General features: G+C 43.5%; 4 protein-coding genes across 4 annotated transcripts; all 4 read right to left on the reverse strand.

Annotated features, from left to right (window-relative positions):
- Positions 1–896: 896 nt before the first annotated feature.
- Positions 897–30629, reverse strand: LOC120920338 (low affinity immunoglobulin gamma Fc region receptor II-b-like). The gene is made up of 8 exons (XM_040332368.1): positions 30535–30629; positions 17188–17208; positions 15461–15727; positions 15107–15376; positions 9299–9442; positions 6421–6510; positions 4160–4176; positions 897–1205 (listed from the first exon to the last, which is right to left on the reverse strand). Exons 1-8 carry the CDS (start codon positions 30563–30565, stop codon positions 1158–1160), a joined length of 888 nt encoding a protein of 295 aa, XP_040188302.1. The 5' UTR covers positions 30566–30629; the 3' UTR covers positions 897–1157.
- A 10256-nt stretch (positions 30630–40885) lies between these two features.
- On the reverse strand, positions 40886–47834 carry LOC120920529 (Fc receptor-like A). Its single transcript, XM_040332662.1, has 5 exons — positions 47514–47834; positions 45888–46031; positions 44261–44326; positions 43391–43407; positions 40886–41383 (listed from the first exon to the last, which is right to left on the reverse strand). Exons 1-5 carry the CDS (start codon positions 47818–47820, stop codon positions 41336–41338), a joined length of 582 nt encoding a protein of 193 aa, XP_040188596.1. The 5' UTR covers positions 47821–47834; the 3' UTR covers positions 40886–41335.
- A 6388-nt stretch (positions 47835–54222) lies between these two features.
- On the reverse strand, positions 54223–55466 carry LOC120920530 (Fc receptor-like A). Its single transcript, XM_040332663.1, has 2 exons — positions 54762–55466; positions 54223–54617 (listed from the first exon to the last, which is right to left on the reverse strand). The coding sequence occupies exons 1-2, from the start codon at positions 54982–54984 to the stop codon at positions 54313–54315; spliced, it is 528 nt and encodes a 175-aa protein (XP_040188597.1). The 5' UTR covers positions 54985–55466; the 3' UTR covers positions 54223–54312.
- A 1464-nt stretch (positions 55467–56930) lies between these two features.
- LOC120920532 (low affinity immunoglobulin gamma Fc region receptor IV-like) lies at positions 56931–65017 on the reverse strand. The gene is made up of 3 exons (XM_040332664.1): positions 64906–65017; positions 62835–62855; positions 56931–57545 (listed from the first exon to the last, which is right to left on the reverse strand). Exons 1-3 carry the CDS (start codon positions 64934–64936, stop codon positions 57271–57273), a joined length of 327 nt encoding a protein of 108 aa, XP_040188598.1. The 5' UTR covers positions 64937–65017; the 3' UTR covers positions 56931–57270.
- Positions 65018–72089: the final 7072 nt, after the last annotated feature.

Raw genomic sequence — 72089 nt, forward strand, 5'->3', positions numbered from 1 at the left:
GTGGATTTGGCCCCCTATGCTATAAAGACTTTGGGCTAGATTCAGATAGATTAGCGGATCTTTAGATCCGCGTAACCTATCTGATTTAAGATCCGCCGCCGCAAGTTTTTGAGGCATGTGGGTAATTCACAAAGCACTTACCTCAAAACTTGCGGCGGCGTATAGTAAATCCCCCGACGGAATTCAAATTCTGCGGCTAGGGGGTGTGTAACATTTAAATCAGACGCGTCCCCGCGCCGAACGAACTGCGCAAATGCGCCGTCCGCTAAATTTCCCGGCGTGCATTGCTCCAAATGACGTCGCTAGGACATAATTGGTTTCGACGTGAAAGTAAATTACGTCCATCCGTATTCGCGAACGACTTACGCAAACGACGTAAAAAATTATATAGCACGGGTAACTGTACACCGGAAAAAGCCGAACGCAAACGACGTAAAAAAAATGCGCCGGGCGGTCGTTCGTTTCTGAATCGGCGGAAATCCTCATTTGCATATTCGTTGCGTAAAAAAAATGAACCGCCACCTAGCGGCCGGCCTGGAATTGCAGCCTAAGATCCGACGGTTTAAGTCACTTATACCTGTCGGATCTTAGGGAGATCTATGCGGAACCTGATTCTATGAATCAGGCGCATAGATATGACGGACGGAACTCAGAGATACGACGGCGTATCAGGAGATACGCCATCGTATCTCTATCTGAATCCGGCCCTTTGTTTTTTCTTAATAAAAGTGGGCTACCAGGCCCTTAATTAGAGTTCCTGTTTGCCATGAGCTCACTGTACAAACGCATCTACCACAGGAACTAACATCCTCCATATCACTGTATAATTTGTTATTTTTTTGTGGGAATTGGTTTCAAACGGTAGAGCTTTACGGATGCAACCACTCACCAACTCTTCCTTTAAAGGCTTTGCTTGCCCATTTTTATTCACCTTATTGCTCACAGTGTTTATTTATTTACAGCCAAACCATCATTTACAAAAGTTCAAAAAGCTCTGAATTTAAAGCTGAGTTATTGCCTAATATAATCTTTGATAGAGGTATTTTTTTTTTCCTTCTTGTTGGTCTTTAGGGTTTAGGACCTCACAGGAACCACCAATTTCATCTGTGGAAATGTGCAGCGTTTGGTATCATCCATCCCGGGTCCGGTATCCTTTCTTAGGTATTCACATTATTCACAGTAGCGTATGTAACAGTCAGATCCTCCTGGAAAATATTAAAACATGTATTATTAGTATTACAGTAGTATCTATCTATCTATCTATCTATCTCTACAAAATGATCTCTACAACGACTGTGGCGATCTACAAAACTTCTGGTCCCTCCTCCCCCACTGCCTTCTGTCAGACACAACGGTCCCAGAAGACAGTGGGACCATTCAGAAAGCGCAGCATGATGTGCCCAGGTGCAGTAGGAAACAGCAAGGCTTCACTTCCTGTTTCCCTTAGTGAAGATGCCCGCGCCTGCACCCAGAGCCAATGGACGGGTCGCTTTGGGGTGCTGACATTGCGGGATCCCTGGATAGGGTAAGTGTCTTTATATTAAGACCCCTTTCACACTGAGGGTGTATTTCAGGCGCTATAGCGTTAAAAATAGCGCCTGCAATCCGCCCATAAACTGCTGCTCTATTGTCTCCAATGTGAAAGCCCGAGGGCTTTCACAGTGGAGCGGTGCACTGGCAGGGCGTCAGGAAAATACATGCCAGCAGCTTCTTTGGAGCGGTGAACTCACCGCAGCTAATGCACTCCTGCCCATTGAAATGAATGGGACAGCGCTGCCATGCCGCCGGCAATACGCCGGCCTTAACCCTTTATCAGCCTATAGCGGGGGGTTAAAATCACCCCGCTAGTGGCAAAAATGCGCCGCAAATCCGACAGTAAGATAGCAGCGTTTTACCGCTATTTTACCGCCGACGCTATGAGCGGCCTCATTGGATAGAAGAAGATCGTGGACTGCCGCAGTCCTTAAAACAATGTCTTTATTATACAAATGAAATCCAAAAAACAACCAAAGCTATACAGTCAAAATTAAGTGAACAACAGGAAAAAGGTGGCTGACATGTTTCACATCATGTGATGCTTACTCGTAGCGGCAGCACTGTGAAAGGGGTCTAATGCCGGGTACATACCATCAGTTTATGTGATGAAAAAAAATGACGTTTTTAAAAACGTCACTTTAATTGACTGTGTGTGGGGGAAAACGTAGTTTTATGTCTTGTAAAAAACGACCAAAAAAAATTGAAGCATGCTTCAATTTTATGTGTCGTTTTTCAAAAGTGCACTTTTTACTTCACAGAAATTGACCGTGTGTAGCAAAAAACGTTGTTTTCTAAGACGTTTTTTCATCCACGCATGCCCAGAAGCTACATATGCAGCAAGCTTCAATGGTAAAACGTGGTGGAACGTAACCTCACTTTGCAAGATCATTGTGAGAAAACGATGGTGTGTAGGCAACTTCGTCTTTGAAAATTGAAGTTTCAAAAACGTAATTTTTTACTTCACAGAAAGTGTCGTTTTTTTTCATCACATAAAGTGATGGTGTGTACGGGGCATAAAAGTCAACAGCTGCAGTATTTGTAGCTACTGACTTTTATTTAAAAATGTTTTACAGGCTGGAACTCTTCTTTAAAGAGGATCTGCAGTCTGCTCACGTAATTTGTAATAAAAACTTCTTTGCCATTCTGAAGCTTCCTTCCAATCACTTTGCATATTATTTTATATATACTGTGATTCTGTACTTGCCAAATATGCTGCAGAAATCTCCCTCCACTGTGTCTGGCTGCAGCCATTTTAACTGCTGAAGCTTCTGCCTGTTCACTTTCTGGATTTACACAGACACACAGAGGCATGCCTTCAGCTCTGCCGCTTTAATTGGCCCTCTTATGACTCATCTTCCCTCCCTTCCTGGAAAACTCTCAAGAGAAAGAGAGAAAGAGCTGTGCATGATGTCATAAGCCTAGGCTAATGACCAGCCAAGAAACAGGAAGTGGGCTGTGTAACCGTCACCACCGTTTACTATATCCCATTCCATCAACCCACGACAGCTTATCCGACAAGCCAGCAGACATCAGACACGATTCATCTCATTTCCCAGAATAACGAGACAAGCTCTGTTACTGGTTTCAAAATATATGAATGAATCTTTAATGGTACACTCTCAGCTTTTTATGCAGTTACAGGCATGTTACAGTTAATCACAGGCACAAAGACACACTCCACCCACACATCACACAATGGGGGGCTAACGAGTCTCCAATACACATCCCTCAGACTTTTCGGGAAACCGGTCTGACATAATTACATGACCTAATTACTACACCAGACGTTATGACCCTCACCTGCTATTCACAAAACACATTCCTTTACTAAACATAATTGACATGCTAATTCCCTACCCGTGAAAGGAGACATCTGACCTTTCAGACTTAATCAGTACAAAAGACACAACACAGTATTAGCATCACGCAATGGACAATGGAATGTCTTTCAGGAGCCTATTGACATGTTGTGGGTCAGCATGAAATCACCTGTAATATGTCCAGATCTCCTGCAATACATGAATTATCAGTTATCAGTCACCCTATGCCCAAAAGGGGCACAGGGTGACCCTAGACCCAAGAGTCATTAGTGATGCTGGCACAGGAGTACCCCCCATCCTTCAAAAGTCTCTGGGTGTCCCGGGTCATTCCATTACAGGCTGTATAAGGAATTTACTGGCAGAAAAAAAAATGTTTTACTATCCAAATTTAAAACAACAACAGGGGCAGAAGATTTATTAGATGGAAAGATGAAAAATGACTGAAGGTCCGCTTTAAGTTCAATGCACAGGGCATTAGAAGGGCACTAGACTGGATCTCAGGAAGGAACAACAGGTATTTTTCCTGTACTTGAAAAAGGTAAAAAGGCAGCCATCATATCTAAGGACTGGTACATTTAAATACTGTATGTGGTATTTTGTCATGTCATGTCAACTTCAAACATTCAATCCTATAAATCAAAATTTGTTTTAATTCATCTAATTCGAAGTTCTATGTTTTCAATAAAAATAATGTTCAGTTTATCGAAAAATCTGTTTTATAATTTAACTGCTTTAGGTGTTTAAAATAACTCAGTTATAGGTTATCCCATCATTCTACAAAAATAAAAATGTTGGATACTTACTTGTTTAATTCTATTACCTATAAAGGGAATAAGAGAACAATGAGCAGTAATTATTAAATGAAAGGAAAACATAACACTTTCATATATTCTTGTTGTCAAAGATGGTGTGATTAGAGCAGGGGTTCTCAACCCTTTTGGGACCAGATCCTGGAAAATTCTTTCAAAACCTTCTATGCTCCAGCAGTAAAAAAAATAAAATAAAGGTTATGTTTACAATAAATACATGGGAATAAAAGAAAATGAAATTGAAATGAGAGAAGGCTCTGAATCGGGCTGGGTGTCCATATGGAGGGAGTGGATGCACAGCCAATTCAGTTGGGCCGAGTGACGTCACACACCAACATTGGGTGGAACGTCGTCCTCAGTCGGGATGTGAATATTGTATATAGCAGAGACTTTTAGGGGGACTTAGGTACTGGCAGAGGCTGTGGTCAACCCTTGCAGGAGATGGCGGGTGGTATGTGGTATTACGTGTGGTAAAACGACGACTAACTTTGCGACGGGAAACTAGACTAGTGGCGACGTAGCGAACGCGAAAATCCGTCGTGGATCGCCGTAACTCCTAATTTGCATACCCGACGCTGCTTTACGACGCAAACTCCCCCCAGCGGCGGCCGCGGTACTGCATCCTAAGATCCGACAGTGTAAAACAATTACACCTGTCGGATCTTAGGGATATCTATGCGTAACTGATTCTATGAATCAGTCGCATAGATACTCTGAGAGATACGACGGAGTATCTGAGATGTGAATCTGGCCCCTAGTTCCTAGCTTTTTTGGAAGTAATTTATAACTTTAGTTGGTATGTTTTATCCTTATATCAATGTTTCCAACAATATACCTACATGTCCCCACATTCGCCTCAGTGCCCGATATTGGTGTCATCACATACCACTCCTGGTATCTAAGTCTTTTCCCTATGTGGAATTTTTGTAAGTTTGTCATTCCTTGTGGGTTGTGATACTTATAATTACAAGACGATTTATGTATCTGTGTACTCTTATTGTAGACGTTTCTTGCTCATCTAGAAAGTATTTTCAAGCTCCTAAAGAAGCGACCACCTGCAAAACATGTAGAGCAGAACACTACCAGGCTGTTTCGTCCCATGCCACTGACTTGGGTCCCTCTATAGTTCAAGCATTTTCATTGTCCTGAATGTGGTCCTCTTTAGAAGCCTGTATGACCCACAGTTAACACCAACAACTACCTGATTGTTTGAAATCAATACATTTTTATTGTATGATTTCTAAATGTTTTAAGATGTAACTTAATAACATTTGTTAATTTTTATATATTGGTGCCTACAAAGTCCACGTTTTCCTTTTGGTTATTGTTGGTTCTCAAATATATTTAGGTATGCGGCACAGTATGTGCATCCCCAGTGTCACCTGGGGAAATAATATACAATTTATCATCTACAGTATTTATGAAGGAAGCTGTGGGAAAATGTTGAAGGTTTGGGGGAATATGGAGAGCTGGAGTCTCTGCACCAAGCTGGGGGGAGGGGACATTTTGGGAGGCTGGGATAGACTGTGAAAGCTTAGGGCTCCCAGGGGGACTGGTGGCACTGTGAGCCACTATGGGAGGGTAGGGGGCACTATGGGAGTGTAGGGGCCACTATTGGAGGGTAGGGGCCTTTATGGGAAAGTAGGGGGCACTATAGGAAGGTAGGGGATACTATAGGAGGATAGGGACCACTATGGGAAAGTAGGGGGCACTATGGGAGGGTAGGGGCTACAATAGGAGGGTAGGGGGCACTATGGGAGGGTAGGTGCCACTATTGGAGAATAGGGGCCACTATGAGAAAGTAGGGGGCACTATGGAAGTGTAGGGGCTACTATAGGAGGGTAGGGGGCACTATGGGAAAGTAGGGGGCACTATGGGAGCTGGGAAGCACTATCTGCGTTTAAGGCAACTGACCCAGAAGAAGGAAAACCACGTCCAAAAAATGGACCAGGGCCCGGTGGTTAAAAGCTACTGAATTAGAAGACTGAAAATTAATTTGATAATCATAGTTCTTTCATTTTTGTCCTGATTAAACATTTGAGCTACTACAAGTGAAGTCTGTTTAATTATATTCATCAGCATAAAATAAGCTTATGATGATGATGAGGTATAAGTTATAAATTCCCATAATTCAGTTACAAATGGAGGATTTAATTCATTTTGAATGCCCCCTCTTTTCTGTAGAAATATAATTTCGATATTTACATTGATAGGTTTGGACAAATACAACACTGTGACAAACTTTGACAACTAACCTTTGGGAAGTTGACTTATATCTAGGTAGGTGTAGCAGACATCTTGTGGATCGGGGTCTGTGTTATTTTCTGGAGGTTTATTTGTGATTTCTTAATAAGAAAATAGAAGAAATGAAAATGGCATAAATGTAATTCCTACTTCATCACATACCCATACAAATATGAAATACAAACTTTTGTCTCAGGAGTCAGGACTGTCAAGATGTTTTTGAGAGCACCAAACTGTCTAATTTCCATGGTTGTAAACAATTTTTTACACTTATCTTGGATTTGCACTGATTTGGGTATTTAATATTTACATGTGTGGCAAATGGGTAAAAAAAAAAATAACACCTAGATTGAAGTTTTTCTTACTATCGCTTATTGAAAATATCTTTTTTTTTTAGTAGATAAAAACTGTTTTTGGATTAATGTTTTTAATAATAATAAAAAAAAATATATATATATATATAAATACACTACCAGGAGAAAGTAGTAAAAAGCACATCTCAACCCCCAAGGAGCCCTCAAATTAGCAACCACATTTAAAGACAGGCATTTCATCAATCAATATGGTTTCATATGGTTTCATAAAGGGAAAGCTTAATATACTTAAAGTGGTTGTAAAACCTTTTACAACCACTTTTACCTACAGGTAAGCCTAGATTAAGGCTTACCTGTACCTGTAGGTGCTCGAAATATCTCCTAAACCTTCACGGTTTAGGAGATATTTACAATAATGACGGCGCCAATGTCTAGAATGTGTAGAAAACGGCGCATTCCCACTTTAGAGACATCGATTGTGCCGTTTCTAAAGGAGATTGTGCCGTGACTGGTGGCTCCTACGCACATGCGTCATGGCGGCTCCGGTGGGATATGCTGATCCATCAAACCCCTAGTGTTTTGGCTCGCTTGGTGATCTGTCACATGAAGTGAGACCCTCTGTTTGGATCCTAAATCTCAATCTTTTTTTGCAAGTTAATATGTTCAATATATGTAATATAAAATCAAAATGTTATGAAAATAATGAATATGTTCTATGAATATCTCTTATGTGGGCATATCTTTTTTCTTGTGTGGTAACCCATTGCTACCGCACCCCCCAAGCCCTTGAAGAAGCAGACAAAGGCAAAACACGTCGGGATGAGCCACTCCCTACTTGTGTAATATGATATTGCTATATGATAATACTTACAAAGTCTCATAACTTACATAAGGAAGGGTCTCTACCTTCAGAGTACCTTGAGTTTTTGGGCTTTGATATGTAATTTACTGTGTTTTTATCTCTGACAAGGGGTACATTTATACCCTTGTTGTCATAAATTGTAATTGTTGTATACAGTAAAGATTTCTTTTTAACCTAATGAACGTGGTCTGATAATTAAACTGAGGGGTTCCAACACCTTAAAAGTCCCAGCAGTTGCCTTTGTCAACAAAAAGGTCTTGGTATTTAGTATACTACACTTAACAATTACAACTAAAGAACCTTTTTTTTTTGTAATAAGGCCACTTGTATGAATACAATGGAGTTTGAACCTGCAGTCCATTCATTAAAAACTTCAAATAGGCCAAACAACATTGCTCTCAGTTCATTGGCCTTTGTATGTTCAGTAGGGATGGGCGAACGGTTCGAGCCAAGCATAAGTTCTGAATGGAACATTGCCCGTTTGGGTGTTTGTCGAACACTCAAATTTTCTGTGTGCTCGCACCAAGCGCACAGTCAATAGGTTGTTAGGAAGCGGGGGCAGAGAAGCCGGCCATCTCATCCTTAACAATGGAAAAGTCATCGCCTGTCAGCGGGCTTCTTCACTTTCAGCTGACTGAAATAAAAAACATTATCGATTTTTGCCTGCAATAGAAAAAAACAAAAAAACATCCCTTTGGGTCTGGAATCGATTTTGAGGTAACCCCCACGCCAAAATTTTAAAACAAAATGGTGAGGAGTCCTGCCTTAAATTCACACCAGACCCTTATCCGAGTATGCAGCCTGGCAGACCAGGAAAGGGGGAGAGCAAGCGCCCCCTCCCCTCCTGAACCATACCAGGCCCCATGCCCTCAGCATAGGGGGGTGCTTTGGGGCAGGGGGCTCTGCCCTCCTGCCCCAAAGCACCTTGTCCCCATGTTGATGGGGATAAGGGCCCCTTCCCCACAACCCTGGGTTGTGGTTGTGGGAGTTTGTGGGCAGAGGGCTTATTAGAATCTGAGGCCCCCAGTTCCCGGCCCCCTCCTATCTGAATGAGTAGGGGGTACATTGTATCCCCTACTCATTCACCAAGAAAAAGTGTTCAAAATAAATAAAAATGGTAAACAACGTTTTTGACAATCCCTTTATGAAAAAAATTAAAAACTAGTGCCCCCTCAATGTAGATCCATCATTAATCACGCCGCCCGCCACACCCCTGGACCAGAAAAAAATATTTTGCCACAACGAAAGCTAACCGCCGAATGCCTGCTTCTCCATCCGTCAGTTCTTAAATAGGTAATGGGCGGGACCACATGTTGACGTCACCTTGTGGCCCTGCCCCCTTGTGACATCACTGACCAGTGCATGCTGGGTTGTGACATCTCAAGGGGGTGGGGTCAACAGGTGACATCACCCGGTGGCCCCTCCCCTTACCTATTTAAGAACTGTCGGATGGAGGAGCAGCAGTCGGCGGGTAGTCTTCATCAGGGTACATCGGGAGAAATTTAAAACAAAAATTGGGCCTGGCGGGGTGGTGGGCATCGTGATTGATGGTGGATCTACATCAGGGGACATCATTTTTTAATGTTTTAATTAAGGAATTGTCAAAGACATTTTCCCTGTTTAGGAGTTTTTGGTGCGAACCGTACCGGGGGGGGGGGGGTATTCGGCCCAACACTAATGTTCAGAATGGCACTAGGACTGAATTCTAATTACCTATTGTAGATATTGCTTGATGAGGCTCTAAAAAACGTTTTCTTTTTTTACATTTCCAGATAAGAACAGCAGAGAGGACAATGACCACCAGACTCCCGATTACAGCCGCAACGATTACTTCCAATTTTATAGGTAATTTTTTTTCTGTAACAAACATATTAAAGAATAATAAATGTGGTCAGAGAAAAAATATGAAAGAAGACAAAAAAATAAATAAAGAAACATAAAGTGATACTAAACACACAGGGCCAGATTCAGAAAGAATTTACGCCGGCGTATATATTGATACGCCGCGTAAATTCAAAGGTGCACCGGCGTATCTTCTTTCTGTATTCAGAAAGCAAGATACGCCGAAATTAGGCTAAGATCCGACTGGCGTAAGTCTCTTACGCCGTCGTATCTTAGTTGCATATTTACGCTAGACGCTAGGTGGCGCTTCTGTCGATTTACGCGAGGAATATGCTAATTAGGTAGATACGCCGATTCAGAAACGTACGTCCGCCCGGCGCATTTTTTTTTTACGTCGTTTACGTTAGGCTTTTTCCAGCATAAAGTTACCCCTGCTATATGAGGCGTACGCAATGTTAAGTATGGACGTCGTTCCCGCGTCAAATTTTTAAAATTTGACATCGTTTGCGTAAGTCTTTCGCGAATAGGGCTGTACGTAAGTCACGTTCACGTCTAAAGCATTGACGATTTGCGGCGTAATTTTGAGCATGCGCACCGGGATTCTTTCATGAACGGCGAATGCGCCGTTTGTAAAAAACGTCAAATACGTGGGGTCACACTAAATTTAGGTAAAACATGCCCACATCATCCACATTTGAATTAGGCGGGCTTACTCCGGACCTCATACGCTACGCCGCCGTAACTTAGGGCGCAAGTTCTTTATGAATACTTTACGCCAGCAGAAAAATACGCCAGGCTTTCTGAATCTAGCCCACACTCTTTATAGTACATTGTCCCTTCTATTTTTGCATGTGGATGATGGCGCTGTAATTAATTTAATAATAAAAAAAAAATATCCAGCTGTCACATGACCCAGCTCTCTCCCAGCCTGTCTGCAAGGAGACATAAGCAGGAGGAGCTTCTAGTCTAGGCCACATGTTCAAATAAAAAAAAAAAAACAGCCCTTGGAATAAAAAAGTAACAATAAATAATTCATATCAATAAACAGTTTTAAATCATCATACAAATATATATTTGAAATCAAATATTAATTTTTTGGCAATAACATGGAGCGGGCGGATTTCTGCCAGTCACTCCCCTCCAGCCTATGTCTTAGTTAAGAGGGAGGTGAAGCCTCCGTCAATCAAGATGTAATATCCCACCCCATTGTGTTTAGCTGGTTAGTGGGCATAGAGGAGGGAGGAAGGGAGTGGGCTGCCATTTTCCACTTTGTGTACACCCACGTGTGTGACTCTATAGTCACATGGGCTGCTCAGGTGTGATAGGGAGGAAATGCTCAGCATAGAAACTCACTCAAAGCACTGAGCATGTGCAGAGCTGCCAACACTGCTTTGTAATTTCCCAACTCCAGCGGGGACATGGACAGAAGGGGGAGATAGAGAGCAGCAGGATTAATTTTTGCAGAACACCAAAAACTAATCTCATAGTGACGGAGTGAGCATGAACCATTTATTGATAATTTTTTTTTTTATGATTTGAGTTTATTAACACTTTAACAGTATGGTTTGTCCCTCTGTGCATGTTTCTTCATCGTGGTGGTGTTGGACCTGGTCTTAAAAACCGGAAACTTCAAGACCTTCATGCCTTGTACACACGACCGACCCGGCGGCAAAAGGTCAGTCGGAAATCTCGAGGGGAAAACATAGAACCTGCTCTCTACTTTTTCCCCAGTACACACGTTCGGTTTTCCCATCGGGAAAACTCAGATGAGAGCTTTTCCTCGGGAATCCCGACTGTGTGTAGGCTCCATCGGTCTTCCCCACAGAAAAACGTCCGAAAACAGCCGTTTTCCACCGGAAAAAAGTCCACCGGGAATACCGATGGGAAAAAAGAGAGCTGGGTCTCTTTTTTTGGATTCCCGGCCAAAAGCTCTCTTCACAGTTTTCCAGTCTTGAGGCCTCGTACACACGACCAAGTTTCTCGGCAAAAACCAGCAAGAAACTTGCTGGGAGATATTTTTTTGCCGAGGAAACCGGTCGTGTGTACATTTTCGTCGAGGAAACTGTCGAGAAACTCGACGAGCCAAAAAGAGAGCAAGTTCTCTATTTCCTTGACGGGAATGGAGAAAATTGCCTCGCCGAGTTTCTCGACGGCTTCACAAGGAACTCGACGAGCAAAACGATGTGTTTCGCCCGTCGAGTTTCTAAGGCCCCGTACACACGACCGAGTCTCTTGGCAGAATTCAGCCAGAAACTCGATCGGAGCCGTATTCTGCCGAGAAACCCGGTCGTGTGTACACTTTTGGCCGAGGAAACCGACGAGGATCTCGTCGGGCCAAATAGAGAACATGTTCTCTATTTCCTCGTTAGTCAATGGGGAAACTTGGCTCGCCGAGATCCTCGGCGGCTTCACAAGGAACTCGACGAGGAAAACGATGTGTTTCGCCCGTCGAGTTTCTCGGACGTGTGTACGGGGCCTGAGAGTTTTTGCTTTACTGAAATTCTGATTAAAGATTTGACATTTTGGTGATACTAAGATGGTGAAATTAACCACTGGTTTACTGGGCACTTTTACCCACTTATTTATTCACCACTGGGTTTTTTATTTTTTGCTAAAGACACAGAAAAAGACCGAAACTTTTGAAAAAAATAAAATAAAAATTCATACATTTTTTTATAAAATTTTAAAAAAAAGTATTTTTTTCCTTCACTGATGGGCACTGATGAGGCTGCACTGATGGGCACTGATGAGGTAGCACTGATGAGGCTGCACTGATGGGCACTGATAGGTGGTACTGATAAGCAGCGCTGATAGGTGACACTGATGATGAGGCACTGACAGGTGGCACTGATGGGCACTGATAGATGGTCCTGATGGTACTATTGCAAGGAATGGGAGGTGGTATAGGTGAATATTAAAGCCCAACTCAAAGAGAAAACAATTTTTTTACTTTACCACTGTAACTTATCAAAAAAAAATCGGTCTTATTGTCTTTTTTTGGGGGGGGGGGGGGGGGGCTTCAGAATTCTCTGCCTATAGGCTCCTGAGATGTAAATCTGGCCCTGGTGGTTAGGACTTTCACGTAGCAGCACTGTGGTTGTTAGTTCAAATCCCAACCATGACACTACATGCTTGGAGTTTGCATGTTCTTCCTGTGCCTGTGTGGGTTTCCTCCGGGTGCTCTGCTTTCCTCCCACACTCCAAAGACATCCTGATAAGTTAATTGGCCCTAGTATGTGTATGTATGAATGTGAGTTAGGGGCCTTAGGTTGTAAGCTCCTTGAGGGCAGGGACTGATGTGAATATACTATACTATACACAGGGCTTTTTTTTCAGGTGAAACTCCAAGTGAGTTCCACTACCTCTGGCTCAGACCCTTTGGTGCCTGCTCACCACAATCACTTGTAAACACAGAAGTCCGGTTAGTGGGCTAGATTCAGGTAGAATTAGGCGGGCGTAGCGTATCTCAGTTTGAGCAGCAAGTCCTGTATTCACAAAGAACTTGCGCTGAAACTTACGGCGGCGCAATGTAACTGGGCCGGCGTAAGCCCGCCTAATTCAAAATAGGCTGGTTGGGGACGTGTTCTATGTAAAATACTGATGACCCCACGTATTTGACGTTTTTAATGAACGGCGCATGCGCCGTCCGTGGACGTATCCCAGTGCGCATGCTCCAAATGACGTCGGCAAATTGTCATGCTTTCGGCATGAACGTAAATTACGGCCAGCCCCATTCACGGACGAGTTACGCAAGCGACGTAACATTTTCAAATTTCGATGCGGGAACGACGGCCATACTTAACATTGGCTGCGCCATGTTTTTGGTGGTTTATCTTTACGCCTGAAAACCCCTTACGTAAACGGCGTATCTTTACTGCGACGGCCGGGCATACGTTCGTGTATCGGCGTATCTAGCTGATTTACATATTCTAGGCGTAAATCAGCGTACACGCCCCTAGCGGCCAGCGTAAATATGCAGTTAAGATACGACGGCGTAGGAGACTTACGCCGGTCGTATCTTAGCAACATTTAAGCGTATCTCAGTTTGAGCATACACTTAAAGTTGCGACGGCGGGGATTCGGACTTACGACGGCGTATTATTGATACGCCCGTCGTAAGTCTTTGTGAATCTAGCCCTCTGTGTTTAGAAGTGACAGCTCTGCACTCTGTGTGTAACCCCCCTGAATTCTGCACTCTGTGCATAACCTCCCTGAACTCTGCACTCTGTGTGTAACCTCCCTGAATTCTGCACTCTGTGCATAACCTCCCTGAACTCTGCCCTCTGTGTGTAACCTCCCTGAACTCTGCACTCTGTGTGTAACCTCCCTGAACTCTGCCCTCTGTGTGTAACTTACCTGAACTCTGCCCTCTGTGTGTAACCTCCCTGAACTCTGCACTCTGTGTGTAACCTCCCTGAACTCTGCACTCTGTGTGAAACCTCCCTGAACTCTGCACTCTGTGTGTAACCTCCCTGAACTCTGCAATCTGTGTGTAACCTTCCTGAACTCTGCACTCTGTGTGTAACCCCCCTGAACTCTGCACTCTGTGTGTAACCCCCCTGAATTATGCACTCTGTGCATAACCTCCCTGAACTCTGCACTCTGTGTGTAACCTCCCTGAATTCTGCACTCTGTGCATAACCTCCCTGAACTCTGCCCTCTGTGTGTAACCTCCCTGAACTCTGCACTCTGTGTGTAACCTCCCTGAACTCTGCCCTCTGTGTGTAACTTACCTGAACTCTGCCCTCTGTGTGTAACCTCCCTGAACTCTGCACTCTGTGTGTAACCTCCCTGAACTCTGCACTCTGTGTGAAACCTCCCTGAACTCTGCACTCTGTGTGTAACCTCCCTGAACTCTGCAATCTGTGTGTAACCTCCCTGAACTCTGCACTCTGTGTGTAACCCCCCTGAACTCTGCACTCTGTGTGTAACCCCCCTGAATTATGCACTCTGTGTGTAACCCCCCTGAACTCTGCACTCTGTTTGCAACCCCCCTGAACTCTGAACTCTGTGTGTAACCCAACTCTGCACTCTGTGTGTAACCTCCCTGAACACTGCACTCTGTGTGTAACCCCCTGAACTCTGCACTCTGTGTGTAACCTCCCTGAACTCTGCACTCTGTGTGTAACCCCCCTGAACTCTGCACTCTGTGTATAACCTCCCTGAACTCTGCACTCTGTGTGTAACCCCCCTGAACTCTGCACTCTGTGTGTAATGTGATCCTGGTATTTAATGCCCCTTTAAGACACTCTTACTGTTTGTGAAATCTGACCACACCCACTATTTGATGTGATTTGGATGGTGTGTGTTGGGGAGGGGATAATAGTCTTTTTACCCCTCGTTACTTGGTGAAAGCCAATATACTCACCTAGGTCCTTTGTCCAGGCCCCCAACAATGATGCGGAGAATGCTGATCCAGCACTGTGGTGGCGCCCAAAGACCACTGGTTCCCTGTCACCCCCTGTGATGATGCCATTTACTTCTCTCTCCTGTGAGGACCCAGCCGGTGGCCATATAATCAGAGGAGTCCCTGTCTCACAAACAGAGATGTGGACACCAGAAGAAGGACCCCTCCAGGAAGTAAATGGAAAAAGCGTTTTTTTTTTTTGTGGGAGGTCGTCTACCTCCTTATAGAACAAAGTTTCTAAGGATACAGTTTTCAAAAGGACTTTAATTTACCTCTCACAGAGATAAAGGAGCAATCTGAGTGCGTTTGTCCTTTAGAACTATCATAACGTTGTATTCGTTTAGTACATTTGTAGAGTCCAGACTGACTCCTCGTTATATTAGGAATATGGAATGTGGAGTCAGATTCTGATGATTTTATCTCCTGATCATCCTTGTAGAATTTTGTGTTTATTGCATGAAAATCTTTTATATGATGACATCTCAGAGTCAGGGGGTCTCCTTCATAGATGGCAGATGGGGGTCTCTGCAGGATGACAAAATCTGAAATGTAATAAAATTATACTTTATGTTGTTCTATTCACACCCAACAATCTGTAATGATGGAGATGAGATGAGATCACTCACTTATTGTAACATTTAGGAAGACGGGATCACTGATATCACCACCGATGGTCTGACACTGGTAATCTCCACTGTACGCCTCTCTTGAAGATTCAATGATATGAAGTCTCTGTTGCTCTCCTGGTATTGGTTGGTTATCTTTGTACCACTGATAGGTCCGGGGCTCCTCTGGTACAGTAGACGGCACATCACATGTTAGAGTCACTTTATCAGCTTGCAATATATTCCCCCAGTTGGGTGTGAAGGTCACCACAGGTTTGATGGCCCCTCCTATAGAAGAAAAGAGATCATACAGAACACATAGAGAGCACAGTGTGCAGCAAAACACAGAGAGGTCATCACATCTTGTATGAGAAAAATACACAGAAGTGGGAATGTTTGTAGTCCTGGACACAGAGATTTTATCTGTTTGCAACAATAAAAACTACTCCCCAAAGCCATTTTTGCAACATTTGCACAAAATCGTTTTATGGCTGCCAATTACTTAAAGCCCCCAAAATATGATATATTTTCTGAAAGCAGTAATGGTAGTTCTAATGTTTTATGTCGCATGATCTTAGCAAACACAATGGGCCAGATTCATATAGAGATACGACGGTGTATCTTCTGATACACCGTCGTATCTCAGAGTTTCGTCGATCGTATCTATGCGACTGATTCATAGAATCAGGTTACGCATAGATATGCCTAAGATCCGACAGTTTTGATGCCTTCAGTGTGAATCTACAATTTTCATAGTCATGAAAATAAAGAAAACTCTTTGAATGAGAAGGTGTGTCCAAACTTTTGGTCTGTACTGTATATATTGTAGCGAGACCCTTGCTCGCTCGCTTCCGCTCCCCCGACACTCCTCTGCTACTAGTGAGTCAGCTTGCAGATCGCAACGTCTGGCGCTTCAGTCATCTAAGGCTCCGGGATCCGAACTACAGCTATGTGCCGTTCGGAATCCATTAGAACAAACACCAGGCAGGCTGTGTGTAAGTTCAAACAGGAAGACCTTTATTAGAAGTACACAACACACTTTTAAATAGCATTTGGAACATCCCGCCCCCAACAATCGCTTTGATATTGGTCAATTGTAAAGTACATGTAGTCCTCCTTCAGGTCCTCCTTAGCCATGCAAATGAGGACTTGAAAATGAGTCAGCAGGGATTGGTCCGATAGCTTGATTAGAAGGACTGTTATGTGTAATGTGTATTCGCGAACGACTTAGTATAATGACGTAAACGATGAAAAAAGACAACGCTGTCCCGACGCCATACTTAACATGGCATACGACGGACCTTCGTAAACTTACCCCTCATATAGCAGGGGTAAGTTTATGCTTACGGAAACGACGTAAGCGACGACGAGGCGGCGCAAAAAAAGTTTGGGAATCGGCGTATCAGGCTCATTTGCATAGACAAATGAGAAATCGTCGTAAACGCCATCTAGCGGCCAGCGTGGAATTACATCTAAGATCCGACTGTGTAAGTGACTTACGCCAGTCGGATCTACGCCGTATCTATGCGTAAATGATTCTAAGAATCACTCGCATAGATACCCGGGCTCAGAAACAGAGATACGATGGTGTATCTGGAGATACAACATTGTATCGCTTTTGAGAATCTGGCCCTATATGTTTAGAACTACTTTACGTTCTACCCAAATTAAGATCTCCAACACATACATTCAATTACAGCATAATATTGGGTTTATGGCAAATTATCCAGTATCATCTCTGTACTCACCAGATTTTCCCACGCTCAAAGCTGAAAAGTAAAAATGCACGTTTTAGTAAATATGTACAGTACATGTCATCAAAACATATCTAATATATTTCAATCATTCTTCTTTCTTTCATATACAGTTAGAATTGATACATTTTCTTTTGAACAAGGATGTTCTTAAGGCCCGTACACACGGTCTGACTTTTTGCCAACAAACTTCATAATCAGCAAGTTTTCAAATTAGTACGCTCCATCGGACAAACTTTTTCGGGTTTCATCGGACAAAAAGTTCGGTCTGCAAACGGACAAACTTTTCGGCAAAAAAAGTCCGATGGTGCCTAGTCCGACTGTGTGTATAGCAAGCCATCGGACTTTTGTACAAAGTGCAAGTACGCATGCTCAGAACCAATGTTAAAATCAACCAACAATAGCAGAAGTTAACCAAAGGGTGGCGGTAAAGAGCAGAAAAGAGCAGAAAAAACATGTGATGTTGGGAAAGTTTTAGAAAAGTTTGCAGAAAAGTCAGAGCGTGTGTATGCTATGGGTGTAACCGGCCAACTCCCTTCGGACAAAAACCCAAGGGAAAGTTTGTTTGATGTCCGACCGTGTGTACGAGGCTTTAGAATCCCAATTTTCTCAGGTCAACAGAAGAAGGTTGGAACTGCCCCTCTCTCTTAGGTGACCATCAGACATTGAAAAACTAAAGCTCTGGTTTGGATAAGTCAAGCAAAGCAACTTAGACCTTATGCTGCCATGCTGCCACTTAACCATTGTGGGGCATAAGCATCAATTGTCCTTATATTCAACCTATAAGCCACCTTATTAAGTGGTTGGACAAGTTCATTTACCCCTCAGATTCTTCCATTCACCCATCATAACCCCCTTACCAACACACTTCTTTTAGACCTAACATAGACCCCAACCAACCAACCAACCCGAGCATTGCCCCAACTTTTAACTACAGTTTTCTCCTAAGGCCTTGTACTCACGACCGGATCTGTGCGCTGGAAACTGTCTGCCCGACAGTTTCCGGCGTACAAGGCTGATTTGTGTTTTGTTCCGCTGGCGTGTACACACCAGCGGACCAAATTCCCGTCGTACCGGAACGCGTGCACGTAAACTACGTACGACGTCACTATAAAGGGGAAGACCAAAGTTAATGGCGCCGCCCTCTGTTCCTCTTTTGCTAGTTACGTGTTTGCTCGTGTTAGTGAAGGTTTGGTTAGAGCTGATTCGCGCTTCTCGGTCTCCAGGCTTTGACAGCGTGTATTCACGGGTTCAGTGCGTGTGCTTGCGGTAACGTAGTTGTCATTCGGCTATAGGCAAGCAGGTTGTTTCTGCTTTAGCAGTTGCATCCTGTGCGCTCGTATCTGTTTGTCACGCGTTTGTCGCAGGTAGTGCTGGATTTGCGAGTGCTTTCTGTTTCAGTGTGTTCTTGACTGACCAGCCGGCCGGTTTGAAGCCATGATGGAGCAGCAGCGTCAATTTTCGCGAGTTGGTGCTGTTTATGGGATGGCTGCTGGATATGTTCATTTGTCCAGTACTTTGGCCAGAAACAGGGGGCGGAGGCGTTTCTGGACCAAGAATTGGTTGCGCCAGCGTGACCAGTTCTCACATATGCCTCTGCTTAGGGAACTCCAGGAGAATAATCCTAATGACTTTAGGAATTTTCTCCGCATGACGGACCCCGTATTCAACCGTCTGCTGGATCTTCTGTCCCCCTATATCACGAGGCAGGACACTGTGATGCGCCAAGCCATCACGGCCGAGCAGAGGCTTATTGCCACGTTGCGGTACCTGGCGACTGGGAGGAGCCTGCAGGACCTCAAGTTCTCGACAGGCATCTCTCCGCAGGCGCTTGGGGTCATCATACCGGACACGTGTGCTGCCATCATCAAAGTTATGCATGAGGAGTATATTAAGGTAAGTTTCCTGGCTCTAATAATGTGGCCAACTAACTTTCTTTTTATTTTCCCAGATATGCTGTGTGTTTAACTAACGTTACCTTTTCTCCCTATGCATGTTGATATCAGCTTTACATGTTTTATTCTTGGCCTACCTGCATATTTGTCCCTTACCCAATATTAACCTGTCCAGCATGCTATCCTAGGGACAAACCCACCTTGCCATTTTTTCAAACAGGACTTTTTGGTTTTTGTGCCCCCCCCCCCCCCTTCAAACTTTTATTGTCCCCATCAGAGGGCTGTGGAGTCTCTTAATGAAGTGGCCCTATATATTTCATTTTCCAAATTCTCCATGCACATTTTTCTAATGCAATTTTAATACTGTGAACTGTCACAAGGATGCTTGTAGGATGTATTTGTTACAAAGTACTAAATCTCTAATTTTGTTTGTCCCCACAGCTACCCTCCACACCACAGGAATGGCAGTCTGTGGCTTCCCAATTTGCCCAGCGGTGTGATTTTCCAAACTGCGGTGGAGCAATAGATGGGAAACACGTCCGCATTGTGCCCCCACCCCGCTCGGGGTCCTACTATTATAATTACAAGGGTTATCATAGTATTGTGTTGATGGCGGTGGTGTCGGCACAGTATGAGTTTCTATATGTGGACGTGGGGAAGAACGGCCGGATGTCTGATGGGGGAGTGTTCGCACGGACTGATTTCTATGATCGTCTCCAAGCTGGTGGTCTGGCATTGCCACCAGATGAAGATAATGTGGAAGGACTTCCGTTTGTGTTCCTAGCGGACGAGGCTTTTGGGCTTGGTCCTCACCTCATGCGGCCTTTTCCCCAGAGGACCCTCACCTCAGAGAGGAGTGTGTTTAATTTTCGGTTGGCCAGGGCTCGGAGGGTAGTCGAGAATGCCTTTGGGATACTCACCAACCGGTTCCGCCTGTTCAGGACATCGATACATCTGGCGGAATATAAATTGGACACCGTTGTATTTGCCTGCTGCATTTTGCACAACTTTTTACGCAGGCACTCCCAGACGTACCTACCCGACATCGGTTCTGAGGCAAGACTACCCTCAGATCCCCTTCCCGGGCTGGACACTGGTCGCGCTGGCTTGGCCCCCCAATCAGCTCGTGAGGTACGCGACAAATATGTTGAGTACTTCATGGGTCGGGGGGCCATTGCTATGCCAGATCATATTTCTTTCTAATTCGGCCCCCAAAGAAAGGAATATTCTAAAAAATAATAAATAATTAGACCATTGGACTTTATACAGTTGTTTGTCATTAATGCTTTTTCTCTTTTTCTGTCTTCCTGGTTCTCTAACTAACTTCTTCAATTGTAATGCATAATTGATTTCTCCACTTTTAGTAACTAACCACATTTTGCACATTATTCACTCATCTACAAACAGGGTATTGAGTCTAGAAATAAGAAGCAACTCCATTTGTAAATGTTGAGGTCAATTTTTTTTAATTTTTGCTTGTTCATGACCCCAAAAATAATTTTATATTTTTTTCATTACTCCCTGCTTTTGTACTTAGGAGTCTTCAAAATTTTTTTAAAATTTTCTTTTTTTTTTCAGGTAATTCAACCAAAAATATTATGCAGATTATACATTTATTAACAAGTTCACTTTTTTTTTCATCAAATATAGTTAGATTTATTGTTTACATATATATATATATATAGATTATATTTGGTGGGGTGTTTACCGCCTTAATTTTTTTTTTGGCCATATTTTTTAGGCACAAAAAACAATAATTTTTTAACCATTTTTTTTTTTTTTGGTGTGTTTTTATAAAAGAAAATTTTTAGGTGAGAATTTGGAGTCAAATCTCTACTTCACTAAATTCAGTGATTAGAGAGATTTATAATTCTATATATATATTTAAAAAATTTTTTGGCGTTGTTTATTCTTTATGGTCTAAACTTTATAGTATCCCAAAATGTTCAACATGGTCAAAAAGTAACAAAATCCAATTCAAAAAATATAAAAACTCACAACAGCAGTCAGTCATGGTGTGCTTTCACACTGGAACACGCCAAAATTGGAAGATACACACATTCAGTGCAAACTCGCCAAATGTCATTGGTTCAACAGACAAATGGCCACATGTGCTATCTGACATCATGGGTGATCAATGTCTGTGTTTTGTGGGAGCAAACCCTTCCTCTCAACTACTTGAGGATGGAGGAGGGGGTTGGACCCACAAAGCACAGACATTAGATATTCTGTGATGGCAGATAGCACATGTTGGCACACTGTGTGTGTATATTCAAATTTTGGCGTATTCATTATTCAAACTGTAAAAATGTTTGTGGGGGCGGGGGATGGGCGGGGGGTGTTTCAGTCTTTGACACGGCCCATCATGTCAATAATGTTCTTAAAATTAGATTCGATCACCATCATTCTTTGCCGCATATTGTCCATTTCCGTGCTGCATTCCAAAAGGACATTTGTTACATTCTGTTCCATGAGAAACATCCTTTCACGCATATTGTGCATTTCAGTGCTGCACTCCATTACCTGCTGAATAATTATAGCAGCACTTGCACGTGAAAATATTGGCACACCATCCTCCTCCCCTAAAACAACAAAAAAAAATGGCATTTACAATATTATTTTTCAATGAGGCCTATCTACATATGTTTTTTGGAATCAAGCTAGGGTGACACTGACCTGATGGGCTTCTCCTTTCCACCTCTTCGACATCTTCTATCACTCCTCCTTCTTCCACCACCTCCCCATCATCTTCTATCACTCCTCCTTCTTCCACCACTTCCCCATCATCTTGGACTCCTCCTTCATCCATCAATCCACCTTCTTTCAATTCGCCAAATTGTTCTTCCGCCACTTGCCCTTCATCTGCTATGACTTCTAAGTCCAAAATTACTTCTTCCTCCTCTCTTCCTTCCTCCTCTCCTTCCACATCCTCCTCTCCTTCCACATCCTCCTCTCCTTCCACATCCTCTTCTCCTTCCACATTCTCCTCTCCTTCCACATCCTCTTCTCCTTCCACATCCTCCTCCTCCTCCACATGTTGAGATGGCAGATTTTGGCCTTGTCTGGCCCTCTCTGCCTCCTCCAAATGCTGGCGACTTCTTTCCCCTGAAATAAACCAAAAAAAATGTAGACTCATCAGCACACAGATATTGGAGAGCATAAATCGCACACATTGCTTAGAAGAGGCTTTCATTTAGTTACTTTTATCTTTCACCAAACCTACATTTTGCAATTACTTCTATATGGCAAGCTCTGATCCTGCCCCTTTTTAGCAAAGTGACACACATGGATGTCCCCCCTAAACTGTATTTCTGGGAGACCCTACCAAAACCCATTTTTGATTTGGGGAGACACAGGTGCTCTGCATTGCAGATGTGAAAACATCTGCTTTATTACCACTGTTTTTAGAATGAATCCTGTTTGCCTTTCCCATTCTCATACTTTTTTTTTCTAGAACTAGCTTTTACACAATGTTTACAAACAAAGTTTTTGGCCAGTGAGCCATGTCCAGGTGTGTTGTTCCTGTAATAACCGAGCCTTTCTGATAAACTATGTGATGTTACGTTGTTTACTAAGAACACTGTTTGTAAATATGTAGTTATTTATGTTCTAAAAAATAAATAACAACATGTCTTTAAAATTACAAGCTGGCCAAGGAGGCAGATGGTGAAATATACATGGCAACACATTATTGCAGACAATCACCACCCCCCCCCCCCCCCAACCCCAATATATATTTACTTACTTTTACGCAGAATTTTAAGTATTTTCTTCATCTGATGTGGCTCCCTCAATTTTAAGTCTGACCATCGTTTCCTCAGCTGTTCCTTGGACCTGGTGATCCCAAACATCCTCTGCATTCTCCTCGCCACCTTGTCCATAATATGTGCCTTTCGGCGGTTAGGGGTCTTGTATGGCCCTAATTCCCCATCATAGTCCTTCTTTCGCATGATGTAAACTAACTCCACCATTTCCTGGAACCGCATATTAGTGGCTTTATATCTTCTTTTCCTTGATCGGGACGTCCCTGCCTCTGTCCCTTCACTTGTGGCATGAGAGCATCGTGCCCGCTCGTGTGACATCGCCATCTTTCCTTTCCCACAGAGATTATGGGCGTGGAAAAGATGAATTCTTACGCCATGGGCGGAGAAGAGGGCGGCGTTTAATACATACGCGGAGTGTAGAGAATGCAAACAACGTGTTTACGTCCGTTACGCGGAGAATCTTCGAGCGCATCCAGAACATACACAGTTAACGCCATATTTCCTAAACTCATTGATTAGGGGCCTCGCAAAGGTGACGAGGGCGGGGTTTCATAAATACGCGGAGTGTTTAAAAGGTTTACGCCGTGATTACGCATCTTACGCGGTAATTAGGCGAGCGTGAGAAACGAGGAGCGAGAGACAGGAAGGTAAGGAAATTAAAAATGTGATCAGCAGAGGCCTTGAAAATGTAGACACATGGGATGGGGGTTTGGGCTGTTGGTTGCACCCTTTTTAAGCTATTCTGTCTATGGGGTACCACAATGTTATTTTGGTATCCAAATGCTTTTGGACACCTCACAAAATAGAGATGTGAACAATGCTGTACCTCATTGACAAGTTTTTGAATGGTGTATTCAGATCAGGCAAAGTATTGTTCAAGTGTTGGTTGTACAGAGGTCATTAGGAAGTGTCTTTTATGTCATCCATTGTCAGGGGCATGAGATTTACACAGGAAAGAGTGCCTAGATGAATACTGTCATTTGTAAGCATTGTTTATTTTTCAATATTAAAAATATTTAATGCAATGTTAACAATGGCTCTGCATCTAGCAAATCAATGTTTGGTACAACCAATGCGGCCGAGCTGACAATCATTGTTTAAACAAGAGAGACTGTGTTTGTAATTAGATATAGGTAATAAATTTAAAGACACATATTATATCAAGGTCAACGCTGATCCTTTTGAATATTTATTTTTCTTTGGTTTATGTTTTTTGAATCTAGACTCTAAAAAAAATATCATATTTCAAAAAGTAAAATGGACCAACTACAAACCAAGGAAGCTATAGAGGCCTTACTACAAAAATATCAGGACACGCCCATCCTGTGGAATTCAAAACACGCATTATATTGTAATAAAGATGTACGAGCGGCAGCACTAGAAGAGCTAGCAAACTATATGCAAACATGGGTGCCAGGATGCACTGCCAACATGGTGAAGGATAAACTTGCCAACCTCAGAAGCACATACAGGAGAGCATACAAAGCTAATAAAATCAAAAAATCGGGAGCAGCAGCAAGACAAGCAAAGGAACCCAAACTGTGGTATTATAAACAGATGGCTTTTTTGCGGGACGAAATGGAAGGCAGGAAAACGATGTCCAGTCTTTCTTCCAACCTTTCCTCCATGCTACCTTCCAGCGGACCTTCCCCAGATGACCACAGCCCTGCAGAGTCGGAGGAAGAGGGCCTGGCTGACAGAGATGCAGATCTGCCACCCTTCGATGAGGAGGTATAGTAGTTTCCTCTATATTTATGGCGTAAATAATTCTTGGTGGATTAATGATTAGATATTGTAAAAATAAAACCAAGCTGGAAAAAAGCAAACAAAAAGGTGTACAGACAAATAGGTGTCAGGGATGACAACTGCAGGGGTCAGAAGTAGAGTGTATTCAAGTAATAATGAACAGAAAATACTGAACGAAAAACATGAAAATGAGTGTGGTTTTATTTAGCGAAATTGTAAAAAAATTCTTTTTTTTTCCACACAGGAAGAAGAGATCAGCCAGGAGGTGGCAGATCCTCAGGTGTCTGTCAGCCAGGAGGAGGCCGGGGTCAGTGGCAGCCAGGAGGAGGCCGGGGTCAGTGGCAGCCAGGAGGAGGCCGGGGTCAGTGGCAGCCAGGAGGAGGCCGGGGTCAGTGGCAGCCAGGAGGAGGCTGGGCCCAGTGGCCTGCAGCAGGTCCACCCGGCCAGGAGAACCACCACCAGCCAGTCTTCTCCCCCCCAGGTGAGGCCATCAGGCCGAAGGAGGCAGTTGAGGCCTGTGGAGGAGGCAAGCCTCCGCATGATCCAGGAGGCAAGCGCCATCATGAGGGCCCCCCTCAACCCCACAGAGGCCTTCAGTGCCTCATTGGCCCATGATTTAAATGAAGGGGAGGAGGACCAGAGAAGACTGGCAAAGGCCCTGATGAACCAGGTCCTTTGGTGGATGCAGAGGGGCCTGCTGACCCCAGACACTGGGCTATGTGACCCGGCCCGGCTTGCGGAACACCATCCTCCTGCTGCCACATCAACCCCACCTGCAAGACCCCGTGTTCGATCCGCTGGAAGGCTGCCTGGAGGGAAGGCTGGAAAGAGGAGGAAACGTTGATTTTCTGCCTTCCATTTCCTTCCACATAAAGGACATCGTGTTTGTACTACCACAGTTTGGGTTCCTTTGTTTGTGTGCTGCTGCTTCATATTTTTGTGTTTGGCTACTGAGGCTTGGAAGTTTATCCTTCACCATGTTGGAAATGCAAGTTTGCATATAGTTTGCTATCTATTCTAGTGCTGCCGTTCTTTTTATTTTTTTGTGATGACATTTGCCTGAATAAAAGGCCTTTTGCTTTCATTTGAAAACATGTCTATTGTTTGATATACTGTGGGGATTATTAGGCAGCAAACCTTTAATAAATATACAATGGGTAATTTACAAAGGACACACTCCTTGGGGGGGGGGGGGACATTTGGTGTGCCAACATGGTTTAATATTCTCTAATGAAACACCAAAAAAAAAAAAAAATTTTCAAAAAACATGTAAAAAAAAAATAGTTTAAATGGTGACATAACTAGAAACAAAAAAAAAAATTAAAACAAAATGAACATTCCTTTACAAAAATGACTACTCTAAATTATGGAGGACCACCAACCAAAACACACGTCTGGCATAGAAAACATTATTAAAGGATTACATCACAAGCAAGAAATGTGACATTTCAGTATGGGACAACTCTATTGAAATTGCATCAGCAAGAGAACGGGGTTATTCTAGCAAGAGAAGAATTAATAAAACGAGGCTTTAAAATGTGGTTTAGTGCGCCTTTTTAAGACATTGTTCTCTTGCTAGAATAAAAGGTTTCTAATGACGAATGTGCCATATCCCAAAGAAACGCGAGTTTTACCTGAACGAGCGCTCCCGTCTCCTCATTTGGACTGAGCATGCGCGGGGTTTTTGTACGCTGCTTTTGTGTACAGACGACCGAACATGTCTGACGGACACGATTCCAGCAGACTGTTTTAAAGCAAGACCAGGAAACAGTTGTTCGTTGGAAAACGGTCTGGCCGACGATTGTTTGCTGGAATTCTGTACGTTACTGCCTACACACGAACGAACATGTCCGCTGAAACTGGTCCGCGGACCAGTTTCAGCAGACATGTTTGGTCGTGAGTACGAGGCCTTAGAGATCAGCTGCCTTGATCATTGACTTTAGCAATTAAAAGCAAGCTCTTCTGAAAATCACATTTGTGTCGTTGACTTATCTAAATACAGTAAAACCCTCGGATTGCGAGCATAATTCGTTCCCAGAAACGTGCTTGTAATCCAAAGCACTTGTATATCAAAGCAAATTTCCCCATAAGAAATAATGGAAACTCAAATGATTCATTCCACAACCATTTATTCATAAGTCCTTCAGTGTATAGTCCATATTAAAAGATTATAGCAATGTGATTGGTTATGTAACCATAAAATGTCCATCCACAAATGGAAGCCTCCCCAAGGGGATTAGAAGCAAAATCCACCAGGAGCTCCAGAGTATAAAAGAGAAGAGAGGAGCCTCTAAGTGTAGCAATATGTTCCTAAATGTTATACCTTCATTAACCGCCTGCCGACCACCGCACGATGATATACGTCAACACAATGGCACGGGCAGGCAAATGGGCGTACCTGTACGTCCCTTTAAGTTTGCCGCCCAGCAGGCGTGCACGCCGCCGCGTGCCTCATTAGTGCGCCCGCGGGTCCCGGGAACTCGATGTTCCCGGGTGGCCCGCGATTGCGGTCAGCAAAGGCAGAACAGTGGGGGTGGCTTTGTAAACAAGGCATTCCCCTGTTCTGCCTAGTGACCCATCAGTGATCTACTGTTCCCTGTGATCGGGAACAGTGATCAGTGACATGTCACTGGTAGCTCCTCCTCCTAAGACACACTTAACCCCTTCAGCTCCACCTAGTTGTTAACCCCTTTACTACCAGTGTCATTTACACAGTAATCAGTGCATTTTTATAGCACTGATCGCTGTATAAATGACAATGGTTCCAAAAATTTGTCAAAAGTGTCCGATGTGTCCGCCATAAAGTCGCAGTCACGATAAAAATCGCAGATCACCGCCATTGCTAGTAAAACAAATAATAATAATAAAAATGCCATAAAACTATCCCTATTTTGTAGACGCTATAACTTTTGCGCAAACCACTTATTGTGATTTTTTTTACCAAAAATATTTAAAAGAATACGTATTGGCCTAAACTGAGGAAAAATTAGCTTTTTTTAAAAAAAAATTGGGGATATTTATTATAGCAAAAAGTAAAAAATATTGCTTTTTTTGTTCAAAATTGTCGCTCTATTTTTGTTTATAGCGCAAAAAATAAAAACCGCAGAGGTGGTCAAATACCACCAAAAGAAAGCTCTATTTGTGGGTAAAAAAGGCCGTAGATTTTGTTAGGGAGCCGCGTCGCACGACCGCGCAGTTGTCACTTAAATCGACGCAGTGCCGAATCGCAAAAAGTGCTCTGGTCTTTGGCCAGCCAGTGGTTAAATGTAACCATATGGCTACACTAAGGCCCCATACACACGATAGAATCCATCCGCAGATAAATCCCAGCAAATGGGTTTCTGCGGATAGATTCTATGGTGTGTACACGCCAGCGGATCTCTTTCCGCGGAGAAATCTCCTCTGGGATGGATTCCAGCAGATCGAATATTTGTTGTGCTGCACAACGAATCCATCTGCTGGAATCCATCCCAACGGATGGATCCGCTCGTCTGTACAGACTTACCGGATCCATCCGTCCAAAGGGATTCCCCGCACGCGTCGTAATGATTTGACGCATGCGTGGAATTCCTTATATGACAGCGTCGCGCCCGTCGCCGCGTCATAATCGCGGCGACGGCGCGACACGTCATCGGCAGAGGATTTCCGCGCGGATTTCAATGGGATGGTGTGTACACTCCATCCCATCGAAATCAGCGGATTTCTTTGAGAGGATTTATCCGTGGAAACGGTCCGCTGGACCGTATCCGCGGATAAATTCTCTCGTGTGTATGGGGCCTTAGAGGCGCCTCTCTTCTCTTTTATACTCAGTTGTGACACTACGCTACTCTTATATCAAGACATTGCTTGTATATCAAGTAAAAATTTATAAAATAAATTAAATTGCTTGTCTTGCAAAACTCTCTCAAACCAAGTTACTCTCAAACCAAGGTTTTACTGTATATAGGAAACCTCCTGCCCTGTGCTACAAGACCACAAACAAAGCTTACAAAAAATTCTTATGAAGCAGCACTAGGCAAGAAATACTTTGCCTAGATGCCTTCTGTAGGTCCTTTATGTGATATATAATCAGTGTTGCCAACCTATCAGATTGAAATTTACTGGCACCACCAAGTTTTTACTGGCAGTTCTAAAAGTTACAAAATTACACTTTTAAGTGAAAATGCCTGTATTTAGGCTACAAATAAGTAAAATATGCCATTAGCAATGTGATTTAAGGAAGATATTAAGGCAAAAAGCATATTTCTTAATTTATTTTCGATATAGTAAAGAAGTACCGTATTTATCGGCGTATACCACGCACTTTTTTGCCCTGAAATTCAGGGCAAAATCGTGGGTGCGCGATATACGCCGATATCCGCTTCCCGCGCCAAGTTTAAACTACTGCGCCGGCATATACTGAGCGCAGTACACTCGTGTATAGTCGGGCAGGCTCAGGTTCTCTCGCAGTCACATCCTGGACGTACAGGACGTGACCGCGAGAGGAGCCGAGCCTGCCCGACTATACACGAGTGTACTGCGCTCGGTATATGCCAGCGCAGTAATTCAAACTCAGCGCGGGAAGCGGGGATCGAGCGGGGAGGACACCGCAGAAGGACGCCGGACCCGACGAGGAGGACACCACCGAAGCCGCAGACGGACGCCGGACCCGACGAGGCCGCCGATGGACACCGCGCAAGACACCAAAACTGTAAGTACTAAAATCTTTTTTTTACAGGTATTGCGGGTCCACTTTAGGGGTGCGTGCTATACGCCGGAGCGCGTAATACCCCAATAAATACGGTAGCTAAGGGACAGGACTCAGGAGGACAAGAAATTAGAATGGGCGATGCACTGATGAAATTGACTCTCACAATGACACTGACAGCAGCACAGATGATGATGATGATGACACCTCACCAACATGACACATCCCCTCCTGAGTCACAGTGATAGTCTCTCTCCATGCCAGGCGGTCCCTTTAGTCCCCTCCAGTCAGAACAACACTGACAGTCCCGCCCTTGGCTTGCCTTATTTCCATCTTGCAGACCCACACACAAGGCTTTGGCTGCTCCGCTCGGCTCTCTTGCACCATGACATAACACGATACACTCAGACACCGCCTCCACCAGACCCGCCTCCCCCACGGCACCGCTCAAACACACTTTAGCAGGCACTTGGATGGTCTCAGCCGGCTCTGGACCCGAGCTGCATATCCAGAGTTTCGAGCCACGCATCACAGCCATATTTTTTTACTGGCAATCTTTTCCTCTGAGGCCCCGTACACACGTCCGAGGAACTCGACGTGCCAAACACATCGAGTTCCTCGTCGAGTTCAGTGTGGAAGCCGCAGAGGATCTCGGCGGGCCGACTTTCCTCATTGAACAACGAGGAAATAGAGAACATGTTCTCTTTTCGGCCCGACGAGTTCCTCGTCGGCTTCCTCGCTGAAAAGTGTACACACGATCGAGTTTCTCGGCAGAATCCAGCTCCGATCGAGTTTCTGGCTGAATTCTACCGAGAAACTCGGTCGTGTGTATGGGGCCTGACTGGCATTTACTGGCAGGAGAAAAGTGCCCATTTTTTACTGGCTGCCAGTAAAAATACTGGCGGTTGGCAATACTGTATATAATCCACCATCACTGAGAGCGGGGTATACTAAATAATTGTAATAAAGTAATTCTTATGGAACAAGAAAGCTCGTACAGTGCCAAGTAGATGGCATGCTTAGTAAAAACAATGGAAGAAGAAGAAGAGGGGTCATCTTACTTTGTCCACAACAGATGCAAATATAATAAGTGTGTTTTATGTCAAGCCTCCAACAAGATCATAGTAAAGAGTTATTTTGTACATTTCTCACGATATGAAAAAGGAAAGACACACAGCTGATACTCAGAATATAATATTAGATTACTCATAATAATAATAAAAAAAAAAATTAAAACCTTTTAACTTACATAGGAAAGCGATAACGAGGAAGACGGACATGGTAGCCGGGACCTTGAAGTTGTGTGACTGTCTCTCTAAGAAGCAGAAGTTATGACCGTCTTCTCACTTCCTGAGTTTTATTTATAGACATTTCACAAGAGTTAATGCCAATGTCGTGAAAAGGTTGAAAGAGGAATAATCTGTGAAAGCCAATCAGATCTCAGTTTAGGGTGGCCAGTTCTTCTTTATCTGATATGATGGAGGTAGACAAAACTCGTAGTACATTTTAGGGTGGACATCATGGGCGTAGCATATGGGGTCTCAGGGGTCACAATTTCGCCCCCGCACCTAGCTCCAGGGGGCCCGTGCAGACTCCCTGTCATATCATATCCTTCACAAAGTCCAGCTCCGATCTGCCCTAGGGCCCCACAGCCATGCTCCAATACTGGGCTTCCACTTTGCCTTCCACAGTCCACACCCCCTCATTCTCATTGGCTAGGGAGAAGCTGTGAGCCATTTTCTGAAGCGAGAGGAGCGCGAGGAGAGAACAGCCCAGGATGAGGGGGTGTCTGTGCTGTGTGCTGGCAACATGGAATGGTAACCGAGCTCAGCGAGGCAAGAGAAGAAGAGTGATAAAATAAGAAAAATGGGGGTGATGGCGCTGCCTAACCCCAAAGAGTGATCTTCATAGGGCTAATTAGGGATATAAGTATGAACTACCGTATTTATCGGCGTATAACGCACACTTTTTTCCCCTTAAAAACAGGGGGAAACCGTGGGAGTGCGGTTTACGCCGATCCCCTGTCTCTGAGCGCCACCGCCAACATATACCGAGCGCAGTACACTCGGGAACACTCGGCTAGGTTCGGCCATGCTCGGCTCCGCTCACGGTCACGCCCTGCGAGAGGAGCCGAGCGTGGCCGAGCCTAGCCGAGTGTACCTGAGTGTACTGCGCTCGGTATATGTCGGCGGCGGCGCTCGGAGACAGCTCGGAGACAGCTCGGGAGAAGTGGGGAGAACATCACGAAGGCCGAAGACGGACGCCGGACCGGACAAGGCCGCCAATGGACGCCGGGCAAGACACAGAAGAGGGACATTTAAACTGTAAGGCCCGGATTCAGAAAGATCGGCGCATCTTTAGATAGGCGTAGCGCATCTCATATGCGCTACGCCGACCTAACATTGAGAGGCAAGCTGAGCATTCACAAAGCACTTGCTCCCATATTTACGCCGGCGTAACGTAAATGGGCCAGCGTAGGCCCGCGAAATTCAAAGTAGCAAGGCAGTGGGCGTGTTGTATTATAATGAACCGTGACCCCATGTAAATGCATGGCCGAACGAACAGCGCATGCGCGCGCATGCTCAGAATCACGTCAAATTTACTCCCTAAGATACGCCGGGTCCATTCATGCGACGTGAACGTCACCTACGCCCAGCCCTTTTCACGTACGACTTACGTAAATGACGTAAAATACAACGCTGTTCCCGCGCCCATACCTTAACATGACTTACCCCTGCTTTATGAGGGGTAAATTTACGCCGGACGTACGCCTTACGTAAACGGCGTAGCTTAATGCGACGGGCGCAAGTACGTTTGTGAATCGGCGTATCTAGCTCATTTACATATTCGACGCGTAAATCAACGGAAGCGCCCCTAGCCGCCAGCGTAAATATGCACCCAAGATACGACGGCGTAGGAGACTTACGTTGGTCATATCTTGCCAAAATTCAGGCGTATCTGGTTTCCTGAATAAGCGTATAGATACGACGGCACACATTTTGACTTACGACTCCGTATCTGAAGATACGTCGTCGTAAGTCCTTTCTGAATCCGGGCCTAAGTATTTTTTTATTTTTTTCAGGAAATTTCCCTCCTAGAACTGGGTGCGCGCTATACGCCGGTGCGCGCTATACCCAGATAAATATGTCCTATTAGGAATATATTAACCGTGACTCAGGATGTAGTCTTGGCAATGTGTAAAGGATCCCTAATTGGGTGCAACTAGGCAGTGATCGTGTTGATTACTGACAATGTGACAAATGCCCTAAAATAGCCTTAGAATATAACAGTGTGCAACCAAAAAGAAAACTATACATTTTAAATATTAAAGTTGAATATTAATGATGCAAACAGCAAATGCTGCCTAGCATTAAACCATATGTGAAATCAACAATAATTGTAGCAAGAGGATGGTGGTCCACATCACATGAATGACGTCCACCCAAAAAATGAATTGAAAAAATATTAAGTGAAAACAAAATACAAAAAGTCAAGTGAAGTGATATTAAAGGTCGAATAATTGTTCAGTATTAGATATCCATTCATCTATGTTCAAATCAGTCTGTGGTCTCACAGTGAAGGGTGTTTTTTTAACACAACAGGTGATCCTGAGGTGACTACTAGTGTTGAGCAGAATACGCCATATTCGATTTCGCGATATATCACGAATATATAGCCGAATATTCGAGAAATATTCACTAAATTCGAATATTTGTGATATTTTATCGAAATGAAATGTTTGCGAAATTTCGCTATTGCGAATATAATTGCGAAATTTCGACAACTGCGGTAGGAGCCCTCTGATTGGCTCAGAATATTCGTGATATTTTATCGAAATTTCGCAAAATGCGAATGCGATATTTATTGCGGAATTTCGACAACTGCGGTAGGAGCCCTCTGATTGGCTCAGAATATTTGTGATATTTTATCGAAATTTCGCAAAATGCGAATGCGATATTTATTGCGGAATTTCGACAACTGCGGTAGGAGCCCTCTGATTGGCTCAGAATATTCGTGATATTTTATCGAAATTTCGCAAAATGCGAATGCGAAATTGATTGCGGAATTTCGACAACTGCGGTAGGAGCACTCTGATTGGCTCATTATGAAATCGAATATTCCTGATATTTTATCGAAATTTCGCAAAATGCGAATGCAATATTTATTGCGGAATTTCGACAACTGCGGTAGGAGCACTCTGATTGGCTTTGATGCAAAAGAAGGGCAGAGAAAATAATCGCGCGATATTCCGATTGCCGAATAATCGCATTGCGATTTTTCGGCAAGATAAAATGATCGCTTCAGCTACTCGGCCCAGGGTCTCTAATCATACCAGCAATGCTTTTAGACGTCGATGGAGATCTCTAGGATGTGATCTGTTCTAAAAATAAAATTGAAAAAATTCGAATATTCGGAATAGCGAATATTCACCGCGAAATTCGAAATATATCGCGAATACTCGAATATGCCATATTCGAGCCGAATATTCGCAATACGAATATTCGTGAGCAACACTAGTGACTACAGGTGCTCCCCCACACGGGTCCCCACTAACCAGCTACAAACAGCCCTCCGGGGGTATACAGCATATAAACCAGATCTCATAGGCATCCACTGTATTTTTCCACCGCTCACCACCAGATTGGCGATGTGCAGGCTTTCCACAAGCTCAGAGAGTTGGCAACAGCAAAATTCCCAATTTACCTCAGAGAAAAAGAAGTATGGCTCCCATGGTGTACTATCAAAAATATATTTATTAACTACCACCAGTAAAAAATATATAACATAAAAGTAAATAAAATGTACACTGCCTACTAACACAGGCGTGTACAGGAAAACGCACGGGCACAGTCTATCAGCCAAGCTGGAGATCGCAGCGTGCGCTCCAACTGCGTTCCAGCTGACGGTACCCGGATGTGACGTAATGTGCGTGGCTCCGCCTTAAGCGTTTTGTCGTAGACGTCGTCTGAGGTGGAGAGTGCCGTCCTGTAGCCGCAATGAGACCGCTGTCACTGGTGAGCTAAGACACTGCTCAGTGTCTCCTAGTCACCAGCTTGGATTCTCTGTCCCCCCAACCCCGGTGTATCTGCTTACCCCACTGTAACGGAATGACCCGTGACAACCAGAGACTTTGGAAGGATGGGGGGTACTCCTGTGCCAGCGTCACTAATGACTCTTGGGTCTAGGGTCACCCTGTGCCCCTTTTGGATATAGGGTGACTGAGAAATATTAATTATAAATTACATGAGATGGGCATTACTGATAATTCATGTATTGCAGGAGATCTGGACGTATTACAGGTGATTTAATTCTGACCCCCAACCGGTCAATAAGAGTGTCTCCTTCAATGCTAATACTGTTTTGTGTGAAAAGTCTATTGATGATAGAGGTGTTGTGAGTTAGCAGTCTAAAGGTCAGATGTCTCATTTCAGGGGTAGGGAATTAGCATGTCAATTATGTTTAATAAAGGAATGTGTATTATGCAGGTGAATCACTTATTGTCGGAGACAGAACGTCTGGGGGATAATTAACTCAACTGAATGTCATTGTCTAAAAGAATGTGATTGAAGCCCTATTGTGTGATGTGTGGGTGGAGAGATCTTTGTCCCTGTGATTAACTGAAACATGCTGTACTGTATATAAGAAAGCTAAGATACCATTAAACGTATTCATTCATTTGACTCAGAACACAGAGCGTATGTCTCGTCTCTCTGAGGGAAATCTTATGGATCGTGTCTGCTGGATTGTGGAGTGTCGGAAGCTGTCTTGGGTTGATGGAATGGGGATATCGTAAACGGTGGTGACCGTTACATCCACTACCCTGATAATTGGGGAAAAGACACAACCCTCTGAGAGGTGACCTTCTCCCCAACACCTGCCAACACTGACAGAGAAACCTTTCTGAAATTGCTAAAACAAATCTCCTGTACACACCTCCTGAGGGGCCCATGATGTTGTGGGTGGAGTTGGGTCATTGTTCATTTGGTTACTGCAGTATCCTAATTGTATATAAGAGCTTGTATTTCTCAATTAAGGGTCTCTTTCCTGTTGAACCTCAAACAGAGCTGTGTGTCTCGTTATTGGGGTTCGTTTGCCTGACTGTGGAGTGTCGGTAGCTGCCTTGTGTTCGGGAATGGAATATCCTAAACAGCTTTAAACCCTGTCCCATTTGGGGTTCTGTTATACAGCTGAATACACAGATATACATAATGGCCCGGATTCACATACATCGGCGCATATTTATGCCGGCTTTGCGCATCTCTTTTACGCTACGCCGGCGCAGCGCACAGAGGCAAGCACTGGATTCACAAAGCACTCGCTCCCACTCCCTCTTAAAGATACGCTGGGTTTCCTCAGCGTAAGCCGGCGTAGGTGGAAGTGGGCGTGAGCCATGCTAATGAGGCGCGACCCCATGCAAATGATGGGCCAAGCGTCATAGAAGTGCTTAAAATGAACGGCGCATGCGCCGTCCCGTGGCCGCATCCCAGTGCGCATGCTCAGAATCACGTCGAAACAACTGCCTAAGATACGACGGATCACTGCCTACGACGTGAACGTAACCTACGCCTAGCCATATTCACGTACTGCGCAAACGACGTAAAATACGACGGCTGTGTTCCCTGGTCCATACCTTTGCATGACTTGCACCTCCTATATGGGGAATAACTTTACGCCGGACGTACGACTTACGCAAACCGCGTATATTATGCGCCGGGCGCAACTACGTTTGCGAAATGGCGTATCTCCCTCATTTGCATATGCGCATAGAAAATCAATGGGAGTGCCACTTGCGGCCAGCGCAAATATGCGCCAACGATACGCCAGCGTAGGAAAGTTACGTCGGTCGGATAAAGCCTATTTTCAGGCGTATCTAGTTTTGTGGGCACGGCGCATAGATAGATGCGACGGCGCACATTTACACTTACGCGGCGTATGTCGAGATACGTCGGCGTAAGTGCTTTGTGAATCCGGGCCATACTGTATATGGGAGCTGTTTTTCCTGCCAAAGGATTTGTATTTTTGTCCATCCAGTATTGAGATTTGTACTGCTAATTTTTTTACTGTAATATTTAGAACATCGGCACATATTGTAAAACATAAGCAACTTATCTTTGATCTCATCTTAGACTTTCTCACGAACTTCACTTTATTTCCTTCCTAATAAACAACCCTAAATGTGTGAGCTCAGCGACCACTTCTGCTTTGTCCGTGGCGCATCATGTTTGGTGATATATTTAGTTCAGTTTTTATTATTTATTTATTTTTTTTATACATCTAGCGTTGAATAATATTGAGTTGTAGCTGATAGTTCCTTTTTTATTATTATTTAATTCGACCAACGTGTATCTCAGATTCATGAACTTTCATTGAGGTTGGCGGCTCTTCCTCTTCTCTACCGCTTGTTGTGAAAGTAGATGAAACACACAGCAGCAGCTAAGCGATGATGATGCAAAGGTTTAATCCCTGCTCTGCTAGAAGTGGCTTTTATGTTCTTTGCACACATTTAAAAAATACGTTTAAGCCTGAAGATTACTTAAAACTCTGAAAACATTATGGTAAAGCTTCACTTTGCAAAAAGTACCCAATCATGTGCATGGAAAAAAAAATGCATTTTGCTTGCACGTGATTGGATGATAGTCAGCAGAGCTTCTGCTCATTTACTAAGCTCTGGAGCAACTGCTCTTGCAGAGTGCACAGTGGGGGTTATTTACGTAAAGTGCACTTGAAATTGCACTGAAAGTGCACTTGGAAGTGCAGTCGCTGTAGATCTGAGGGGGACATGCAAGGAAAATAAAAAACAGCATTTTAGCTTGCACATGATTGGATGATAAAATCAGCAGAGCTTCCCCTCATTTCAGATCTACCCCCTCAGATTTACAGCGACTGCACTTTCAAGTGTACCGTATTTATCGCGGTATAACGCGCTCCTGCGTATACCGCGCACCCCTAAAGTGGCCCCCAATCCTACGGAAAAAAAGTTTTTTGTTTTGGTGTCTTGCGCGACATCCATCGGCGGCCTCGTCGGGTCCGGCGTCCTTCTGCGGCTTCAGGTGTCCTCTTCGGCGGGTCCGGCGTCCGTCTTCGGCGGGTCGGGTGTCCTCTTCGGCGGGTCGGGTGTCTTCTGTCCTCACGGCGTCCTTGCGTCCTCCCCGCTCGTTTCCCGCCACGAGTTTGAATACTGCGCCGAGCGCATATACCGAGCGCAGTACACTCGTGAATCTTCAGGCAGGTTCGGCAACTGTCGCGCTGACGTCTTGTACGCTCAGGACGTCAGTACGAGAGGCGCCGAGACTGCCCGAAGATTCACGAGTGTACTGCGCTCGGTATATGCCGGCGCAGTATTCAAACTCGTGGCGGGTATCGGCGTATATCGCGCACCCACGATTTTGCCCTGATTTTCAGGGCAAAATAGTGCGCGATATATGCCAATAAATACGGTACTTTCAGTGCAATTTTAAGTGCACTTTGCACTTGTAGTGCAAAGTGGATTTTCCTTTAGTAATAATAATAAAAAAAAACAGTGTATTTGCCTTTAGTAAATCAACCCAGCGCTGTATCCTGGCCTAGGCCAACAAGGCCCAGGCCTAGGGTAGCACATTGCAGGGGGGCAGCACGGAAAGAGTCCCCGTCGGCTTGCGCTACACTATTAGTGTCTTATGGGGCGGACTGGGCAGAGAGGCAAATTAGTCCAGCGCCTCCATGAAGCGGCCGTACTGCTTCGGGTATGCAGGCAGCCAGCATTCCACAACTGTGGGGGGGGGGGGCGGAGCTTCTCATTTTGACTGTCCTATCATCCTGGACCACAAAGCTTCCTCACTGTGCTATATGTTTTCTGCTGCACCATTGGCATGATTATATCTTCTTAGTCCTCTCCATAGTAGAACTATCATATAGGAACACTTTTTTTTTCATTTTAGATAGAGTAAGGGAAGGGCGGGTCTTAAACAGCAAGGGGTGTGGCCTTGACAGGAAGGGTGGGTCATATTTAAATTGGGGGGTTTAGTCAGGTTTAGGGCAGCACAAAACCTAAATACACCACGGAATCAACCCCTATATGTTTTCTGACAGTGGAAACCCTAGACTCTAGAGGGAAAAAAATGGTGGTAGTTCCAAATTTTTAGGGTTTATCAAACACAAAATTTCTGTAAAGAAAACCTAAAGTTTATTTTCAAGCATACAAACACAATATATTACCCATTTTTTTTTAAAAAAAATATAAAAGATAAGTTTGCGCCACATAAATAGATACCTAATACATCAAGCCTTAAAGTTGTGTGTGCGCCTGTGAAACAGCAACAGATTTTGCTTCCCTAAATTTTCCATGGCGGCTGTTGAAAAGCGTCTACAGGTCGTGAGTTAAGAGTAATGCCGCGTACACACGTTTTTTAACTTGGTCATTAAAAACGATCCTGTGTGGGCTCTAGAGCATATTTTGCGACGTGGAAAATGGGCATTAAAAATTTAGAACCTGCTCTAATTTTTCTCGTCGTTTTTCACGTCGTGTGTATGCTTTTCCGAGGGGGAAAAAACATGCATGCTCAGAATCAAGTATGAGATGGGAGCGCATATTCTGGTAAAACTAGCGTTCGTAATGGAGATGGCACATTCGTCACGCTGTAACGGACTAAAAAGCACGAAGGCTTAAAAGTGCAAATCGTCTCTCACCAAACTTTTACTAACACGAGGATCAGCAAAAGCAGCCGAAAGGCTGGCGCCATTTGAATGGAACTTCCCCTTTAAAATGTACAAGTATCATTCAAGAATTGAAATGTGGTATTTTGTTATAAGAGCTTGTGTAGAAAGGTGAAAATTATCTGTATCATCATTTATCTTTGATATATCCATTTATTTGTATTGTCACAAAATATACCTGATATTAATTTGCACCGTATTTTTTAGTTAATAAATATATATTTTTAAGCATATCATTTGTGTCACTTGTCTTCAAAATAGCATTGATAAACAAACTTGAATATCTTGTTAGTATTTTTGACAAAAGGTAAATCTCCCAAAACCAAGATTTGCATAATTTCATAAATACAATACTGTTTTATTGTTTCAGTATAAACATTCTGGGGCAGATCCACAAAGATCTGCCCCGGCGCACCGTATCTGAGATACGCTACGCCGCCGTACCTTGCTGCAGTTTGGTTCGAATCCATAAAGATTTTGCGCCGTAAGTTACGGCGGCGTCGTCTATCTCTCGCGGAGAGTAGGGAGGCGTGTTTCATTTAAATGAAGCGCGTCCCCGCGCCGAACGAACTGCACATGCGCCGTCCCTAAATTTCCCGCCGTGCATTGCACTAAATGACGTCGCAAGGACGTCATTGTTTTGACGTGGACGTAAATTACGTCCATCCCGATTCACGGACGACCTACGCAAATTAAAAAGAAAAATTCAAAATAAACGCTGGAACGACGGCCATACTTAACATAGCAGGTTTAACTATACGCCACAAAACAGCAGCTGTAACTATACGCCGAAAAAAGCCGTCTAGAGACGACGTCAAAAAATGCGACGGCCGCTCGTACGTTCGTGGATCATCGGAAATTTGCATACTCGACGCATAAAACAACGTGAACGCCACCCAGCGGATGCCGAAAAATTGCATCTTAGATCCGAAGGCGTACGAAGAGGTACGCCTGTCGGATCTAACCCAGATGCCGTCGTATCTTATTTTGAGGATTCAAAACAAAGATACGGCGCGGGAAATTTGAAAGTACGCCGGCGTATCAGTAGATACGCCGGCGTACTCGCTTTGTGGATCTGCCCCTCTGACAATAACACAATATGTGAAAAGTGCAATAAGCGAAACTTGAATAAGAGTTCCCCTTTAACACGAGCAGCTGTTATAAGCTGAGTCTTTTTTTTTCTTTTTTTTTTGGGGGGGGGGGGTCCATAATGTAAGGTGTCCAAGACATGTAGGGGGCCAGAATGTTGCTGCAATGGCAACCAGCAAAAAGCAAGTTGTCTTTTAAGGAAAGCCTTGGTAGTAGGAAGGAAAGGGTAAAAGTGTTTGCATGCAGTGTCTCTGAATACAATGGTAATGGTGGGCTTCTGCCCACTCACCACTCCTGGAGATAGCAAAGCTCTTGGATAGAGGATGTCCACAACAGGCTCAAGTAGGACCTGCAGTCAGATGCCCGACTGGTTACCTGACAAGATAGAGAAAGGGATATCACCGCTCCAGGGAGGTCAAACAAAGGTAAAAGCCTCTCCTCCAGATTAGAAGCCCCAGGTGCCGGCAATGCATGTAACAATGCAAATGGGAAGAAATTCTGGACAGCCGCACTCTAAAAAAAGTTTTTGCCTTCAAAAATTCAAAGATACATGTCACAGCAGATCAGAACGGACAGAAGAACTGACGTGTTTCACACTAACAAACAGCGCTTAGTCTTAGATTCAGCAGCATCTGTGTCGGTGTAGATGAAAAAGGCCCCCTGGATAGCCACACTACAGATGGAAACCGGGTAGCGGGGGTTTTACCACCAGGAATAAAGCTCACTTATAAAAAACACTCCGCGACGTCCAGGCCATGGTGCCCACTCACATCCACAAGAGCAACCTGGTCCGTGCTCTACAGCTGTAGGCCGGGGTCCCAAGAGAGCGAGCCTCTCCCCAGACCATTCTATTTCTCTCCTCACCAAGAATCCCTCATCTTTCCAGACAGCTGGAACTTGTAGTTTGCAGCAGCAGCAGCAGGTCCATAGAATCCTCTGATTTCAGTAGTGGTCTCTCTCTCTCTATCATCAGGAAATGATGCCATAATCCCCATGCTAGGCACTAGAGGGAACAAAGCTCAGTGTAATCTTTGTTAAGGAATGTCCCATGATGGCAAAAGCGATATAGCCAGCACTTGGCTACATTTAAAAAGCTCTGAATTTAAAGGTTGGTAATACAATTATCTGACACAGCTTTGTTTCATATAATCTTTGATAGAGGTTTTTTTTTTTCCCTTCTGGATTGGTCGACTTGACAGGAAGCTCCAATATCATCCATGGAAACATGCAGAGTTTGGTATCATCCATTCCGGGTCCGGTATCCTTTCTTAGATATTTGCATTATTCACAGTAGCGTATGTAACAGTCAGATCCTCCTGGAAAATATTAAAACAGATAATATTGATGGATTAGTATTATAGGAACACTGCTATCATGCATTTACAATTCTATAATCTACGAGTATATATCTGTCTATCTGTCTGTCTGTATTTCTATCTATCTGTCTGTCTATCTGTCTGTCTGTCTTTCTGTCTATCTGTCTGTCTGTCTTTCTATCTGTTTATCTGTCTATATGTCTGTCTTTTTATCTGTCTATCTGTCTGTCTGTCTGTCTATCTGTCTATCTGTCTGTCTTTCTATCTGTCTATCTATCTGTCTGTCTGTCTGTCTTTCTATCTGTTTATCTTTCTATCTGTCTGTCTGTCAATCTATCTGTCTGTCGGTCTGTCTATCACAGTGTGTTCATTGAAGACTTTAGAGGGTTCACAGAAGAAAACTGGAAGGGCTGATAAGATTTAATCTCTTCAGGCCTACCTACGCAAATATGGGGCTCCACTGGACTGGGATTTTTTCCGTAGGGCCGCATATTTGCGTATATCTCCCAACACAGGGAATCCCCCAAATACTTACCTGACCCCATCTCGTTCTCGAGATGTGCATGAGAGCAGCAGCTCTCTTGGGTCTCTTCCTCCTCATTGGCTGAGACAGTGGTGGAAGGCATTGGCTCCCCACCATTGGTGCCTCTATAGCAAGCTGCTTGCTATGGGGGCACTAGGCAGAAGGGAGGGGCCAGGAGTGCAGGCGGAGGACCCCGAGAAGAGGAGGATCAAGGGTCCTCTGTGAAAAACCATTACACAGTGTAGGTAAGTATTACATGTTTGTTATCTAAATAAAAATAAAAAGTCAATAATATTACTTTAATATCTACCAACTGACATTAGCCCAACCAACAAACAACAATAATATCTATGTTCCCATTGTTTTGAAGAACAGCTTGTGTAAATGTTTCCAAGGCATTTGTTTGAGAAGTGTCCTCTCAAAAAAAAAAATATTTTTTGTGCTTTTTTTCAATGATTTTTTATGTATACTTCCTTTAGAAATGTCATTTTGCTGCGGGACTGTTATGAACATGGACAAATGTGCCACTTTACAGGTAGACTAAGGGGACCTGGATCCCCATACACTTTTTATGGCAATAACTTGCATATAAGCCTTTAAAATGATCACTTTTGATTTTTCATGTTCATGTCCCATAGACTATAACCGTGTTCGCACAAAATTTTTGCCTGTTCGCATGTTCTGCTGCAAACCGAACCAGGGGTTGTTCGGATCATCCATACTTCTAATACAGATTCTAACAGAACACTATATATATATATATATATATATACCGTATTTATCGGCGTTTAACACGCAACCTAACTTTAAGGCCCCGTACACACGACCAAACATGTATGCTGAAACTGGTCCGCGGGCCAGTTTGAGCATACATGTTCGGTCGTGTGTGGGCGCGAGCGGGCCGAATTCCAGCAAACATTTGCCCGCCGGGCCTTTTCCCAGCAGACAAATATTCCTGGACGTGTTTTAAAACCGTCCGCTGGAATCCTGCCCGCTCGGACATGTACGGTCGTCGGTACAGACCTACCGTACATGTCCAGGCGCCCGCCGTCCCTCGCATGCGTCGAATGACTTCGACGCATGCATGGAAGCCTTTAAATGGCAGGCCCGCCCACGTCTCCGCGTCATCGCCGCGTCATCGTCGCGGCGACGACGCGGACACGCCCCGCGTATTGTTTACGTGCGGACTTCTGTACGATGGTGTGTACAACCATCGTACAGAAGCCCTCTGGCAGACATGTACGGTGAAAACGGTCCGACGGACCGCTTTCACCGTACATGTTTGTTCGTGTGTACCCGGCCTAAGAGGGAAGTTTCAGGAAAAAAAATTCTACCGCCCCCTGCGTATAACACGCAGGCACAGTTTACCCTCTATTTTCAGGGTAAAAAAGATAGTGTTATACGCCAATAAATACAGTATACTGTATATATCACAAACGCAACACAATAGTTCTACAAAGAAAATGTTTATGTTGGATACTTACATGTTTAATTCTAGCACCTTTAAAGGGAATAAGAAAACAAAGAGCAGTAATTATTATTTTAAATAACAACATATCACTTTTATATATTCTTGTTGGCAAAAATGGTGTGATTAGATTAGGGGTTCTCAACCTTTTTGAGATCAGGGTACAGAAAATTCTTCCAAAACCTTCCGTGCCCCAACTGTAAAGAAAAAAGTTTCTTCTCACACACAGGGCCGCCATCAGGAATTTTGGGGTCCCTTACACAGCTTCAGGCATGGGGCCCCTGGAGCAGAGGTCTGCTGTGAATTTTAGAACCGGGGGGGGGGTGCTGCCGCAAATATTGAGAACCGGGGGGGTGCTGCTGCGAATTTAGAACCGGGAGGGTGCTGCGGCGAATTGGGAACCTGGGGCCTGGGGCACTGTGGGCCACTATGGGAGGTTGTGGGATTCAATGTGAGCTGGAAGGCACTGTGGGAGGGGAAGGGATCTGCAAGTGACTGGAGGCCCAGGAGAAGGTAGGCCGTGGCCTGGTACTGGGCTACAGTGTGGTGGTTCAACACTATTTCAACACTATTGGATTATAGAACTTAAAAACATAAGAACTTAAGAACATAAAAATGCATTTGGTAATCACAGTCTTGTCCTGATTAGTCATTTGAGCTAATATAAGTGAAGTTCAATTAATTCAATTCATAAGCATAAATTAAGCTTACTATGATGACAGCGAGACTTGCACGAGTTATTAGAATACATTTCCCTAATTCGGTTCTGAATGGAGGACATAACTTATTCTAAATGTCCTCTCCTTCTCTAGAGAAGCATAATTTTGATATTTACATTGATAGGTTTTTGACAAACATGGCATTGTCACAAAATATGACTACTCACCTTTGGGAAGTCGACTTATATCTAGGTACGTGTAGCAGACATCAGGATCGGGTTCTGTGTTATTTCCTCGAGGACAAAAAACAGGAGATTTCATAATAGGAAAAATGTATAAAATTACAATGGCATCAACAGAATCCATTCTTGGTCAAAGTGCCATACCCTTTGTAAATAATCAATATCAGACATTTGTCTCAAGACCATTGAGATGTAAAGTGAGAACTAACCTGTCTGATTTTTATGGTTGTGTAATTTTTTTAAATTAATTTCTAATATTAAATGATTTTGAATTTTTCAGATACACCATTTAAATGTACGGTATATATGGGTTAAAAACAAAGATTGAATTTTTATTCACATATTTAAATTCTCTATTTCATAGATGAAAGAAAAGTTTTATTGTAAATGTTTATAGGTTTTTGATAAAAGTTTGATTTTATATATATATATATATATATATATATATATATATATATATATATATATATATATATATATATAGTCTACCAGGAGACATGAACACATCCCGGACGAGCCCCCACGGAGCCCCAATAAATAGCAAAGACTTTTAAAAAAAGACAGCCATTTCACGAATCAATATAATTTCATGAGGCAAAAGATAAAATCAAAAATGTAATTACCCATGTCAATCAGTTGCCTTCATTAATTATGATTGATGATCCTTCAGCACTGATAAAAGTGCCACATGAAATATTATTAAATATACATATATTATATATATATTTTTTTCATTACCTTGTTAAACAAGCTGATTTCTCCTGCCTAAACTCAATTTTATTGTGTTCATAAAGTAGTTTTTTTTTTATATTTTAAATACAAAGTTCATATTGTTTAGGGCAGTAGGGCCATAGTAACCGGTTTACAATTCAATACAACCAGTCAAATGTATTCTACTTGGTTGGCCAGGGTTAGTGCCTTTCTCTTATTATTAAATGCACTACACTTAACACTCTAAAGATCCCTTGATTGCATAAGGCCACTTGTAGTGATTTGATCATCACGGAACCCTCAGCTCATTTTAAAGCTACTAATAGGTGAGGAATATTTGTAGACAGGTGTAGGTTGAACTCCCTACACAGATAGTGCTTTTTTTTTTACCACCATGCAAGACGTTGGAAGACAGGAGGAACTCAGGTTCCTTGTGAACCTCCATCCGTGTCATCAGGATAAGCAGCTGCCTGATTGGATGCTGCTGCCCTGGATGACCTCCGTGACCATCTTTGGTGGGTGGGCAGTGGTTATAAAAATACTGGACCCCCTCCTATCATAACAGCACTCCTCCATATGGCAGATTACACAGGGCCTCTCTTAGATTGGATGGTACATGGCTTGATTACCTACCCACATTTCTGGGATATGAGCAGTTCTTGAAGGAGCTAGGGGGCATGGGGGGAATTTGTACTAGAATCGGGATCTGAGGAAGAAGATTTGTACTAAGACAGGTGTATTTCAGGGGTCGATTTGTACTGGGGGGGAATTTGTACTAGAAGGGGGCATTTGGGGGGTTTGGACTAGGAGGGGGGATTTGGGGGAGAGGATTTGTACTAGGAGAATTTGTACATTGCTCTTTGTATGATCAGGATGGCACTATGGCTGAATTTCTAATTACCTGTTGTACTTATTGCTTGATAAGGGTCTTGATGTAAAAAACGTTTTCTTTTTTTACATTTCCAGATAAGAACAACGGAGATGACAATGACCACAAGACTCCCAATCACAGCCGCAGCGATTACTGCCACGGGTAATTCTTTATCTGTAAGAAACATGATGTATTGAACTTCACAAAAAATTTACAGCACTGCAGAGTATAAAGAAATACTTTTAATAACATTACATTACAATATAGCCTGCGTACCAATTGTATATAATCTCTATTTTGCTGTTTTTTTTTACAAAAGTTGGGGTAACATTTAATGCAACACCATACCTTGTAATAACCTTAAAGGAGTTGTAAAGGAAAATATTTTTTTTTTTTGCTCAAATGACTGTTTACAGGGTATAGAGACATAATAGTTAACTGATTCCTTTAAAAAACAATTAAAAATAGATAAAAAACAATCATATAATGTACCTTTAGTTTCAGTTTCTTTTTTGCATGTTATGCTCCCTCTGTGCTGTATAGAGCCATAGAGAAGTGAGGGTTTGAAAACGAAACTAGAAGTTCCCAGGACTGTGGTCCAAAGGAAACAGACAACCAGGAAGTGTCCAGAACAGAGCAGAATTACAGCAACATCAGAGCAAAAACGAACAATGAGGACATGAAACCAGGACTGCACTAAGGTAAAGGAAGCTATTTAGGGGGAACAAGTTGTACCTTTACAACCCCTTTTAGAAAAGTCTAGCTAAATGTGACTCACTGACACCACCATGACCTGGCTAAATGAAAATCTTCAGAGGAACATTCTGTAATGTCTGTAGACTCCTTTGTTCTGATAATGCTGGATTGGAATTGTCTTATACAGATAGTGTACTTTTATATTACCAATGTATAATTATACTGTACTGCCACAGCGTTCTGTTTATAGTCATTTATTGAGTTTTGGTATGTTCTTGTAGATCAGGGGTCTCCAAAATTTTCAAACAAAGGGACCCTTTTTTAGCCTTCAGACTTTAGGAGGGTCGGTTTGTGGCCAGCAGGGGAAGAAAATGTCACAGACCCGGCATCAGTGAGAACAAATATGGCCTCAGGGTTGGTGGTCAATAGGAGGAGGAGTATTCCTCCTATTAGTAGGAGCAATAGTATCCCCTCATTGGTATCGGTGGACGATATAGTACCCCATTGTTGGTGTCAGTGGGAGGAATAGTGCTTCAAATCAGTGGGAGGAATGGTGCCCCAAGGGCTGGATAAAGGCTACCAAAGAGCCACATCTGGCCATCAGGCTGCAGTTTTGAGACTCCTGCTGTAGACCCTACATCTCTATAGGGTTAGATATATCAGCCCTTAGCTAGGGACTCCATTCTCTGTGTGCCATGTTAGTTTCTCTTTCTAGAGAATCAGAAGGCTTTTAGAAAAAAAAATTCGACCTGCAAGAAAAAAAAAAAGAAAAACATCCTGGAGCCTGGAATAAGCTACAATTGATTTTGCGTCATCTTGGTGGGTTAACACTGCCTGTGGATCTTCTCAAATCAGCAAGTTGACAAACTACTGGGTCTCAGGAGGAATGTCTTTTGTATAAAGTGATATTAGAGACAGAACATGTACAGATCAGAGGCTTATAAAATTCTTCAAGCTCACCGTGTTTCTGCGTTATCTGGATATGGAGCCCATCACTCATCTTCCTCACAGTGTTAGACGTCGTCCTCACTTCACAGGTATAATTCCCAGAATCCTCCAGCTGAGATGACCGCACTCTGTATGTATCAGATACATTGTAACCCCACACAGTCCGTCCATCTCTGTAGTTATCAGATGTACTGAATTCCCGCACAGTCCGTCCATCTCTGTAGAAGGCAAAGTGCAGCTCTGTGCCGCCATCCAGTCTGGTGTCACATGTCACCGTCATCTCACCTCCTTCTATTACCCTGGACGGGGTCACTTTCATTTCTGGAGGGGAGAAGAGCTCTGGAGGAGGAGATCATTATTTACTACATTTACGTATATATCACATATAACACAGCATTTTACAGAGTACATGGAATCATTTACAGGAGTTCCTACCCTAGTGGTGCTTATACTATAGTGCATTGTCACATAGAATTATGAGGGCAAATTTTAGTCAGAAACCAGGGAAACTTCTACTATATTGTTGAACCATGAGAGGAAGCCAGACTAAACAGTCAAAGGAGAAGTACAGCCAAAGCTGCAGTTCGTTCTGCACTCCTGTGACTTGATTTCAGCAGACAGTGGACGGAAGTCCGCTGTCAGCTAACATCATGAGCCAGTTTAGGCTGGGGAAAGGTCGTGACAGTATGGTCAGTGTCAGGACCTGGGCTCGAACCTGGGACCTCTGTGTCATGGCATTGACTCTTCCCACTGAGCCATCTGGGATGCTGGACAACTCCCTGCCTGATCTATTGGGCAATCCTATCTGATCCATTGGACAACCCTGTCTTGTGTCTTGATTGCTATTGAACCTTGAACTCCTTGCTCCTCCCATGAACTTCCTATATAAGTTTTTTCACTACTTCCTCTTTGCCAGGTTATTGTGCCTTCTCAGCCAATGCCTTTCTCTTGACTTCCCTGCTGCCGTCTGTATTTTGCTACCACTCGTGATTGACCCTTGGCTTGTTCCTTGACTACTCTACAGCCTGATCCCAACCTGCAACTACTCGTTACCGAACTTTCGACTTGTTTACTGACCACGCTGCTGTTTAATCCTTATCTGCTCTTCCGCTACTGGACCCTAACTAGCTCACACCCTGGTGGGGTGACTGTCTGTATACCTATCCTGCTGGTCAGTGGTAGTCCTGCAACTGCTATAGCAACTAGTCTTCAAGCCTGACGCCTGATCATGACAGTCGGGATCCACCCGTTGCCTGGACTCTGGACTGGCACCTGGCTTAGGCTCTCAGCAAGCTGCTCAGAGCCTGAGCCAGCACCCTCTACATCCTAGAGTTCCAGTGAGCACGGGGGGGGTGGGCAGAGAAGAGAGCTGATGACTGACAGTCACCAGCTCTCTGCTCACAGAGCTCTAAGAATGGAGCAATCAGCGCTGTCTGTTCACTCAGTTATCAGTTTTAAAGCCGGATGGGGGCAGATGCAGCTTCAGACCGATGCTGCATCCACCTAGTTAAGTATGATTTAAAAAAAAAATCCCAAACTTCTCTTTTAAGACTGTCACAAACACAGGGTCAGTATGAAAAACTTTGAACAATGAGAGTCAAAACCCCGGACCACGGTGCTGACACAGTGTTGTCCAGAGGAACATTTCAGAAAACAAGGATCAACTGGTATAAACTGCGGTATGTAAAGCATAATGAAATACATTGTATGGCCAAATGTTTGTTGACATTCTACCATCCTACCTACTTAGATGGCTTAAAGTATGGTGAGTCCAAATGATTAACCCCTTCCTGCAGACACCTCCCAGCCCTTTAAGAGGTTCTAAATGCCAGGAGGCGGAGGCGGGCCTTATGGTCATGTATTGACAATCACAATGGTCACAAGATTGGACAGCAAGTATGCATTGGGAGCATTCGGGGACCTGCTGGTCACTGTGCTGGGAGCTCACAGGGAGCGCGCTCTCAGCACAGTAAAGTGTTTACATAGGGGACGCATATATGCAGATGCTCAGCATTAAAGCCCACCCGCCGAGAGGTTGCATATACGCGTACGGCCGGTGGGAAGTGGTTAAGCTCAGTTGTTTCCAGTGAAGGGTACTGTTAATACTACAGTGTAAAAAAATATTTTGGACATTATATTACTTTCAACCTTGTGGAAAGAGCTTACAGATGGCTCTTCTCTGTTCTAGCATGACTGTGCCAGCATACAAAAGCCGGATCAATAAAGACATGGTATGACCAGTTTGGTATGAAGGAACTCAAATGTCTTGCACAAAGCCATATACTCAACCCTACTCAATTCCAGACCTCACAAATTCCAAAAGACATGTTCAAAATGTCTTGTGGAAGCCTTCCCAGATGAGTATAGGATGCTATAGCTCCAAAGCAGGGCTGTCTTAATGAGAGGGCACACCTGGGCACTGTCCAGGGGCCCTAGCTGCATGGGAGGCCCCTGCACTTTCCCCAAAGCAGCTGGTCCTTGAGCCCATGCTGCCCTGAAATTGGGGGCCCCATGATGGCACTGAGAGTGATAGATGCAAAGGGGAGGCAGTCTGTCTCCTACCTACTTAATGACTTTTTACCTGTACTGTCATCATTGTAGGGGCCCCAGAGCATTACTTTGCCCAGGGGCCCATGAAGCTATTAAGCCAGCCCTGCTCCAAAGGGGGACCAACTCAACATCAATGGTCATGGCTTTGGAATGAGATGTCCAACAAACTCATATAGCTGTGACGGGGAAGAGTTAACATACTTTGGGTCATAAATATTTAGAGATGCTTTTTAGGAACATAGGGCCAGATTCATAAAAGAGATACGACGGCGTATCTCCTGATACGCCGTCGTATCTCTGAGATACGAAGGTCGTATCTATGCGCCTGATTCAAAGAATCAGGTTACGCATAGATCTCCCTAAGATCCGACAGGTGTAAGTGACTTACACCGTCGGATCTTAGGCTGCAATTCTAGGCCGGCCGCTAGGTGGCGATTCCATTGCGGTCGGCATTGAATATGCAAATGATTAGTTACGCCGATTCACGAATGTACGCTTTTCCCGTCGCAGTAAATGTACGCCGTTTCCGTAAAAATACGTGGCGTAAAGATAAAGCTGCCCTCTAGGTGGTCTAGCCAATGTTAAGTATGGCCGTCGTTCCCGTGTCAAAATTTGAAGTTTAACGTCGTTTGCGTAAGACGTCCGTGAATGGCGCTGGACGCCATTTACGTTAACGTCGAAACCAATGACGTCCTTCCGACGTCATTTAGCGCAATGCACGTCTGGAAATTTTAGGGACGGAGCATGCGCAGTACATTCGGCGCTGGAACGCGCCTAATTTAAATGGTCCCCGCCCCATTTGAATTAGGCGGGCTTGCGCCGGGCGGATTTACGCTACGCCGCCGCAACTTTACAGGCAAGTGCTTTGTGAATCAAGCCCTTGCCCGTAAAACTTGCGGCGGTGTAACGTAAATGTAATACGTTACGCCGCCGCAGAGTAAGGCGATTCTACCTGAATCTGGCCCATAATGTTTTTTATATTAGGTGTAAATTGGCATTTGCCCAGTGCTCCCATATTGAGATGGATGTTTAGGGTGCAGTTTTTTTTTTTATTATGGGATGGATCACCTGATCTCAGTAGGAAGTCTCTATTTCATACTTCCACTTAGAATTTATTTTCCCTAAAGCCTCGTACACACGCTCGGTTTACTCAGCAAGAACCAGCAAGAAAACTGCTGGTAGAGCTTTCTTGCCGAGTATAACGAGCGTGTGTACGAGGCTTTGAGGTTTCTCGACAAGAAAACTGCCCAGAATCTAGACGAGAAAAATAGAGAAACATGTCTCTATTTCTCTTGTTGTGAGATTCTCTGCAGTTTTCCTGCCGAGTGTAACGTCACACCAATAACTTTGCACTAAGTGCAACTATAGTTGCTTCTTTCCCAGTCAACTCTCTTTGTTTCTTCCTTCTTCCTGAATAGCCTCTCACTTCCTGCAGCCTTGCTCCCCACGGTGGTTGCGGAGGTGCGCCACCTAGTGGTACTTCCTGGTTCGCTCCTGTGCGGCCTATTTAAACTCCCAGCACTGACAGGAAGGTGTTCCTCTATTGCTGACAGAACGCCACTGTCAGCTGGGCTTCCAGACTCACCTGAACTGAGCTCCAGCTTCCTGAACTGGATCACCAGGACTCCTTGTTTGCAGCTACCGCTCTCATCAACCAGGTCCAGGCTCCCAGGACGCACATTCATGCACAGCTATCTGCAACCGCAAGTACTCTGCTATAGAAACCAATTACTAAACGCTGATCTCCATAATTGCCGCTTGTTTCCAAGTTATGTTCACTGCTATGCTAAAGTACTAAGGAGTTTCACTCAAGTTTGAACTGCAGCTCACATGTTATGCTCACTGCTATACATTAAAGTGGAGTTCCACCCATAAATATAACATTACATCAGTAGTTTTAAAAAAATGTCATTAGTCCTTTACGATTTTTTTTTTTTTTTTTTAGATGCCTTCAAAGTGTTGTTGCTAGGCAGAATAGTTAATCTTCCCACTTCCTGCACCTAGGTGCTTAATGCTTCCTAACCTACACCGCACAGACTCCTGGGAATGTAGTGGGTGTAACTTTCCAGGAGTCTGTGCATTCCCCAGTCTCAAAGAATCATGTGACTTGGACAGCACAGGTGCTGAAACCTGATCTGACACTGCTTGTGCAGCACTGAGCATGTGCGAGATTTGCAAGGCTGAAATCCAGGAAGTCATACAGTCTGGCTTCATGATGCCCACACTTAAGATGGCCCCAGTCAATTTCTATTTTATAAAGTGTCTAAATGCTGTAACAACCTAACAAAACGGACCTTAGTTTACAGATTAACTTTACTAGAATACATTAAGCTTGTGTATTACAGGGGTATTTATATTTAAAAAGTGAAATTGTGGCCGGAACTCCGTTTTAAGGTGACCAGATTTTAAAAATTAAATCCGGGGACATATTTTTTCTTTACTAGCAATGGCAAAAATCAGCAACTCTCTGCCCGTCGCCGCCCGCCTCATAGCCTCTCAAGTCTTACTCTTCGGGCCCCGGGTACTACTGGATGGGAAGCGGAGAAAGATCACTCCGCCAGGGAAGGCAAGGAGATAGGCAGGTGGCTGGCCAGGATTTGAGCCAAGGCAGAAGAACATGCGAGCGGAGCTGAATGGGCATGCGCCTAAAACTGAAGAAATATTCCCTCCGCTCCAACCAGCACATGATCATCAGAAAGGGGCACAGATAATGGGAAAAATACAACCCCCCCTATGCTAGTAGGCATGGCGGAACAGGGGTGTGTAATTCAAATTTTTTTATTTTAATTCTGCACTGACTGTCTTTGAAATTGCCCCTGCCCCCTATTAAATCCAATCTGGGGACAAAACCAGGGACAGACTTGGTCCGGGGACAGTGTCCTCAATCAGGGGACTGTCCCCTGAAACTGGGGATGTCTGGTCACCCTACTATACATACCAGTTACCTGCTTGCTTCTATGCCTGTGTTCATTACTGACCTCTAGTGTGCAGTCCCAGTACTGCGGCTACACCTAACCTTATACCTGTTCTATACCATTAATACCAAGATTTACTTTTATGTTGCTTATGCTGGAATAAGCATTTTACTTTACTGAGGCTGTGATGATAGAACCCAAACTCTTAACTGAGTTAAGAGTGAAACCTGGGTTCGAACCTGAGAAGTCTCCGCAGTTGCGATTCATAAACCTGAAACTAATTTGGCGTATTGTTACACAGAGAAACCCGAGAGTGTGTATACTTACCTGTTGCCGTGGAAACCCGCGCATGCTCAAAATGACTTTGATGCATTAGCGGTAACTTCATAGGCATAGGTATGGTGCAGCAAGATGGCGGCGACGTCACCGCGTTCTTGCCTTTCATGGATTCTGACACTACTGTAAGCTTGGTTTGAACTTGGCTGCTCTCAGCACAGCCAACAAACATAATACTTTGATTTGGATGTTGTACATTGATCTCTGGAAACAGCACAAAGCTAGCTAGGCTTCAGTGGACTGTAGTCAGGGTCAACCGAAACATGTGTTCCCATAAATGTATTTTATGCTTTCAAATGTTTTATGTGGTTTTAACTATGTGGAATTTCCCCCCTGCTGTTTGTTTGCCTCATCTGTAATGATGAGCTCACATGTTGTAACTGCAATTTGTAGTGCCGATCAATCCCCTTATGTCCATGTATTTATTCACCTAGCTTGTCTCTAGCCATTAAAGAGGTGACTTCTTGTGTCCGGTCACACAGCATCCAATCCATGCCTCACCATTTGCTATGTGTTGCATCACAAATGTGGGAGTGATAATGAGATGGAAAACTGCATGGTAATCTCTCTGTTAATAGCTCTGTCTGTTTGTGTCTGTGTCAGATCTAATTACTGTGTGTCACTTATCTGCAAAGCACTAGACTGAGAGAACCAAGGATTGAGGGATATATAGTTCTTTCACAGGAAGTGTCAGTTCTCTGACTACAGACAGAGGTCATGCTTTAACCTGTGCAATGCCATGCCGCATGTTTTAACACAAACAGATACTGACACTGGAATGTAAATATTTCCTCTACTATAGGCTGTGTGTGCAGGTCAACAAATGACACCAAGACACCACAGTATTCAACACACATCTTATTCAGATGAAAAACGCAAGGTGTGGGTATGAATGTTTATAATGCTTTTAATCTCCCCTTAGACTCCAGAAGGCATTGCAACTAATCTGGTGGCACCATAAACGGGACACTCAGAAAGCTAAAAGTGTTTTCTGCCAATGCCTGGAGATCTCATTGACTCACTTTTACATCCTTACCATGTATCTGGATATAGAGCTCATCACTTCTCTTCTTCATAGAGCCAGATCTCCTCCTCACTTCACAGGTATAATTCCCAGAATCCTCCAGCTGAGCTGACTGCACTCTGTATGTATTGGAAATACCGAATTCCCGCACAGCCCGTCCATCTCTGTGGAAGGCAAACTTTAAGTTTGTGTCACCTCTGAGTGGATCCAGTCTGGTGTCACATTTCACCATCATCTCATCTCCTTCTATTACCCCGGACGGGGTAACTTTTATTTCTGGAGGAAAGAATTCTGCAAGCGGAAAGGATGACAATGATTGTCAGTATGATTCCTATTACCTCAACATGTGACTGTCAGGGAATAAAGAAATTAAAAGTGTATATAAGGTAAATGTCTAATTGAACCATAAGCATTGATTTAGGTTTATGTCCTCACCATGTATGTGGATATAGATCCCATCACTCATCTTCCTCACAATGTCAGACGCCGTCCTCACTTCACAGGTATAATTCCCAGAATCCTTCAGCTGAGCTGACCGCACTTTGTATGTATTGGATATTACAAATTCCCGCACAGTCCGTCCATCTCTGTAGAAGTCAAAGTGCAGCTCTGTCCCGCCTCTGAGTGGATCCAGTCTGGTGTCACATTTCACTGTCATCTCATCTCCTTCTATTACCCTGGACGGGGTAACTTTTATTTCCAGAGAAGAGAGAACTGAAAGAGAAAAGGATGACAATGATCGGTCAGTAGGAAAACTACTTCTGAAGGTCAACGAATGGATAAAAAAGTAAAAAGAGTATGAGTTTCTAAATGTAGTGTGCAATCGGACATAACCAATGGTGACTTCATTTCATATGCTCACCATGTATCTGGATATGGAGTCCATCACTTATCTTCCTCACAGTGTCAGACGTCGTCCTCACTTCACAGGTATAATTCCCAGAATCCTCCAGCTGAGATGACGGCACTCTGTATGTATCAGTTACATTGTATCCCTGCACAGTCCGTCCATCTCTGTAAAAGGCAAAATGCAGCTCTGTGCCGCCTCTGAGTGGATCCAGTCTGGTGTCACATGTCACCATCATCTCATCTCCTGCGATTACACCGGACTGGGTCACTTTTATTTTTGGAGGAGAGAAGAGCTCTGGAAGAGGAAATTGTTAGAAATGACAAATGATGGGAATGCATTAATTATAATCTAAATGTTGACAATCACACAATGCTGTGCAATGGACATGGAATAATCAGTGTTTGGTTGAGTGGATCTATTGTATTACTACAGTAATTGAGAACCCAGTTAGATCAGTTTTGTCACCTATTCTACCTGCATGTTAGGATTGTGAGTGGTCAACCGAGACACTGGAGGAAACCAACACAATCATACAGACTTCAAATGGGCAATGTCCTGAGACAGAAGTGGGCTCAGTACCCCGGTTCTGCAAGGGAAGGCTGGTAATAGGTCTACTTGATAGCATTAGGGCTTAGAAGTCTACTATCAATTTCACATATTATTTCTTATGCCTCGTACATACGACCGGTTTTCCCGGCAGGAAAACTGCCATAAGAGCTTTTGGCCGGGAATCCCGGCCGTGTGTATGCTCCATCGCAGTTTTCCCGACAGGAACACCGCTGGGAATCCCGGCGTGAAAAATTAGAACATGTTTGTTTTTTTCCAGCCGGGATTCCCAGCGTTTTTTAACCCGAAAGTTTCCTATGGGGAAACACTGCAATAGAGCATACACACGGCCAGGTTTCCCGACCAAAGCTCTCATGGCAGTTTTCCTGTCGGGGAAACCCGACCGCGTGTAGGGAAAAAAAAGCTACCGAGCAGGTTCTCGGTTAAGGCATAAGTTATATTTCCAGTTTCTTGGCTTTAAAGTGATATTACTACATCCTCTATTTTTTAACACTTTCAGCAGCGGATTTAATCTCTTACTGAGTATGCAGCTTATCTTTTAGGCCTTGCCTATGCTCCAGTTTTAGTTGGGGCCATGACCACTGCCCCCAGGATTTTTGTTTCTGGGTGATTCCTTTCTCTTTCAGCATCCTTTGCAGCCACCCTTGCATTCAGGGACTAGTGTTGAGTCTCCCTACACTGTGTGCATCAATAAAAACACACAGCCCCATAGCCTAGGATCTAGCATCAAAGCTGTACATGGAAATTTGGGGATTATTCAGATGAGTGCTGAGTCCTGTCCTCCATAATGAGCCTCTGTTTGCTGGGTGTGCATCCACCTCGGAGGTGCATGCTTTTTATTTGGGGGGGGATGCAGTTATGGAAAAGATTGGCTTTGAGGCTTATAAAAGTTAAGAAAGCACACTTCATTTTTTATTTTTATTTTTTAATGTTTGTTTAAAACAAAAAAAATAAGAAACGTATCTCTTTCTAGGTGCACTTTGAGTGTATGTATATATAAGTACAGGGCCATCTGTCAGTGATGGGACTTTTCTGATAAATAAAGACATGTCATCACCTGGGCAATGCTGACAGAATTATTTTCATGAAACCCCCCCCCCAAAAAAAAATGTAATTTTAGCAGTCTGCATAGTGAAATTTCAAGTCAATTTCAACAACAAAGTCATAGCATTGTAATTTACCTTTCACAGAGATAAAGGAGACATCTGATTGATCGAACTCATGTGACTCATCATAACGGTGTATTCGTTGAGTACATTTGTAGAGTCCAGACTGACTCCTCCTTATATTAGGAATATGGAATGTGGAGTCAGATTCTGATGATTGTATCTCCTGATCATCCTTGTAGAATTTTGTGTTTGTTGAATTAAAACCTTTTATATGATGACATCTCAGAGTCAGGGGGTCTCCTTCATAGATGGCAGATGGGGGTCTCTGCAGGATGACAAAATCTGAAATGTAATAAAATGATACTTTATGTTGTTCTATTCACACCCAACAATCTGTAATGATGGAGATGAGATGAGATCACTCACTTCTGGTAACATTTAGGAAGACGGGATCACTGATATCACCACCGATGGTCTGACACTGGTAATCTCCTCTGTCCCGAATCACTGAAGATCTAATGATATGAAGTCTCTGTTGACCTCCTTGTATTGGACTCTTATCTTTGTACCAGCGATAGGTCTGGGGCTCCTCTGGTACAGTAGACGGCACATCACATGTTAGAGTCACATCGTCTTTGTATATTATATTCTCCCAGTTGGGTGTGAAGGTCACCACAGGTTTGATGGCCCCTCCTATAGAAGAAAAGAGATCACACAGAACACATAGAGAGCACAGTGTGCAGCAAAACACAGAGAGATGATCACATCTTATATGAGAAAAATACATTCTCTATAGAAATGGGAATGTTTATAGTCCTGGGCACAGGGAAAGATTACTTAAAACCCCCAAATGATGAAGTATTTTATGAAAACATTAAGAATAAAATGAAGGTAGTTCCAATTTTTTGTCAAACGTAATATAGTACACCATTTTTTAGGGAAAAATACTAAATATGAGGTTGCGCGAGTAAATAGATACCCAACATGTCAAGACTTAAAATTGCGTGTGTCTGTGTAATGGCAACAAACTATGGTGTAACTCTGTAAAGAGACAGCAAGTAAAAGATATCTAAAATTTTGAGAATAATGCCCCGTACACACGGTCAGATTTTCCGTCGGAAAAACCTTGGGTTGTTTTTTCAACAGAATTCCGCTCAAGCTTGGCTTGCGTAACACACAGTCACACAAAAGTTCCCTGAACTTTGGGCCGTCAAGAATGCAGTGATGTACAACACTACGACAAGCAGAGAAAATTAAGTTCAATGCTTTCGAGCATGCGTCGAATTGTTTCCGAGCATGTGTCGGAATTTTGCGAGTCGAAATTGCTACAGACGATCAAATTTTCCGATAGGAATTTTTCCCATCTGAAAATTTTAGAACCAGCTCTCAATCTTTTGCTGGCGGAAATTCCGACAGCAAAAGTCTGATGGAGTATACACACAGTCGGAATTTCCATTCAAAAGCTCACATCGGACTTTTGCTGTCAGAATTTCCGACCATGTGTACACGGTATAAGAGAAGATCTTCCAACAGTGGTGACAATGGTCTAAACAAGATTTCCCCTACTGGAGGAGATTTCCTCTTACTTCCTCTTATGTCTATAAGACAGGAAGAGACATCTCTCCAAAAGAACACAGATGGCAAACAAGATAGGAACTTTAACCCTTCCCTACTCTATCCAAATCAAAATTCACTTTATTTTGCTGTTCCTCTTATAAAATTCTATATGAAAAGCTAGAAGTTTAATTTAAAAAATTAGATCATTATTATTTTTGGTCTTTTTTTGGTCTTGCTCACAAATTTTTTAAATATAACAAATCTCTTTCTCTTAAAGCAGAATTAAAGTGTTTTATACACAAATTTATAGCAGGAAGGTTTTTTATAGTAGACTCTGTGGGGTTGATTTACTAAAACCTGAGAGTGCAAAATCTGGTGCAGCTGTGCATGGGAGCCAATCAGCTTCCAGGATGGTTAGTCAAAACTTAATTGAAAAAAGCTGAAGTTAGAATGCAGCGTTGCGCCAAATTTTGCACTCTTCAGTTTTAGTAAACCAACCCCACTGAGGCTTTATCTTCCATATAAGATTCTTTTAGCAATTGATTGTAAGATGAGTCGCACTTACTCAGCTCAGTGTACATTCTCGGCAAGCCTTAATGCCAGGATGTAGCCCCTCCTGTGCATATGAGTGGGAGTTAAGTCTTCACAGGTTAGGTTTCCAAGATGGCCGTACCCGGAAGATAATCAGGTAAAGATGTCAGCTGTGGCAATGGAGAGACAATGGAGATTGTAGACATTGTATCCAGTGGTGACTTTTTTTGTGCCCCCCCGTGGGACTAACATACTCCCCCACCACCACTTGCTCTCCTTACTTTGGATACGGGCGGCAAGAGCTTGGCGGGCTCGGGAAAGCTGCTCCGGTGACCGGTGTCCTCTCCTGGAGCAGCTTCTGCCACCTCTCTCCTCCCGGCGCTAGGCTTTTATACCTGCTTCCCGATTGGCTGTTGCAACACACCTGGGTGGGCTCCAGACTCATTGCTTTGCGTCCCGTGTCCACCCTATTTTAAAGCCTATTAGAGCCTACGGCTCTTAACAGGTTCTTTAGAAAAAAACTGGTTGCTCTAAATGTAATATAACAGCCTCCTAGATAGGTGGTAGGTTTAGATAGATAGCTTTAGTGTAGGCTCATTGTGATCAGTAGAGCTGGGTGTGTTTTAATAGGTACATTTAGCTTGTCACACTGTAACAAGTGTCGAGGAAAAAGGGGGTGGTGCCCGGGTGCCCCTAATGGATGGGCCGCCTTAATTGTATCGATGGAGGGGCTGCTTTGGTAGTATATCATACTGCCTAAGCAGCATCTTGCACATTATGGCCAATTCCCACCCTCCACAACGTGGTTCCACTTTACATGGACACCAGCCAGGCCTGGACATAATGAGTTAAATGTCCGTTCACTTAAGAATTTAAAATCTGTTATGGTTTTCGAGGGTTACCTTAAAGTTGTATGCGGTGTTACAAAAAAAACACTGCTTCCCGGAACAGCCTGTACTTTTGGCCTATTTGGCTGTTCACTTTTTTTTTATCATTTTGTTGCTTACAGCCAGTATCAACACTGAAAAATTCCTACTTTAATAAAATTTTGGTCAAAAATATATTTTTTTCCAGTGGATTTAGCAATGATGGGTTATCAGCAAACAGTACTAGGCCTACTTTGATCTGCACATCTGTACTCCCTTTTTTTTATTGTCAAGTCTCTAGATTTTGACTGGAGACAGACATGCCCACCAACAGAATTAAACACAGAGACACAAGCCAGAGGAAGGCTTCTAAAAAATAGAGCCTTTGGTCTGCATGGACTAGTGGCACCACCATTTTCTTACAGCACCAATAGGCTCAAATACAAAGACACAAGCCACAGAGAGGGGTCTTTCTAAAAAAAACAAAATATATATATATTGCATATTGTCTAATTTTGTTGTGTACTCTTTGCTGGGTCGTTTGGGGTGTGGCTGTATTCCAATGTTCTATTGTGTCTGTCTGCCTTGGATATTATGGGATGTGTATGTAGATTAGCTGTGAGATTGGTGGGGGCAAATTCCTCCAACAGCTCTCACTGCTGATTGGACAGTCTACCATTTAAATTGTTCCGAGTATTACCTGTGTTTTCAATAAACAGTCCATGTTCAGCAACCAAACGAATATCGCCTTGTTTTGTGGTTGTTAGCGGTTGGAATATCTGATATCTATATTCAGACTGATAGGAAGCGGTATATGACGAAAGCACTCAAGCAGAGTGTGGAACGTTTCGTTAGAACAAGGATACCCACAACTGTGTCCATTTTTGCATGTCATTAGGGTGACAGCCAGGACAAAGGGTGGGCAGGAGGGAAACTGCCCTGGGCACAGTGAAGCAAAGGGGCAAAGAATAGATGGAAGGTGGTACACCCATTCTACACAATGTATTATCAGTGGGGTAGGGGGCGCATTTCTGGATCCTTCCCGTGGGAGCTGGAGGACCCTGTCCAAGTACTCGGTGACAGTAGCTTGTTTAGAAACTCTCTGAAGGGCCAAATGTGACCACTGTCTTTAACTTTGGTAATTTCAGTAAAATTTAGGGTTTGACCTGAATTGAAATCTCAGCACAAAGGGCTTTTCCAAGAAGCATTTCTATGATTTCTATGATACACGCAAATTAACAATACATTTCGCTTGTGTGCAAATTGGCTAACCCACAATGTTTAGAATGAATGTCAACCATTGCATTAAAGCGATATTAAACCCAAAAATGCAATGTTGCACCCTCCTAGATAGGTGGTAGGATTAGATAGATAGCTTTACTGTTGGCTCATTGTGATCAGTAGAGCTGGGTGTGTTTTGATAGGTAAGTTTTGCTTGTCACACTGTAACCCATGTGGCTGTAATCATTGTGTTATGTAAATTAAGTTTTGCTCACTGTAGCCAGTGCAGCAGATTAATTAGGTCATTAGGTTCAGTTTTCTCAGCTGCTGCTAGTCTATTTACTACCTCTACTTTCCAGAGGGCTGGAGAAGTCTTTGGAACAGGTGTGAAACTATACAAATGGCAGTATGAATATTTATACAGCCCTGGCCAATCTCAGGATGCAGGGACCTGAAGGCTGCTGGGAGTCTGTATAAATTCTCTGGGACACTGAGCTCTTCCTACAAAGGATCAGTCCAGCCTGAAGGGCTGCTGCCATCCAGGACAATGCTGAAAAGTGCTTGCTGTTTGTAGGCCTTAGCTGGGCAACCTGAGGGCCTGGATGCTGAAACTAAGGAGAGCTGACTAAGGGGCTGTCTGCTGATGATTTAGTCTGGTTTCACTGGAGAAAAGTTTTCTCTTGGAGGTTAAAAAGAAGGCAACCAACTGTCCCTGAACTTTTTGTAAGTACAGATGGTTCTGAGAGATCCTAGAAACTTTTAGGCCGATGTCACCCCTCGGGATTTAGAGAGAGTCAACTGTGTGTTTGTACAAAGGGAACATCGGCTCCTGAAGATCTCAGTCTTATCTAGTTCTCTGAGAAGGGAATCTGCTCTTGTTGCTCTAAAAGGAAGAAGTTTGTGTGCTGTTAACTTCTTCTATTACAAGCCAAATCCACAGTTTGCTAAATGCAAGGACTTCTGCTTCAGCTTTACAGAAAGGAGTTCCCCGTCCTCAACGTGTACTTGTCCATGTTTTTGGAGTACCCCACTCAATTCACTAAACCCTATCCCAGTTCTCCAAAGATAAAAACAGCAAAAACAACACCCCTAGACTGGCTATTGAGGAAAGTGTGAGTAATGCCCCGTACACACGAGCGGAATTCCTGTCGGAAAAAAACATGGATGCTTTTTATGAAAGAATTCCGCTCAAGCCTGCCTTGCATACACACGATCACACAAAAGTTCAGTGAACTTTTGACTGCCAAGAACGCAGTGACGTAAAAAAGACTACGACGAGCAGAGAAAATTAAGTTCTATGCTTCTGAGCATGTGTCAATTTGTTTCCGTCAGAATTTAGTGTGTCGGAATTTGTACACACGATAGGAAATTCCGATCTGATTTTTTCCCAAAGGGAAAATAGAGATCCTGCTTTCCATCTTTTTCCGGCAGTTTTTCCGTTGGAAAAAGTCAGATGAAGCATACACAACGCTTGGGATTCCTGACCAAAAGCTCTCATCTGACTTTCTCTGACGGGAAAATCGACTGTGTGTACGGGGCATTAGATTGTGTATCTGGTCAGTAACATGCCTCCTGTATTAGAGTGCACCCCTGCCAGTGGTCTGTCTCATTCTCATGCCTGTAACTTCAAGATAGATTCTCTGACTTGGACTGACTGACTGGTTTACCAGTTGAAAATAGAAGAAAGAAAGTCTAAGCTAATAAAAACATCTCATGTAATGAGTATGTCACTTGTGTAGAATAAATATTATTTTTTATAGTATTATTGTATCTATGTCAAATTGTCCAGTATCATCTCTGTACTCACCAGACTGTCCCACGTTCAAAGCTGAAAAGTCAAAATGCACTTTTTAGAAAAATATTATGTACAGTACATGTCATTAAAATACATCTAATGCATTTCAATCATTTTACTTATTTTTCATTTTCAGTTATAAAAATCTGACTTTTTTATAACAAGGATATTGGGATCCCAATTTTCTCAGGTCACCAGAAGAATATTGGATTTGCCACTCTCTTTTAGGTGGCAAACTGTGGTTCGTAGATGTTGGGTTAAACAACCAGACCTTATGTGGCCACTCCACCATTGGGTAGGCATCAGTGGCCTTTTTATTCACCCGATAAGCCCCCTTACACAGTGGGCATGTTTATTTACTCATCAGAACCTTCCATGAATCCATCATAACCCCCTTACCAAGACACTTCTATTATGCCTTACGTAGCCACCAGCCAACCCACCACCACCTCCTTTATGAAGCTTATTTCAATCAGCACTCTTCCCCTTCACCCTTATGCAGTTCCAGTGACATAACTACTAGAAATGTGCTCACGGAAATATTTCGTTTTGGAATTTCGTTTTCGTCCGAAAAATAAATGTAATTTATTTACTCCCGAAATTCGTTTTAATTTATTTTGCTTCGTTAAAAAAAGCATTCGTCTGAAAAGCCAAATTAATTAAGGTTGAATCTGTCATTTGGTGTCTGTCGAATGTTCTAAGAAGATTCGACGGAGCAGCTAAACTGTACGGCGCCGCGATCCTACATTTCTGGTGGAATGTTCCGCCTACAAGCTATAGTAGAATTCTAATGTTGTATGACTAGTAATAATTATATTTATAAATTATTATTACTAGTCAACCAACATTCAAATAGCCTATGGGCCGAGCATTTGATTGGAAATGTAGGATTGTGGCATCGTACAGTTTAGCTGCTTGTCGAATCTTCTTAGAACTTTCGACAGACACCATAAGCCTTCAATGACAGATTCAATGTTTGTATGTATTTCGCTGCTTCGTCGAATCTTCATCGTTCTTGTTGAATGGTCTACCCAACACTGTCTCTATAATGTAGACTCTTTTCTCTCTATAATGTCGAATCTTTCCTCTCTATGTAGAATAATCTTGGACTAATAGAGTTAAGGTTAGGTACATTCGACCGCAGGTTCGATAGACTCAGAACACTATTGTCAGCGTCATGTCGAATCTTCTATTTGTATCAAAATGTTGTAGCAACGAAAACGAAAATAAAGCATTTTTTATGTCGGATCTTTCTGATTTCAGATTCTGCGCATTTGTTAGCCTTTGTTAAAATGAATGTGAAAATCCCAAAAATTCGGACGAAAAAATACGGACGAAAACGAATGCACATGTCTACCCTTTACTAACAAACAACCAGTCCACTCAACCCTTCATAAGCTGTATAAGTCCAGTGATGGAGATACTGGGATTCTGGGATGTACTGTGGATGTGAATATAACTTAAAACAATATTTCAATGACTTGAGACAAGGAGCAGTAGACCGAGGACACATACCCCGGTATCATGCCCTAGCATTGCCCCAGCCTTACTACAGTTTTCTCCTTAGAACTCAGATCTTCCGTCATCATTTACTATGGCAATTGAAACAAAGCTCTTCTGAAAATGACATTTGTGGTTCTGACTTATCTAGATAAATGGGAAACTTGCAGCCTGTGTGACAAAACCACAAACACAGCTTAAAATAAATACTTATAAAGCAGCACGAGTCTCTAATATGATCTGCCCAGATGCCAATAGCTAATTTCTACAATGTGCAATCCACCATCACTGAGAGTGGATTGTGCTAAACAATTGTAACATATTGTATTTCTCGTGGAACAAGACAGATCATACATTCCCCTTTAGATGGTGAACACAAAGTAAGAAGAAGAAGAAGAAGAGGGTTCATCATACTTTGTTTACCGCAGATGCAAACATAATGCGTGTGTTTAAAGGAACAGGCTCATAGTAATGAGTTATTTTTTTTGTGTTTCACTCAATCTCAAAGGAAAGACACTCAGCTGACGATCAGAATATAATAATAAAATACTCAGAATGAAAAAAAAAAGATCTTTCTACTTACAAAGCAACACGATGGCGAGAAAGACAGACATTGTAGACGGGACCTCAAAGTTGCGACCGTCCGTCTGAGAAGCAGAAGTTTTGTCCGTCCTCTCACTTCCTGAACTTTATTTATAGACATTTCACAAGAGCTAAAACCAATGTCGTGAGAAGGTAGAAAGATGAATAATCTATGATAGCCAATCAGATCTCAGTTCTGCCCTATCTGTTATGATAGTCTAGACAAAACTCATATGACATTTTAGGGTGGACAATGCTGACCTTGCACCCAGGATTTCTGGTCTAGCTAGTTCATAGGATACAGGACAGAGAATGGAGTTGCGCTAAAATGAAAAATGTGTCTTAGTAAAAAGACATATGTGAAAGATATAAGCGAGTGCTAAATATATATTAATAATACAATAAAACAAATATATAAAGAAATAATGTCCCAAAATAAACAGAAAATCTTTCATAAATTGTCTTTGATAAGTGAAGTAAAAAAAAGTCCAAAACATGCAGCATGAACGTATTCAATCTTCAAGGTGTTTAAATGACAAACAGCTGTGATATATGGATAGAGTGAAGAGCCACCACCAATAAGAAACACTGACCCTTACCAGAGTGTGCGATCCCGATAGGGATCCGATAGTGCAGAAAAATATCACAATCCAGTGGCAAAGACCAGAACGTCCTTCATGATGTAAAATGGTCCTCAGTAGTCACCGGTAAAGATTAGGAGCATCCAAAAACAGAAAAAAAATCAAATAGTGTAAGACCGTAACAATAGCAGAGGACACCAAAAATAGAGCAGCAACTGGTGATTGACGAGCAGCTGTGACAGATAAACAGATAACCACCACCAATGCACACACTGACCCTTACCAGAGTCTGCGATCCCAAATGGGGATCAGGCAATGCAGGGAATGAAACAATCCAGCAACAGCAACCAGAGCATCCTTGATGGTATGGAGGGTCCTCAGTAATCACCAGTAGGATTTCAAAGTGTCCGAAAGCAAAAGAAACTCCCATAGTGTAAAACCATAACACATTTAATAGCGAGAAAAACGAATGCACTTACATTTAAGTAGACAGTAAACAGCATAAAATCATACGAAGCCGGCCAGCTCAGCAGAACGTAGATTCGTCCTCAGCGTGTAGTGCGGTGACGTCAGAACGTCGCCTCCCGACGTTTCGTCTCAAAGGGACTTGATCATATTTCATACGATAGTAAAGACTTATTTGGAGTCTATTGTTTTCACTTTGGCAAGGTATGGCTTCCATTGATATCTTACTGAATAGTACACTCAGGTGACACCATACAGACAACCCTTGCTGTGGGCACACAGGGAGATGTTACAGGATGGTGAGTGGCCCCTTCCTTTTCTAAATGAACACAGTGAGTGACCATGTTTCCGACCATACGTGTTTGAGCTTTGGGGTGCACACCCTAATGCTAAAGGCTGTGCCCACCTATGCCCCTCTTACACCTCCAATATGGGCTCCTGATAGTGTCCACAGGAGGCGCGGGAGTACAGAGTGTTATGCCGCGTACACACGATCAGTTCGTCTGATGAAAATGGTCTGATGGACCGTTTTCATCAGACGAACCAATCGTGTGTGTGCCCCATCGTTTTTTTCCCATCCATCGGAGAAAAAACGTAGAACTTGTTTTTAAATTATCTGATGGTTAAAAAACTGATAGAATACAAAAGGATCGTGGGCAAGTCCATCGGTTAAAAATCCACGCATGCTCAGAATCAAGTCGACGCATGCTCGGAAGCATTGAACTTAATTTTTCTCTGAACGTCGTTGTGTTTTACGTCACCGCGTTCTGACACAAACATTTTTTTAACTGATGGTGTGTAGGCAAGACTGATGGAAGTCAGATTCATCGGATATCTGATGAAAAAATCCATCGATCCGTTTTCATCGGATGAACCGATCGTGTGTACAGGGCATTAGTCTTGCTAGCAGGAAGGCAGGTGTCCACGTTTGGCAAAATAAACTCAGATGGCTCCAGTAAACAGGTGAGCAGGTGGGCAGCTGGTACTGGCAACAGCCAGCAGAGAAACTAATTCAGGCAGGCTGGGCCATGCGCAGACAGGATAGATTGGGTACAGGGCACAGGCAGGAGTGTGGTCATGAAAAAAGGCCAGGTCTTGAACCAATCAGTAAAGCAGGGGCCAATGGAGCAGACAGAAGCGGTGGTCAAGGGACAAGCCAAGGTAGGTGAAGGTGTTAAGAGAATGGTCAAGACAAGACAGGTCTGGAACTGATCAGAAAAGCAGGAGCCAATGAAGCAGACAAAAGCGGGGGTCAAGGGACAAGCCAAGGTCGGTGCAGGTTTTCAGAGAATGGTCAAGACAAGACAGGTCTGGAACGGATCAGTAAAGCAGGAGCCAATAGAGAAGACAGAAGCGGAGGTCAGGGGAAAAGCCAAGGTCAGTGCAGGAGTTCAGAGAATGGTCAGGACAAGCCAGGTCTAAAGCCGATCAGTAAAACAGGAGCCAATGGAGCAGACAGAAATGGAGGTCAGGGGACAAACCAAGGTAGATGAAGGTGTTCAGAGAATGGTCAAGACAAGCCAAGTCTGGAGCAGCCGATCAGTAAAGCAGGAGCCAATGGAGCAGACAGAAGCGGAGATCAGGGGACAAGCCAAGGTAGGTGAAGGTGTTCAGAAAATTGGTCAAGATAAACCGGGTCTGGAGCCGATCAGTAAAGTAGGAGCCAATGGATCAGACTGAAGCGGAGGTCAGGGGACAAACCAAGGTAGGTGAAGGTGTTCAGAGAATAGTCAAGACAAGCCAAGTCTGGAGCCGATCAGAAAAGCAGGAGCCAATGGAGCAGACAAAAGCGGGGGTCAAGGGACAAGCCAAGGTCGGTGCAGGTTTTCAGAGAATGGTCAAGACAAGACAGGTCTGGAACGGATCAGTAAAGCAGGAGCCAATAGAGAAGACAGAAGCAGAGGTCAGGGGACAAGCCAAGGTCAGTGCAGGAGTTCAGAGAATGGTCAGGACAAGTCAGGTCTAAAGCCGATCAGTAAAACAGGAGCCAATGGAGCAGACAGAAATGGAGGTCAGGGGACAAACCAAGGTAGATGAAGGTGTTCAGAGAATGGTCAAGACAAGCCAAGTCTGGAGCCGCCGATCAGTAAAGCAGGAGCCAATGGAGCAGACAGAAGCGGAGATCAGGGGACAAGCCAAGGTAGATGAAGGTGTTCAGAAAATTGGTCAAGATAAACCGGGTCTGGAGCCGATCAGTAAAGTAGGAGCCAATGGATCAGACTGAAGAGGAGGTCAGGGGACAAACCAAGGTAGGTGAAGGTGTTCAGAGAATAGTCAAGACAAGCCAAGTCTGGAGCCGATCAGTAAAGCAGGAGCCAATGGAGCAGACAGAAGCGGGGGTCAGGGAACAAGCTAAGGTCGGTGCAGGTGTTCAGAGAATGGTCAAGACAAAGCGAGTCGGAAACCTGAAACAGGATACAGATGTCTGTGCTTACCTGCAATTTTTTTGAGTTGATGAAAGGGTCTGTTTAGCCTTACATGTTTCGTTGGACAATGTATTTGGGTGTAATGTAGAATTCAGTAGAGAGAAAGTCATTTCCACCAACTTTTCTATTAACTGCATTGTACTGATCTGCACAACAAAGCTGAACTTTAGGCAAACAATTGAATACACAGATGATCTATATACTGTATATTGGAGCTGATTTTCTTTCCAAAGGATTTGTATTTCTGTCCATCCAGTATTGAAATGACTGCTTTGTCCGTGGCTTGTCATGTTTGGTGTATGGTTTAATTGATTCAGTTTTTATTCTTTTTGTCTGACTAAGATTATTATTGATGAGTTCTAGATGAGAGTTCCTTTTTAATTTTTTTAAATCAACCAATGCTTTTTTCAGATCCTTAAAGTTTCATTAATTTCTTAGAAGTTCTTCCTCGTCTCCACCACTTATTGTGGAAATAGCTGAAATATACAGAAGCAGATAATGCACATAATCGTATTATATTTTTCACGGTGTAATCTGAGGAAGGAAGCAGTGAGGGATGATACATGGTTTAACCCTTCTGCTCCTAGGGCCATAGCTGTGTTTTTTGCTTAAAACGTAACCAATTCCTGCCCATAAGGCCTTCATATGACGTCCTGGACTTTGAGTGGGGATATCTGAATGACCCCCCCTCCCGCCGTCCACCAGTGCTTCTAACTGCTCGCCCGTGCGATCGACAAACCAGAGAACAAATCGATTGTCCCTAAAAGTTGAGTATAGAGATTTCCGGTGACCAGATGGTCCCCAGTCATCTCTATGAACCTCGAAGGCCCGGGCACGACGTTACAATCCTCAAAGTTTCATTGAGGTCATCAATTTCTTAGAAGTTCTTCCTCGTCTCCACCGCTTGCTGTGGAACTAGATGAAATATACAGAAGCAGATAATGCACATAAATGTATTATATTTTTCTCTGTGTAATGAGGAAGGAAGCAGTGAGGAATGATACATGGTTTAACCCTTCTACTCCCAGGGCAATTTCTGTGTTTTTTGCTTAAAACGTAACCACTTCCTGCCCGTAGGCCTTCATATGACGTCCTGGACTTTGAGTAGGAATATCTGAATGACCCCGCCGCCCGCCAGTGCTTCTACCTGCTTGCTGGTGCGATCAGCAAACCAGAGAACAAATCGGTTGTCGCCGCAAGTTGAGTATAGAGATTTCCGGTGACCAGATGGTCCCCAGTCATCTCTATGACCCTCGGAGGCCAGGGCACGACGTTATGACACCATGTCCGGGCCAGCGGAAGAAAACAATGTCGGGGACACGGCTGGAAAGCCAGAGACATTATACATTTTTTTATCTCTGTATTTCCAACCTGAAGGAGAGATGAATTCTACAGCATATATTCGGGTGTAGGTGCCCATGGATGTAGAAAAAAGCCCAAATTGATGTAGAAAAAAGCCCAAATGTGTTTTCCTTCAAATTCACTTATCTGGTTGAATTTGGTATTAGAAGTCTGGGTGAATAAGTCTCAAAACCATTCAATCCAAGTCAATTAATTATCAATTAAATTGATATAGTAAGTAACAAACTCACCGTTCCGACTACGCTAGTACAGTGGATATGGAGGAGTTGCGGTAAACTAGGAGAATTACACTGGTGTCTATGGTTTATACAATACATGCGATTTTATGTGTTTACATTTGGGTGCACTGGAAGCACCTTCTAAATGTGAGTGTGTTACTTGGAGTTTTTAACAATAAAGCTAAAGTATTTTAAGGATAAAACACTATTGCCGTTTTTTACATTTATATGTGCAGGGCTTCCTGGAGAAGCAAGTAGGAGTAGAAGGAAGCATTCCCAATCCTGAGATCTGGCTGGTGGATTGTTGGTCCCCTTGGGAGGAACAAAAGCGTTATTGGATCATATGTTGGTATATGATACAATATCCAAGGTGAGAGCCCAACTAGTGGGGGATTGCGCATGGCATGAAGCATGTTTGGCACAGCACAGTGGATGATAGCCAGACAAGCACCATAGAACACTGAGGACTATATCATTTCCATATAGGTATAATTATTTGATTATTTATAATTAATCAGTTAAAATGTAAAAAAAGCCAATGAGCAAATTAATTTCAGGGATCAGAGTACTTCCCCTTTAAGGGCTGCAAACACAAGCACCTAAATATATATTGTGACAGGAAGTCAGGTAAATCTGTGGGTGTTGTCACAGACGGGAGATACATTTCTGCCTTGTTTAGACAATACACCAATTGTTATTAGGCATCGGCTGCAGAAGTAGCCAGAAAAGGTTTAAGGGCGTTGGAAAACTTCAGCTGTTCAGAATGAGGCAATTAAGGCCTCTATAAGTAATCCAGAGGATTACCACTGACTTGCTGCATCCTGAGGCTTTGTGAGTAAGGAGAGCAGTAGCTGAAAGTCTTCTGAGGAGGTGAGGTGGTGATTGATTTTTCTGTGTGATAAAAATCAAAAAGAGACTATTGTTTTTCTGCTGTATGACCAGCAGTGTCTGCCCAGCACTAGGCTGTGCCAGACTCCATAGATAGGTTCCTGTGTGGTGAAGGTAGACGCCCAAAGTGGCTAGGGTTTATTTTATGTTTGATTTTGTTTATGCTGTTTGGATGCTTGCACTTGTTTCCAGCAAGATGGAAGAATAAACCAAAATCTTTGTTTTTAACCTTCTTCGACTGCCTGTCTGTATAAATTCAGTGTGTAGTGAACCCATCCAGGGGGTCACACACCCCGCTACTGAGCTAACCCCTTACAATATATATATATATATATATATATATATAATTTTTTTTTTTTTTTTTTTTTACAGCGGAACCTCGGATTACAGGCATAATCCGTTCCAGGAGAATGCTCGTAATCCAAAGTACTCACATATCAAAGCAGGTTTGCCCATAGAAGTCAATGGAAACTAAAATAATGTAGTCCGCATTGGCTTCAATGTCATGCTATACCGCATGTGGCCAGAGGTGGGGGGCGCTGGAGAGCATCAGTAACACACGGAAAGGCCCGAGGACAGCTCGGCTGACCTTGACAAACCTCAGAAAGGCTCGGGAACTGACTATTTCCGAGTATTTCCATGCATTTCCGAACGGCTTTGATCTACTCCGATTGGCACTGTTCGGCTCCGCTCGGCTCCGGCGCCCCCCACCTCAGGCCAAACACGGTACTGCACACAGCTGTGGCTTGAATCCTGCTCGTTTTGCGTGACAACACTCGCAAACTGAGTCAGGATTTTTAAAAATACACAGTGCTCATTTTGGAAAATGCTTGTTAACCGCGTTACACACAATCCGAGATTCCACTGTATATATTGTGAGAATCGGGTTCAAACAGTAGAGTTTTAAAGATACAGCCACTCACCAACTCTTCTTTTAAGGGCTTTCCTTGCCCACTTTTATTACAAGAAGCTCACAAAGACACATGGGTTACCCTCGCAGGGGTTCCTTAATATTTTCCTCCAGAAAACATTTTTCCTCCATTAAAAAATAAACACACACGAATTTGAACATAATCCTACTTGGCTCGTGCAGAACTCTGAAACAATCTATAACAATCATCAAGCCCCATCTGTATCTATCAGACAGTCTCACACAAGCCCTGTGCTCACATCCACACTCTATATACACCTTACAGATCCCTGCTGTACTGGTCCTTACTCTGACATCTGCGCAGAGACCACCAG

Source organism: Rana temporaria, chromosome 13 (assembly GCF_905171775.1).
Source record: "Rana temporaria chromosome 13, aRanTem1.1, whole genome shotgun sequence".
In the NCBI taxonomy this organism is placed as follows: Eukaryota; Metazoa; Chordata; class Amphibia; order Anura; family Ranidae; genus Rana; species Rana temporaria.

Bases quoted from the DNA above. Each gene is read 5' to 3' on its own strand.
- LOC120920338 (XM_040332368.1), bottom strand. From the start codon at position 30,565: ATGTCCGTCTTCCTCGTTATCGCTTTCCTAT. The intron at 15,728-17,187 runs GTGAGTACAGAG...TTTCTTCTATAG, and splicing joins TTTGAGCGTGGGAAAATCTG to GAGGGGCCATCAAACCTGTG. The intron at 6,511-9,298 runs GTAATTAGAATT...TTTCTTATTAAG, and splicing joins TCAAGCAATATCTACAATAG to AAATCACAAATAAACCTCCA.
- LOC120920529 (XM_040332662.1), bottom strand. From the start codon at position 47,820: ATGAAAGTGACCCCGTCCAGGGTAATAGAAGGAGGTGAGATGACGGTG. The intron at 46,032-47,513 runs GTGAGCTTGAAG...TGTTTCTTACAG, and splicing joins CCAGATAACGCAGAAACACG to ATAAAGAATTACCCGTGGCA. The intron at 44,327-45,887 runs GTAATTAGAAAT...TTTGTCCTCGAG, and splicing joins TCAAGCAATAAGTACAACAG to GAAATAACACAGAACCCGAT.
- LOC120920530 (XM_040332663.1), bottom strand. From the start codon at position 54,984: ATGACAGTGAAATGTGACACCAGACTGGATCCACTCAGAGGCGGGACA. The intron at 54,618-54,761 runs GTGAGGACATAA...TTCCGCTTGCAG, and splicing joins GATCTATATCCACATACATG to AATTCTTTCCTCCAGAAATA.
- LOC120920532 (XM_040332664.1), bottom strand. From the start codon at position 64,936: ATGTCTGTCTTTCTCGCCATCGTGTTGCTTT. The intron at 62,856-64,905 runs GTAAGTAGAAAG...TTGACTTTTCAG, and splicing joins TCTCGCCATCGTGTTGCTTT to CTTTGAACGTGGGACAGTCT. The intron at 57,546-62,834 runs GTGAGTACAGAG...TTTCTTCTATAG, and splicing joins TTTGAACGTGGGACAGTCTG to GAGGGGCCATCAAACCTGTG.